The sequence below is a fragment of the Archocentrus centrarchus genome, chromosome 9 (assembly GCF_007364275.1).
Source record: "Archocentrus centrarchus isolate MPI-CPG fArcCen1 chromosome 9, fArcCen1, whole genome shotgun sequence".
NCBI lineage: Eukaryota > Metazoa > Chordata > Actinopteri > Cichliformes > Cichlidae > Archocentrus > Archocentrus centrarchus.
The window spans coordinates 8,844,944-8,917,032 of NC_044354.1; the positions used below are offsets into that span (position 1 = coordinate 8,844,944).

At 40.6% G+C, this 72,089-nt stretch overlaps 1 protein-coding gene across 1 annotated transcript; it reads left to right on the forward strand.

The window, feature by feature from the left end:
* Nucleotides 1–32,377: 32,377 nt before the first annotated feature.
* On the forward strand, nucleotides 32,378–33,376 carry LOC115786295 (uncharacterized). Its single transcript, XM_030738387.1, has 2 exons — nucleotides 32,378–32,401; nucleotides 32,508–33,376. The coding sequence occupies exon 2, from the start codon at nucleotides 32,548–32,550 to the stop codon at nucleotides 33,331–33,333; it is 786 nt and encodes a 261-aa protein (XP_030594247.1). The 5' UTR covers nucleotides 32,378–32,401; nucleotides 32,508–32,547; the 3' UTR covers nucleotides 33,334–33,376.
* Nucleotides 33,377–72,089: the final 38,713 nt, after the last annotated feature.

Sequence of the window (72,089 nt, forward strand, 5' to 3'; positions counted from 1 at the left end):
TTTCTTGCTATTAGCGTCATCTATTGTCATTTTAGGTTGCAGGATGGCAGCCTGTGGCACTGACCTCTCACAGAGACCACATTCTCCCGCCGACAGCAGATTGAGTTAGGAGTCACGCCTCTTTCTGACATCAGAATTTGTCTAAGAGGGTGGGCAGGTGCGGCGGAAGCGAGAGATAGTTGAATTTTGCTGCTTACTGGAAAGGGAGAGCAACTGATGAAGTTACATCACGTTTTGTCTCCCCCATGAGGCAGGAGAATTTTCTGCTGTGGTTTACATTCAGAGGACCTCCCTCTGTGTGTCTTCCTCTCGTCTGCCTCCCTCCATTTCATTCCACATCTCCAAACCAAAACAGACACCACATGTGGTGCTGACGACCTTTCCTGTGTTTAATGTACATCATTCTTTGTATGAAGCTTAGTTAAGTTTTTCAGAACATGCTCTATTTGGCTTTATAGGCCATAGTTGTAAGGTTAATTTAATTCTACAATGTATGCGTATTTCACAACACATTCCCCAGACGAATTCTAACTACACTAATGTAGCACTCACAGATTCTCTCAAACTCAACCCATATGGTTATGATTTATGTTTTGTCTGCTTTTTTGTCTGCTATAGCACTGCCATAAAATTTTCAAATAGACATATTGCCAGAGTAAATGACTTCTCTTGACCAAACCTTTTTAATCAATGATAAGCTGAAAAAAAAAAAAAGAGCATAATCTATCACAGCAAGACAGAGAACAACATCTGTTAAGCTACAGTAATATGGCTTTTATTAAGCTGCAAAGAGACGTGTCTACTCTTCCTATACTTTAGCAGATAAATGGGCAGGGCACAGGGCAGCATGTTTGGTTCTCTAATGTACTTCCTTGCAGAAATTAAGAACGCACATGGATCATGTTTCAGTTTCTCTGTTTGGTATTAATGCATGGAAATTGTGGCGCCCCACCGCCCTCCACCTTCCCTACCCACCTTTTGCTAGTCTGCATTAACTGAAAACATGTTTCCACCACTGATAAATATCACAGACGACAGACCACAAGATTACTCAGGATCTTAGAACTGCATCTTTTGTACTTTGCATTTTGGACACAAGATAAGAGGCACGAAAACCGCTACCAGCCCCACTGCTGAAGGAAGGTCACATACCTCTGTAATTCCACTGAGGGGGGGCTCCCACTGGAAGAAAAACATTTCAGATTAATTTGATACCACTTAACTCAATCGCCACACAAAACAGGTCACGCGTTTGACATTAAACTTCATATGTTTGTATAAAACCCAAATGGATCCGACAAGATCTGATTAATATTGAAGCAATGGAATTCTATATTCCGCTGATGGATGTCAAGGATGCATTATAATGATTACTGGGATACAAGCATGCAAAACACATTTACTAATGCTCTAACTGCTAAAAGCTTTGAACTTTTATGCCAGTGCACCATATCTAATGGTCCTTAATGAAATATTACATGGCCCTAGATGGACCACTACAGTATACTTTTCAGACCCTAATTAAAAACCTTCCTGAAAAGCAGGAGTACACTGTAAACATTGTAAAGTAATGGCACGTGCATGAGTGTTTAAAATACTTTTCACAACCACACTACTATATTATTTTTGACTGATTCAGACCGGGCTGTATCTATTGATTAATCAGTCCGTTATTTTTCTAACGAAGTGAGATGTCTGTTCTTTTTGTTAAACAATCCCAATCCTGAAGATTTAGGTAAATTGCTTCATTAAAGACAAACAATAATTGATCATTACTGAAGCAGACTAATTTTAATTAACCAATAAATTAATTGATTAACACTTTCATTGGTAATTCAGATGAATTAAAATGGTTTTTTACATTTTTTAATGGTATGGATTTTGCCCCAAATAACCAAAATAGCACTTCAAAATGAAAAGTATTAGATGTATATAAAGCCTTTTTTAAAAATCAATACCAGTATCTTCACTAGATCCATACCAGCACAGATCAGTTTTGAAAAATAATTCCAAGGAGCTCAAAAAAAAAAAGTTTGAACAACTTTCAAATAAATTACAACTAAATTACCTCTTAAACACATTATCGCCTAGCATTGTATTACTGGCATTACAGGCATGGTCATCTGCTATGTTGATACCTCAGGTGAGAAGGTCTTGGGTCTTCAGCTGTTTTGCATCACAGATAATGAGATGCTCTCCTGACCCTGGCAGTCACTTCTAGTCTGGAACTGATCGATGAGAGTCCCCTTTTGACCCTTATCTGGTGTTGGGCTTTGCATTACGGCTTTACATCTGGAAGAGAGATCAGGGCTTTGCATGGAGTTCTGGATAAGGACGTGACCAGACTCTATTGGAGTGTTACTGCCAAGCCACCAAAGTTGCTCACTTCCTCCACAAGTTTCCATCTGGGGAAAAACAGCCTCTGATGTCTGACATGCCATGGTTTGCTCATGCGTGAGCTATGAGACAGAGACCTTAAGCAGAAAAATGAACTTTTTTGTTTTTCCTCTTTATCTTACGTGATAACATCACGACTTACATTAGGGTTGGGACAATCTTTTAATCAATATTACATAAACTTTACCAGTTTACATCTGTTTCGGCCACTTTTGTGTGCATAAGCCCACAGTGCACATTTACATCTAACATACTTAACGATATCAATTTTTCAGAGCAAGGGTTTTGGTAAGAAGACTATTAGCAGAAAGTTACCGGAAGCCTTTTCTCTAAGTCCCCTCAGTGCTGCTCTTAAATGGTCCTCTGTATCATTGAAGAGTCCCATGGGTAGGATAATGACAATCAATGGATTTTTTTTTCTTTCATAAGCACAGCCATCATGGGCACCAGCTCTGCCTTCTCCACGGCGACATGGAAGTTTCTCTCTACCTGAAATGGCCAACAATTTCCGGACATTCATTTCGCCAGATATTTACCGGCAGTCCATTTCTTACCAAATGAAATATGCAGATGAAGCGAAAACTCAGCAGTAATATATTGCTTTTCCTGAAGTGTTCCATTTAAGAACAGCAGAACATTTCCAATAAATAAACAGAGCAAGTGACTCCTTCAACTCCAGATAATTAGTATACATATGTTAATTACGCATATACAGCAGCCCCAGCAGGAAGCCTCAGTGCTTCTCCCACAGCTCCAATCTTCTTTAGTGACACTGTTAAACCCAGTGGGTTAAGGGCCATGAATTAGTAATTAGCTTTCTTGGATTAACAGTACATGCGATCACCAGATTAACCCTGCATCCAGTGCCTGTTGGCAAAACAAAAGGCTCTCTAGGCTGGATTTTCCAAAGTTGTCTTGGTTCAGGTTCTGCAGTATAACCTAATTTGTTGTAATGCCTTGTAAAAGTTCAAATAAAGGCCTGAATATTTTGTTCTTGGAAAAATAAAAGTGCTTGTTGTGCACTCCAGTCATAAAACAGAGTATTGCACATGATTAAGGATTTATATGGGAGTTGTATGATCTTATTGATAGTTGTGTGTGTTGTGTGTTTTGCTGATAACACACTGATGCCCATTGTATATACAAATTTGTGTGTCCTTTGATTTTCTTTTTTTCCTTCTAAACAAAGGACCAACAATTTTCATTTTAACACCACTTGTCTAACCACTGACAGCCAACACTCATTTTCAATTAGCGGTACATATTAAACCCTCAGCAGGAGGCCTAATTGGTGTTGTTGTACATTACAGTCTTGGCTTTGAATAGAAACTATGTTCAAATTCTAGCATTTTTCTCACATTGCGTTCATGAGTCAAATATTTCAACACAAGTTTGCCAATTACCTACAGATTACACATGTATTACACTATTACAAACTTTTTTCGAAGCATTCCTACCATTTTAGATCAACACTGACTAATGTGATGGATTACCTACGCTATACTGTCAAAAGTATTCACTCATGCATCCAAATTATTGAAGTCAGATGTCCCAATCACTTCCATGGCTAAAGGTATATAAAACCAAGCACCAACGCATGCAGACTGCTCCTAGCCATAGCCATTTTCACATATAATGTCAACAGTGACATTGTGTGTATATATATTATATATATATATATATATATATATACATACACACACACACACACACACGGATTGATTTAAAATCCACTGTGGTGGTGTGCAGAAGCAAAACGAAACAAATGTTTGTCCTGAGAGTGAGCTGCACCTCACATACCATTTAAGAACTGCATAATACAGTGATAGAGTTAAAATTCTCATCACAAATACTATTCACTTCATTAATTTTCTGTGATCAGGTTTTTAGAGAATCCATTAAATATAATTATGAACAATTACAGACAAATTATCCTGTAAAGCATATGAAACCAATTACCGTCGAAATTTAGTCAAATATTCACTGTATTGTTATAACTGTGAAAGCAAACAGCGGCATTGTGGTGAGAAAAATTTACATTCTTACTGATCCAAGGAAATTGGATCAAAATGAAAATAGTGGAGTCACCAAATATGATTTATGATTGAGTACATTTAGCACACTAGTTTTAAGAAACAACATTTCTAAGGCAGTGTGTGGCATCTCAGTTCTGACACATTTAGCAAATCAATGGCTTGTTGGGGGACTGAATAAAAAAAGGCCACCTGTGCCTCAGTAGACTAGACCCCCTGCAACATAATGAAATATCTACAAGTTCTACTAATTTGCTTTTATTACACTACCTAAATGGGCTTGCATTTCACTGTTGCGTGAAAAATAATAAACACCGAGATGAAATTGGAGACCCCAGCAAACCAACTGCCATCACTTCTTCCCTCCAGTCATCTCTTTCTCTCTAGTTTCTTCAGTGCTGGCCACATAGATGCTTTTCCAATTAGGCCCATAGAGTAGCTCTGCCTAATATATATTCATAGCTGGTATGAATGACAGAGGAGTGATGATAATGATCACGATATGAGCTGAGAAAAGCAATTACACTCACCACTACCATAAATAGTAATTGCAAAAATCTCTATCATTACATGAAAACCCACAAAATGCTCATTTTACGGCCGACATTCAGCACAGAGGAGGAAAATTGGAGAGAACATATAGCTCTAGCTACTCTTTTTTTGTTAAATGAAAGCACTGTTCACCAACTTTTCCCAACAAGCCGTTCAATAAGCACTTCAAACAAGAGACCATGCAGATGTGTTATTGACTCTAATCAGTGATCAGTCTTTTAGCGGTTTCTCTAAAATTGACTTTCCCTGTTTCAAATCGTGTGCAAATGGCAAGAGGAAACCGAGTCAATTGCTTAAGTTACTGCAAGTTAGTAATTACTTTATTCTGAAAATAATTTAGCCGCAGTGCTTGGCCTTTCACTCCCTTTGCGGATTCATATAAGTGAGCTTGTGTATAAGTGTGAATGCAGTGTTGTTTGCCCACCCATATGTGCTCAAGAACTCCCGGCTGCAGCAGTGTTTGAGATTGTGCGTGAAAAGCTGAGGTGTGGTGGAGTTTAGAGGATGTGATTTATAGTGCTCTGCAGATTATAACTCATTTCACTCAGAATTTCCTGCCTGTGTGATTGCATCCTTCAGTAATGCCCTTGACAGAATGGAAAGCACAACTGATGTTCCGTGTCTAAAGACAGACATTTTTGGGTATGACTTTTAAATCTGGTCTTATAAATTACCCCCTTATGTGAGAAGTCGATTGTCACATGAAGACAATAATGAATTATGAAAATGCTGACAAATGATTTGGGCCTATTATTGGATATCTTACCAACAAAATTATTTATGAATTCAAAATCGAATAAAACAAGGGGCAATGCTGGTCTATAGGTTTTAACCTTATAAAAGTCTTATAGTGGGTTACATTTAACTATAGTCAATTACAAAATCCTCATTAAAACTGCAAAATCAGAAATTAAAATAGCAACCAGGCTGCTTACACAAGTTGCACACGGTAAACTTTTTATATTGCGCCTGAAGTTAACTTTCAAGCTACTAGCCAATAAGAGAGAATACCTTCACAATTAAAGACCAAATTAGCGTCTACAAGCAAAGCCTACCTAATCCTAAAATGAAACTTTAAGCATGAGGCATATATAGCCTTAGAGTACAGCATGTGAGCATGTGCGGAGTCACTGGTCTAAGCGTGCATGAGTATAATAAAAATCTGGACACTAAATTGTCAGCTTGTAGAAGCAAGAAAATGAGAAGTGTGTGTTTATGTATTCTGTCATTTTAACTTGTTTTAATGAATGGGATTTAATTGGGTGTCTCTGATATAATAACTCTGCCTCAGTCTTACAAGCCGGTACTGTGTGTCTGGGTTTTAATGACTGAACAAGGTTGTCCAATGCAGGTTAGCTTGTTTCTATGTTTTAAGTGTAGAAACACACACACAGTAGAGAGAGGTAGAGAGAGAGAGAGGTAGAGAGAGAGAGAGAAATGGAAAAGAGAACAAGTACTGCACTCAATGAATTTCCAGTATGTCTAATTTCTCAGCACATTACAGAGTAGGTGGCCTTGTAAGACTCCAAATAAAAAGCCTAATGTCCTGCTATTGATTTTCTCTCCTTAAAATTGCACCTTATTTATGGCTACAATTACCCTCTTTTTTTCTTTTTTTTTCTTCTAAAGAGAAAAAAAAAAAAGCCGAGCAAAACAGAGATAGAGAGAAAGCAACAGGCTAACAGACAGGCAGACAGTGCAAAGCACCAGCAGGTGGATATACAATAAGGAAGGCAAACAGCTGCGGGGGGATACAAACAAACATGCAGAGGAAAGCGATGCCTCAGTCTCGTCAACATAATAAGATATGCTCACTTCCTTAACACACTCCAAACAGTGAGAGCTGCCACTCTTCCTCGCTGCATTCAAAAGCTTTTGGAACAAATAGCTATCGAGAAAGATTTCAACCATCTTTGTGATAAAGACTTTGCAATATCTTATGTGGAGTAATAAATCAGTGATTCACTGGCTATATTAAATAAAGAAAAATCAATATCTTTATGAACATCTGTTTTCCTGTTTTCTAAAAGGACGCTCTTTTTCATTGATTCAGTACAGCTCAAATCTCCCTTTACTGAAACCATCTGCAGCTGCTTTTATCTGTCCAAGAAAGTTAGCTCAGCATGCCTGTTCTTTTTGAAGCCTCACCCTGCTAGACACTCATGTAGTGGCACACTTTCACACTGGGCACCCTAATATAATACAAATCTAACAGTCAGTGGAAAGAGAGCACCTCTGCTTTAGTTGGAAGGTTAAATGCCTTGCTCAGAGGCTGCTGTCAAAAAAAAAAAAAAAATGTCCAAGCTTGTTTTGTGAGATTTCAGAGTTTACCCTTTCAGGTCCAACAGGTCCATATGACCCCTGTGGAAAATACATTAAGGGAACAGTTTACCCTGCCTGGGATAGGGTTACCAGGGCCCTACCCTGGAGCCACACCCGGGGAGGAGCTCGAGGGAGAGCATCTGGTGGCCAGGCATTAGCCTGTGGTGCCAAAGAGGAGACATGGGCCTGCCCTCCTGTAGGCCCACCACCCACAGGAGGCATCGTAGGAGTCATGTGCAATGTGTGTAGGGAGTTGGCCAAGGGCGGAGTCCCTGAGGGACCAATTCCCGGCTATCGAGACATGGAATGTCACGTCTCTGGTGGGGAAGGAGCCTGAGCTAGTGCGTGAGGTTGAGAGATACCAGCTAGATATAGTTGGAGCCTTGGCTCACCCAACAGGCTCTGAAACCAGTCTCCTGGAGAGGGACTGGACTCTGTTCCAGTCTGGAGTTGCCCTCAGTGAGAGGCAGTGAGCTGGGGTGGGTATTCTAGTATCCACTCGGCTTGCTGCCTATACTTTGGAGTTTTCACCGGTGGATGAGAGGATTGCTTCCCTGCACCTTTGGGCCAGGGAACAAGTCCTGACTGTTTGCGCTTATGAGTATCCAGGCACCAACCACCTGCGGCCGCAAGGTCGTTGGTGCCTGTCTTGGTTGTAATCCCAGAACCAGATGGTGGTCACCAGAAGTGAAGGGAGCCATCAAAGTCCCCCATCTTTAAGAAGGGGGATCAGAGGGTGTGCTTCAAGTATTGGGGATCACAATCCTCACAAACCCTTGCCGGTAAGGTCTATGCCAGGGTGAGGAGGGTCCGTTCGTTAGTTGAACCTCAGATCCAAGAGGAACAATGCGGTTTTCGTCCTGGTCGTGGAACACTGGACCAGCTCTTTATCCTCTCGAGCATATTCAAATGTGTGTGGGAGTCTGGCCATCCAGTCTACATGCGTTTTGTGGACTTCGAGAAAGCATTCTACTGCGGTATCCTGCGGGGGTTGCTGCAGGAGTTGCAGGCCATTCAGTCCCTGTACAAATGCAGCAAGAGCTTGGTCCGTATTGCCAGCAATAAGTCAGACTTGTTTCCTGTGGGTGTTGGACTCCGCCAGGGCTGCCCTTTGTCAGCGATTCTGTTCATAATTTTTATGGACAGAATTTCTAGACATAGCCAAGTGGCGGAAGGCTTCCACCTTGGTGGCCTTAGAATCTCATTTCTGCTTTTTTGTGGATATACGCTCTGTGGTGGAAAAAATAAGTTGAGCTCTGAAATCAAACTGATTTTTTGATGATTTATTGAAAGTAAGAATATAACCTTTGCAAAGGGGTCAATACAGCACGAACGGCCTTCGCACCAGCATTGAACAAAGCACAGAATAACACCCATTCCTTTATACTATTGTGTTGATACAATCTTGTTCCACTAGCCATGGAGAGTTCAGGTTCCCCCCACCATGTAGCATCTGCATGATAACAAAATGCGCTATGGCCTTGGACACAGCCTACAGTCAAGTTGTTCATCTTCACACACTCGGTCTTTGTGCTAGAAAATTACAATTACAGAGAAAAAGTACACAGAGGTTATTCAAGTTCAGAAACAAATTTTCCATTACACGCTCCTGTTAGCTTCATCGGGTGGTGGCCTCCAGCTCGCAGTAGAACCGTTTACAGCAGAGTGTGAAGCCGCTGGCATGAGAACTAGCACCTCTAAGTCTGAGGCCATGGTCCCCAGCTAGAAAAGGGTGGAGTGCCCACTCCAGCAAAGGGATGAGTTACTGCTCAGGTGGAGGTATCTAAGTATCTTGGGGTCTTGTTCACGAGTGACAGGAGAAAGGAGTGGGAGACTGACAGACAGATTAGGGCTGCATCTGCAGTGATGCGGACCCTGTACCGGTCTGTCATGGTGAAGAGAGAGCCGAGCACGAAAGTGAAGCTGTCGATTTACCGGTCAATCTACATCCCTACCCTCAGCTATGGTCACAAGCATTGGGTAGTGACCGAAAGAACAAGATTGCGGATTCATACAGCCTATCCCTTAGAGATAGGGTGAGAAGCGCAGCCATTTGGGAGGGGCTCAGAGTAGAGATGCTGCTCCTCCACATTGAGAGGAGCCTGATGAGGTGGTTCGGGCATTTGACTAGGATGTCTCCTGGGTGCCTCTTGGGCGAGGCAGACCCATGACCAGGACACACTAGAGAGATATATCTCTGGGGTGGCCTGGGAATCCCTCGTTGTCCCTCCGGACGAACTGGAGGAGGTGGCTGGGGAGAGGGAGGTCTGGGCTTCTGAGTTAGGTTGCTGCCCCCGCGACCCAGCCCCAGATAAGCTGAAGAGAGAGGGAGGGATGGATGGATGGATATCCAACATTTTAACCACTGACCTCTGAACACAAGTGGGGGGGAAGCATGTGTTATTTCTCCACACAGCAGATTGTCTTCCATGCTCATCAGCAATTTGTTGAGCCATGATACTGTGGCTGTGACACTCCTGTGACACCCTGACCTGTGGTAGGAAGTATATAATATAGAGACAACAGGGAATAACAGGAATGAAGCTGAAATCAGCTAAAAACTATTTTGCCGCAGATAAAGATTACTGTGTGTTGCACAGAGATTAAGAAAACGATTAGGAGAGCTTATGAGAGAGTGAGTACAGTGTAGCAACAACTCTTTCCTAGCACGTGTCCTTGTGTGTTTGCATGCATGTGCCTGCCCACATGTGAGAGACGGGTGCAAAGTTCCCTAAAACAACATTTAAAGGAAGTTAGAATGACCCCTAAAAGCTTGCGTGAGGTCACATAATATTTGGACAGCCTCATCTAATTTAGCGAGTCATATCTCCATCTGCTTAGCTATGTATTTACTGCAAATGGGGACTGAAAACTGAGATGCCAGCTGAATGCATTTAGAATACGGCAGAAGAAGGCAGAGTCAATACCCCCCACTCACTCAGCATTGTTCCTCTTATCATGGAGACTTTGTCTTCTGCACCCAGCATATCCTAAGTCAAACAGTGCACATTCTGTCCCACTAAACGGCAAAGGTTGAATCACTGTGATGAATAGTGTTGTAACTGTATTGAAAAACGTCTAAAGCAAATCAGCACCTTGAGACCTGTTGACATTACCTGTTACATTCAGTTACTGACTATGGGAAAACATGACTAAAGTCAGCAGAATTAAGAGAAAACCTGATCATCACGCAGAAAACGGTTTTTCAGGACTTAAAATATTTCTGTAGTCATTTGCTGGAAGTTAGACTTTTGAAAAATGTTAAGCTCAAGACGTCACAGAATTTGATCAATTAAATCAATCTGCTATCTAATCAGATGGGTTCTGTCTCTGCTGTGTGAGGGATCAAAAGTCATCAAGATATTTAAAACCTTTTTACAAAAAAAGTTAATTACTTGCAAGAGTTAGATCATATATATATATATATATATATAGTTTATTTTTTGCTCCATTTGGGCACAAAAGGTCACCCACTCCAAATGATTGTGGAACTATTTAGCGCAGGTGTCCAAAAAAGCCTCTGGGAAAGTGTGTTTACATAGTAGTGAAATGCATGACACATTTTGATTTGCCATGAGCACACAAGTGTCACATACAATAACACAATTTCAAGTTCTACACTGCACAGACGTTATTGGCTAACAGCATAGCCAACTAGTGACAACACAAGGCAAACAAATGTACCCTGTTGATGCCAAGGCTGACACCCAAGGTCTTCCATCACTAGGCTGGAGCTCTGTATCCACCACAGTTTACCCGCAAAATGATACCTAAATGCTTGACGCTATTCAAAGGTGTATTAAAGAGAGAAGGAGAAATAGAAGGAAACTGTGTGAGAGGTTGTGGGGGAGAAAGTGAGACAGTCTGCCGAGCCTAATGGCAGTGTGACATTTCTGCTGAGCAGTGGTCACCCATGGTGGCTGTTGGTGACGCAAATGTGACAGAAATGCTGACCCCGTTGGTCAATCCAACCACCACTCTGCTGACAATGCAGGTTCTGGAGGTTTCTTTGTGAATTCAAACCCACATCTCTGGTGCTCAAGGCACAAATCATTAACCTTATAATGCATGTCTAGACAGGAACTTGGAACTAAACAATTCTAAGCTGCTACAGTAAAGTGCTGTGATAAACCTCTGCAGAATGATCCAGATTTTCAGTTCTTCAAACTCTTCCACAGGAATCTTCGGCTGTGTGGACAGGAGCAAATCTGAGAATCTCAGAGGAAAGCTGGCTAATTCATCCACCATCACTATGTGCCTTCCACTCTGTACTGAATATTAATCAGTAAATGTTCCCAGTATCAAGCTGGCATCCAATCCAAACAGATGATGGATGAAGCACCAACTGGGCTATCTCTCCCCTCTCTTTTCTCCCAGTCTCTGCTTCATCCAGTTATAGGCAAATGATGTATATTTGGACTATTTCCTCTGATTGGTTTCATTTAAGGTTCGACTGTGCCATGGTATCTTTTTTTTTTCTTTTTTTCTCCTTTTAGACTGGGATGCAGGGTCCAACACTTTGACTATCTGATTTCTATCCTACAATCCTCCTTTTAAATCATGTTTAATTTATTCTAACGTTGCTTTTGTTGTATTCAGGATGGCCTTCATACATAGACATAATAACAAAGTTATATTACAATTCTGACTGATTAATTTGTGTCTCATCATTATATTTTTATATTTCATCTCAGTGGCATGATAAGAGTTCAAGCAGTTCGAGTGCAAGGACATAAATTTCCTATTTTTCATGAGAGTTACCTCAACTGATAAAACTGAATTGGAAGTGTTCAACCATTCATCCATGAATTGGAAGTATGTAGGAAATAAAATACAGAATGAATATATATCTTGGATTCAAACAAAATCAAATCACTATTATTCCACTGTAAAATTATCTTACTAAGCAGACGTGGTTTGGGTTAGCAGTTTTTTATTTTTGTTTTTTTAAATTAAAACTTAAATTTGGGCCCCTAAAGAGCTCTTGGGTATTATGATGTTTGATAAAGAACTGAGAATAGAGTTAATTTAAAGTAATTTTTTTGCAATTTCTCAAACCAAAAAAAGTTCAAGAAAAAACACATCAACAGAACTGACTTATTAGACCCACTTGCTAAAATAATAAGGTGCTTTTTAAAAAAGGGCGTACCATGTTTTTTTTTTTATTTGTTTTTTTTTTTTTCTGTAAGCACGAAGTACCGCAGCAATTTCCTAATGCTGTGAACCTGTTCACCCATATGGCAATAAAAACCTTCTGATTCTGATTCTGATTCTGATTCTGATGTCAGAATTTTATAACCTGATCAACACTGCAGCATGAATTGCTTGCAAATTCACTGCTGAACAGGACGCAGTTCTCTCTTGGCATGTAATGTTTTCATACCTGAGAGAATCTGGACTGAAAGCCCATTCTGCAGTGACCAAGCCTATCATCAACAGATAGAATCAAAAGGCTAAACTAAAATTTGCAGAGGAACATGGACAGAGGAAAAGTGATCCAAATATCTCTTTAATGACAGCAAGTTTCACTGAGTCAGTTCAGATAGGAGCCATCTTTCACCAAAGTGTGTGGAAGGGTCACAGTTTGGGGGATGATTTTTGCAGCAGACGTTGGGTCTGTTACATGGCTACATGGCAGGATGAATACTACAGCTGACCGATTCAATGTTTGATCTGGACATCGATCCATCTTTTCTTTGTATGTTTTCAAAATCTTTTAATTTAACTGCGAACTCTCCATCTCTGTACAAATATATAGAGGATGCATTTTTTTTATATTGAGGGCTTCAAAAAATATTCAAGTGTACAGCTGGATATATTAATAAATAGATATAGAAAATTTGTCCTGTGAGTGAGGACAAAGAAAATAAGGCAAGCCAAACCCTATGCTACATGCAGTAGCAATGCCTGTCATAGAAACTGTGTAGTTTTGTACTGTTAGCATTCGATTAACACATCATATTTAAAGGATGCTTATCTTCTCAAACAGACACAAAAAGTAAGCCTTAGTAGAAATGTGATCATGAGCCTTTTCTGTGAAAGATGACATAGGATATAGTAACAAAAAAACAAAAAAGTTCAGGTTGACACTGCTCCTTTGTTTTACTTTTATCTTAGTCTGCCTGCTCACTGTCAATCCTCCCTCTATTGCTGACTTACAGACCCTTCCCTGCATTCCTCCAGCAACCTGATTATATTTTAGACTTTGAAAAGTGGTTCCAGAAAAAAAAAAAAAAAAAAGATCCAGAAAAGGAAAAAAATGAAACCCAACATCTCTGGCTCCGACCTTTTCCTACACATTATCACTCATTCCAACTTTAGACTCATTAGGACCGATTTACTGATGTGGAGTTCACACACATATCCCACGTAGACACAAATGCACATTCCAGGGTCTTTGGTGGTTATTAGCTTGGCATTCTGGCTCAGAATGACATCATAAGGCAGGCGGCGTAAACACCCTTGATTGGTGAACAGCTGAGACTGCCAAGAGAGTGGTTGTCAGTGTTGGTGGTCTACAGTTTCCTCCCAGAGTCCTGCATGACAGGGACTAAATGAATGAGGTTGAACAAGCATGTGTTAGAGTGCTGGGACTGATTAGAGCAGTTGGGTTTGTTGTTTGTTTGAAAAAGGGGCAACTCACATCCCAGTTCCTTTTTACATGCCAACATTGTCTTGTAGCAGTAAATATATCATAAATATATGGTTGTGTGATGTTCGGTTTGCTAAGTGAAACGTGAATTCAGTCGTACACTGCTGCTTATTTTTTTAAATTAAAGTTTGTGAATGTGTGTAATCACACACACACACTTCTCACCACACAACATTAGCCATTTACAATCTTTAAATCCGGATTTTTAAAAAAATTTTTTTTTTTATTTGGTAATATGTAATTGTGTTGTCATTTTTACAAGCTTATCCCACAGCAGCTTAGTGGGTTGGAAGAGAGCCAAGAGAGGTGTACTGTACAGTACTGAAGTGATAAGATAGGCACTGTGAGACTATGTATAATATGCATGTGTCTGTTCTACATAAATACATGCACACTGACTTTATTTGTATACATTTATCTGTAGATTAAAAAAAAAAAAAAGGTACTTTCTGCTGCTCCCTTATTCCCAAGGGGCTGCCACAACAGATGAATCTGAGTATTTGATTTGACACAGAATTTAAACCGGTCATCCTCCTATTTATCTGAGCTTGGGATCAGAGCTAGCTTTTACACTAGCTTGTGGCTCCCTGAGGCTGGGTTTGTGTCTCCTCCCAGTCTGTGTTACCCACTACACCATGGAGCCACGTATTTATCTGTAGATGCACATTATATTTATAAAGCCATCAAAGCAACTATGTGTATCAGGACCATTAGTGTGAAAACAAAGACAGAGGCACCGAGTGCCTTCGCCAGGGCAAACACCAGTGCTTTATCTCACAATTTTACTCAATGTAATGTGGATTAGCACTATAATTTAATGGGTTTTTTTCTTTATACTTTATACTACCAATACTATATCAAACTGCTGTGGCTTGGATGTTTTAATAGGAATGTGGCGATAAGTACGTAATAGAACTCACACCAAGACATTAAATGAAGGTAAATCTTTTACAGAAGCTGGATATATGGGACTAAGAAAACCTTTGGTAAGGTCAAATAAATCATTAGTTCAAGAGATGCGACACTTGAAATAACCAGGCCGTGTGCTTTGCCTAGCAGGTCTCTGAGGTCATGGGATCGGGACCATGAATTTTACTTTACATCATCGCAGAAATAACAATATAACTGGTGAAATGTACAGTACTATTTACTGACCTAATTTTTTTTCCTATTTGACTATAAATCTATTTGAGCTCTTTCAAATTCACAAAGCCACTTAATAAAATACCTTCTAGGACCCATATTCTCAACATTTAGCCTTATTTCTGCCTCGAAAGACATTTTATAATTTCAGTTTCCAGTAAAACAGAAAGATTTGCATTGCCTGCAAAAGATACTCACGCCTCAATTATCTAGAGAGACTTCCTCTTTGTTCTCAAGCTCAGTTAAGTTTAGGCAGTTCAGCAGCAATGTGCTTGTGTTGGTGTGTTATTCTTACATTTACATGAGCGTGTAATTGTTGAACTTAGCAGTGTGTTCATTCATTAGTGAGTGCTTACCTCCCTGGTCCCTCTCCTCATCTCTCTACATTAGCTCTGACAGTAATGACTTGCCAGGCCTAACCTCTTAACTGGGCTGATGCATGGTTGTGGGAAAGCCACTCTCCTTGCTTAGCTAAAATGGAAACATGCCATTTCAGTGTTTCAGGTTTTTCATCTGTCCCCCTCTCAGTTTCCTTCCCTTCTGGACAATTTATCCTTTGCTATAAGCAGAAAGTCAAATTTTATATTTACCTCAACTTCACAGAGAAGGGGACATACAGTATACCATTTATTGTTTCTCAAACGCACCACTTGCCAAATAAAGGAAATGCTGGAGCAGCTTTATTTAGAATGTGCAAGAAACAAGTTTAATCTGTACAGAAACAAAATGTACATTACCACTGATCTGCATGTGCTGACTTTTCCCAATGTGACAGTTTATTTCTTTATTATTTATTTGCATTTTAAAAAATATATTGTGTACTTTATGTATTTTTTTGCGTGTGATTTTACCAATAAGATAAGATAAAACTTTAATGATTCCACAGTGGGGAAATTTGCATATTACAGCAGCTCAAGTACAGAGAAGAAGGATGAAATAAAATAAAATAAAACAGAAAACACTATATACATAAAATAAATGTTTTACAAATGTACTGTACTGTGCAAAAGCCACCCCTCATTTCTTTATATTTTGCTTTCAAGCACCAGACTTTCTTGTAATTTTGGTCTTGCGCAATAGTTCTACAGGTTTCCTTCACTCACCTTCAGTCCAGTCCTTATACCTGACCACCACCAGAGGATTATTTTGTTGTTGTTGTTTGTCAACCCACTTAAACTTGACCACTGAATCATTCAAGCATAAAAATGCTCCTAACTCAACGAATAAAACACTGCTACACATAACAGACAAGCAAAAAAGAACCCATTTTAAATTGTATCTTTAGGTACATTGTTACTAGCAACCTATCTCCACATAACTTGTGTCACCATTTCTTTAGTTGAATCTATGAAAAATGCCAAAGATAACACTTTGACAGCCATAAAATAGCATTTTTGGACCACAGATTTCCAAAGAGCTATTAGGCAAAAACCTGGAATAGAGTGCAGTGTGTACTTAGGAAAAAAACAGAAAAGTAAACTGGACAAGTGGAGGGCAAACAAATTTGCAGTCCTAAAAAATATGCCAAATTACACAAGAACTGGACAGAAAAATCAGTGGAAACAGGTTTTTTTGGTCACTATGCAAGTAAGAGGTCAGGAGAAAGGTACAGCAGTGAGGATCTACATCCATCTGTAAAACAGAGGAGGCTCTGTTAGCCAGTAGTTTGGGGTATCTTGTCAAAACTGATGGAATTATGAACAAAGTATTGTCAGATTTTGATCCACCGTGCAGTACCATCTGGAAAGTGTTTTTTTTTTATTGGAAAGAGCTTAATTTTGGTTTGCAAACATACTAGCAATGCAGTAGAAGTATACATGAATACAAACACACACAATGGAACACTATCAGTCATGGAATGGCCTCCCCAGAGCCCCAAACCTTAACATTATTGGAGCAGTGTGGGATGATCTCGACAGAGAACAGAACAAAAAGGTAGCCTTCTCATCCAAAGAAGAGCTTTGAAGATCCTTCAGTAAGTCCAGAGAACTATTCCTGAAGACTGCTTAAAGAATTGGAAGAAGAAGAATAAAGGTGCTGATACCAAATATTGACTTTCAAGCTTGTTAGAAATGTGCAAATGCTGTTTTTGCCTTATATACTACACAGGAAAAACGATAGAGTAAATTTTTTTTAACATTATTTTCATCTGAACGAGCCATTTTTAAACATTTTAGACTGAAATCATTTCGATTGCCCATTAGAATCAGAGTAAAAAAATAAATAAATCTTTAATCTTTAATAAAGCTTTTGATTTACAGGTGTCATACAGTCATGGCAATGACAGTTTTTATGTTGTCCCATATGGTTTCCTGTGAACAATAAAGGTGGCTGTTAAAATACTGATTTCCGATCTATTTATTGTACCTTTAAAAACCTAGTAGTGTAAAATGACTGTAATACAATTACACAGCAAGTGGAATAAATTAACATTTGGCTCTATATATAATTTTTTCAGAGTAAACTTTCATACTTTATGGAATAAAAATCAATTCTATTAAAAGTAAAATTCTGTTTTATTCAGAGCAAAATTTGATACTATTGTGTAAAATTAGATTCCATTGTGAGTAAAATTTTTTTTAATCAGAGTAAAATCCCTATTTAGAATAAAATTCAGTTTTCAGTTCCATTCAGAGTAAATTCTGTTATACTTAGAGTAAAACTATGATAGAGTAGTTTTTTTTTTTTTTTACATTGTACTGAGTAAATTATTATCATGTGGATTAAAATATTTGCACTAATTAGCCAGAGCCCTACAAAATGACTGGTGTGAACCACCTATTAGGAGCATGCCCCAAGGTTGTCAGGTATGCATACAAGGATGTGGGGGGTCATACAAACTACTTAGTACAATTTTGAGTTGCTCAAATGAAAATGGACTAGCCTGCCACATAATTATTTAGATTTGATTTTTGGGGTGTCTTTGAATTCAGCCTTCTGCAGGTTGATAATTTTTATTTCTTTCATTCTTAACACATTACCCAGCCTATATCAGTAGACTGGGTAATGTGTTTTTGCCTATGTGTGTCTTTAAATTTTGGCCAGTGTATATCTTTCTATATATTCAATTCAATTTTATTTATATAGTACCAAATCACAACAAATCACCTCAAGGCACATTATAGTATAACGTAAAGACCCTACAATATGTTTAAACATTTTAATAAATCACTGCACTTATTTACCATTTTTGTAGCAAAATATGCAGAAATGAGGGGTGGCTGAAAACCTTTGCACAATGCTGTATGCGTATTTAAAACAGGCTTACACTTTGAAGTCAGGGTCAAAATGTCCAGATGGAGTTTTATGAAACCCTAAATGAGGTTTAAATTATTTACTAGGGTGATAATAGGTCATTTGATATAAGAACTGCTTCCATGAATTTATAAAGCTATTCTGTTGTGTCTACTTCTAGAACTTACAAAGAAACATGTTATCCCCTTCGTTCACACGTTACTTTCTATAGTTATGTTTGACTGTAATATTCATTTTCTGACATCTCCTATGTAAAAATAATATGTAGATGATTTTTTTTCCCCCACCAAAATTCCTGTACTTTGACCAAAGGGGCTTAATTCAAATAAAAGCATCTACAGTATGCAAGATGATGCAACTTCTCAAAATCAAATGATTTCACAAAAAATTATTTGAAAGTGAAAGTGAAACTACTGCGTAGTGAAACTACACAACCCAGTATTGATGGGAGAAATGACAACTGAATCAGCATGAATAAAGGTAACTTAGAAACGTTAACATTAACATTCATTGAATCAAACTCCTATGATACAGAACCTCATAAAATTATAACTGTCTCTACACTAGTAGCCTGCAGTTATGATTTCAATAACTTTAGTCCCCTACAAACTGTAGTGGAAAACTGCTATTTTAGTTTTCGTAGCAGAAATATATCCATTTTTCTTGCATGTAGTTAGTTTTTTGAGCACAGTAGACTTGTTTTTATCAGACATATGCTGCAGATTTGTGGAACATATTCATGAAGGACTTTTAGCCTTTAGGGCTCTTTTACCCTCACTTCATCCAGAGGGTGGAAAAGATACACGAGTTCAGCTATGCGATTCCTGACTGGACTGCAGAGATAAGACAGCCTAAATAAATCTCCATCCTTCCAAATGGGTTCCAGTGACAGTGGAAATAAAGAGGTTTTGGTTGGCCAGCCAGATGACTGACGTCTCAGTGCTGTTCCCACCTCAGTGACCAGTAGATAAACCCAGGATTAGAGAGAGAGACGCTATTAGACTGCTGCTGCAATCACACATGCATACACACACAAAAATGTATAAGCCCAAATCCATGGGTATGGTGTGTCATTACAAATACACACAGCATTCAAACACAGGGATCCATTCAGGAATTTATATATAAGTGAAATGTTTGCCAGAGATATTTGGCACTCATACAGCTCCAGTAAGTATATTTCATTCTAAAAGTTTGGAATTAAGATTCACACTATCACCCCAGGATATCACCCCTTTGTACAGCCAACCAACCACTAGAATGGTCTAGCAACAAGGACATAATCCTTCACTGGTTTCCCACCTGCAAACAGTGCCAATTATGCTTGCTGGAATGCACAACCAAGCTGGAGGTACCACTACCTGGGTTAAATCCATCTCTCTGTGGTAGATGGTGACCATTTTGCCCCTTTGCTATCCTTGCACCCCAGAATTCATTATTTATCAGAAATGTTAGGCTGCTGAAAGGTTTGAGTAAAGAGGAGAAGAAGAAGAGAACGAAAACAGAAAGGGAAAGATGAAGGGAACACCAGAGCAGAGAGTGGAGAGATGTTATCGGGGATCAGAGATTCTGTCTGAGCTGTGGACCTCTCTGTGTTGTGAACTCCTGGCAGCCTGACCTAAAATGATTCCAATCTATCTCAGGCTGAAGGAAAGACATCCAAAACGAGATAAAGTCAATAACAGCTTCATAAAGCATACACCTGTTTCCTATGTACACTGAGAAACAGGACGAAACAGGTTGGTCATATAGATAATGCAGTTCCATATCAAAGACGAATGTGTGGCATTTAAAGAGGACACAAACTCAACCTCAATTTTGGGCTCCATACTTCAAATTGCTTGAAGAATCTAAAATCCAAACTACTACAGAGGAAGGATTTGTCATTTGTTTGATTCAGAACAAAAACAAAAAGAAATGTGATTTATGTCTTTTAGGTAAAAGCTTGATTCTATTAAGAGCCATGCATGTAAAATGTGAGAGACGAAATCTAAAATGTAATGAATTCTATCAGTGACTTCTTTTAAATTTTATTTTAAAACAAAAATGGAATGAGCAAAGAAATGGGCAATGCTTGAGAGTATACAAAGAACTAAACTAGCCTTAACTGAAGCAAACCATTAGAGCAGCAGACATAAAACATTAAAACTACCCAATTTCCTCCAATATATGGTCTTGTTGTAAGACCTATGAGGTGGCTGTGCACACAAAGCTCTACAGATCTAATGCGAACACCATGGACCCATGAGAGACACAATCATCATTAATGTGGTTATTCTAATTAAATCATCGGTGCTTTCTGCTGAGCTAGCTGCCTGTTGTTTGGTAGTTTCCCTGATAGCTTGTCTAGCAAGGTCTCTTTATACATCAGTCACAGCCCAAAACAGATTGTTAGCCTGTTATGGCTGGGTCCTCGCAGAACAAGTATACTAGGACATTTTATGGCTCTAGACCCCAGTACAAAAGTGCTTGAGTTTACTTTGTTCAGGTACAGATGTTCCTGGGTGGAGGATCAAACTGTACTTGTTTACATCCCTGGCTAAAATTACATGTGAGATGTAAACATTGTTTGGATTTAGAGGTGACATGTACATATTATAATAGTATGCTAACATTTTGGAGTACTGCATCTATTAGTCATCTACCACAACAAAAATAAGGGCTGCGCTCTAGAGCTACTTGATCTTTGAAAGCATATACCAGTTTGGGGACAGCTCTTCCTTCACTCTGATTTGCATTGTATTGCTCTTGGCTGCTGATTATCCCTTGAGGATAATGTGGTGCAGTTATGCAAATGTTGCACCCTGGAGAATGGCCCTTATCTTCAATGGCTCTGCAAAACTCCAGCTGTTTTTTAATTGGTTGCCAGGGTGGGTGAACAACAAGTACCTCCCGGCAGTGCTCTGGTCGGTGATGGAGAGGCAGTAATGCATGGCACGTGGCCAGGGACTCAGAGGGCCTGCCTCGGTCAATATAAGCAATGCTTGCTGTTGTGGTTTTCAAACTTTTTCTCCAGGGGGGAAGATTTACATAAGATTTGTTCTCGTTGCCCAAACGGATTTTGTGGGCGATTGAGTAAAATAAACCAGCATCATTTATTTACTTGGCTTTTGGCTACCAACCAACATGGCTGTCTAATTCTGCTTATACTGGAGGGACTCAGATTGTCTTAGCAATAGACAAACCACAATAAAAGAAATTTAGAACATGTAAAAATAGCCAATAATAAAATACAAGCATGTTTCTTTTTCTAATATACAGTAACGCCAATATTAAGATAAAGTGTTGAAGTCGTGTGTTAAGACGATCCTGCTCTATAGGTGTGAATCATGGATCCTGACCAAACTGCTTAGCAAGAAATTGGATGGAAATTACACTCATATGATTTGTGCCCCCGTAAATGTTTCCTGAAGGAGCCACATCACCAACATGCAGCTCTATAGCAGCCTATTGAAGATCTCGAGTGTCATCTTCAATCGGCGTCTCACATGCTGGCCATGTGATGTGTCAAGATGAAATAACTGCGAGGGTCTTGCTGTGAGAGCCAGATGCTAAGAGGTGTGGTCAGCCGTCCCTGACCCTCAAGAAACTGACCAAAGAGGATGCTGAACAGCAGAAAGAAGACCTTATGTCTGCCATGTTTCACCATCCTTAAATTAAATACATTCATTTAATGTATTATTCTGCATATCTAAACAAATTCAAATAACTACTTTTCAGTGCTTATGTAAAAATACCAAGCTCAGTACTGCCTTCATTCAAACATGCAATCAAACAATCAATGCAGAGAGCAGAGAGAAAGGCAGAAAGGGAAAAAAAAAAAATCATCAACCAAAACCATTTTTTACTATTCCCATCAGCATGATCTGGTTATCAGCTAAAATTCCCACTTTGGAACAATAAAAATTATTTTACCTTTTTATTTATCTGCTCACAATTACTAGCTATTGATATACTCCATCCCTAGAGAGCAAAATAACATTCACTCAGAAAAAAGAAGCACAGTTTAATACTGTTCACAGAGCAAAGTGTACAGTTAAATACAGGTAACTGGAGTTTTCTGTGTTGAAGGTACAGCACATTTTACACTTGGCCCTCTTCCTATCAGTCTTGTTTTGTCAAAAAGAAAAAAGAAAGCTCTTGCTGATATTAAACCTGATTTTTCAGTTTAACAAAGCATTTTTTTTTTTACTTCCACTAGATGTCAGTTTGTAATATTAGTCTGACTTGTACAATGTTGCCTCTACAATAGATCTTGACCTGATATACAGTATACCCAGGGGAAAAATGCACTCAAGCATCCCTAGCACTAACCATATGTCACAACTTAGGGATACACTTTTAACACCAACAGAACTGGATCACTGGTGAAAAGAATTTGAGTGATCGGCACTTAGTGTCGCCTCTAGCACTCATTTCTGAGCCGCGTTTCAAATCAGGGTAGAGACAGTATGACATTTATTCTTTTAGACTGGATGTCTAGGCAAAAACTGTGCTATATTCGCATAAAACACTATTAGTATCACTCCAGGAACTGCAGTGGTTTATTACAATTTTTGAACATTGAGCTCTAACTGATGAATTAACCAGGATTTTTCTACCTTGCTTTGAAAGGTTGTCCATCTGGCCTGGTGGGAGAAACTGATCCATCCTCACCCTAGCACTTGGTTCAGCATCAAACTACCAAACTGAAATGTCACTTTAACTCTCCACAAGCACTTGTCACTGCAGGACTAGCTTTGTCCCCAGGCTACAGCTCCAAGTTTCATATAGTGTAGTGTCAGAAAGGCTATTCCCCCTCCATCTCACATTCGAATCATATTCACCTACCTCCTTTAATGTGTTATTCCTGTGGATAGGTGGGAGAGAGTATGCATTCACTCAAGAGATGCCAAAGACAAATCGTTACACTGCTGCCCTTAGTTAGACACACACACACGCACACACGCACACAGGCTTAGGCAAATGTGTACTTCTACAGTTATGTGCACTTGCAGACACACCATCTTCAGGAGGGAAGGTGGCCAATTTCAAGAGGCTTGACACATACAACCACTTTTCCTTCTCCTTCTCCCTTTCTATTCCCCTTTCTCTCAACTACTTCCTTTCTTCTGATGCCTAACCTGTCAAGCCACAGAGAAAAATTCATTCACACTCAGGAAAGGAATCATTTGCAGGTCTGGAGAGATCCTGCCCTGGTTAAAGGCTGCCCTTGTGAGAAATTCTCTACTGACTTTCGAGGCAACAAATCAACTATGATTGAGATTTGAGCCATTAAATTTAGAAGAGTTTCAAATCATAAGCGGAAATTACTACAGTGAGATGTTGCATAAATAATGTTGTAACTATTAACTGGTAAGTGATGGAAGTTACTAAATATTGAATCTCTCTCATATGAGTGACTTTTATGCCCCTGCTCTTGTGTATAGTGTCTCCGTTGTGCTAAAACAACTGTTCATCTGTGTCAGCTTAATGCTGGCTCTAACGCGATCCTGAATTAAAGTGGGGATAATATGATACGAGCATATGCTCAACCCATCTATGAGTGTTTCATCTTGCCACTCTATGCTCTTAAACAGACTTGCCCTGTGCCGCAATCTGTGAAGCATATTGTAACATATGGCAAGTTTACGATGACTGTCCAGTCGTAGCCACCAGCCAATATCACCCAGTTTAGAAGTGAGGACATGCCATCTGTCAAAAAGATGATCACTGCTGCACAACTTTCTGTTTTTCTTCTTTTTTTTTTTTTTTTTTAACTGTAGAAACACACAAACACTGTATGCATATAAAATATGGAAAAACATGGGCATCATGCACAGAGAGATGGCAAGGGGATTGAGCAAAAGCAGTTGAACAAATCTAAAACCTGGAAGAAAAACGACAGCAACACACACACACACACACACACACTTATCTGAATCTTATCACTGAGAAAAATCAAATCTTCAGGCGTTGTTTGGGATGAACACGAGTTGTTTGTGAAGGAAATGACAAGTCTGTTTATTTTGTCAAGTCAGCATGGAGAAAAAGTAGCGTTTTCCCTCAGAGATTACAGGGATGAAGATTTGGCAAAGAAATACTGCATTACATGTTGTGGTTAAGTGTTACATTGCAGTAATATGATGAAAATTGTATTTTTACGCAAATGAAAGATGTATTCTGGACCACAGAAATGAAGGAGGACATGATCATCTCAACAAAAAAACATTTCCTAGCCAGTAAGCAAACTTCTACAATCTCACTCTTGAGCTCAGAACTGTGAAGATCAACCACAGAACAAGATGTGGCGACCATAATTGGGCCATGCTGCAAAATTTCCATAAGAGTTACATTCCACCAGTTCATATGTTTAAATTTGTGGTAAACAAAGCAGTAACAAATGGTAAAATGACCAGGCTTAGTGACATGAGCATTACACTGTGGAAAGAAGTTTCTACAGTCTATGATAATTATCTCACACACACAAACACAAAGAGGCACACACATACACACAGTGGAAAATGGGAAAACATTGACTGTGAGATTGTTAAAATGGGAAGTAGGATAAGAGCTTAATGTTCTTGTTAAACTGCTTTGTCTTTCTGATTCTCACATGCACTCACACGCTAACAGTTATATTTCAGTATTAAACCTCACACAACAAAGTCATAATATTAGGGATAGGCATTCTGAGCAAAAAATACTACAGAAGACAGGATTGTGTGAAGGCTCCTGTCATCATTGGCTTTTTATGTTTCCCGTTTGTACGATACCATCCAAGCCGATTTTCACTGGTCTCATACCTGGGCATTTCTCAATATGCATTCTTGAGTATACTTGTGTTCTTGTGGGCTTGTGAGACGTCATCAGTCACAGCCTAAGTGTGGGTCCAATTCAAAGTACGCATGAAGTTAAGTACACTCAAAATGCCTGGATGTGTTCTTGCCCTGCCCATTCTAACGAGGATGCATCAAGTGGTGACGTATGTAATCTTGGTCAAGTATCCCAGAATGCATTTAGACTGAAAATTGAAACCGGCTTAAGTTGTAAGTAATGAAGACTGCAACGACTCCTCAAGTAACTTGAATAATTCGATTATGGAAAATCCTTGACACATTTGTTGCTTCAATGCATCGTTTAAACTCTGCAGCGCTCAGGTGTCTCCATGCGTGAGGAACATTTCACCTCCGATTGGCAGTATTAAAGTTCTCTGTCGCTGCAACAGATTTCCGTCATTTGGAAAAAATGGCCCTTTAACACAGAGTGGATCTCAAAGAGAAGGAGCCGTAATTGAGATGGTGAGCTCAGGTGGAACGAAAGAAAACATTTTTCTAGCGTCCAAAGCAGCAACGCGTTTTCCTGTAACCACCATTAAAACCTTTACTGGGAAACAGCTGGAGGAGCCCTTTATCAACCACCTGATCAGCAAGTGTCAACATGAAAAAAAGAGAACTCTGTAGCTGCTCCATCCCCCGCTGTTTGCTTCACACAGCGAAAAACTGCAGTATGGAAGTTAAAATATGCAGATTAACTGTTAATATGACAAAAGTATTTCTTATCCAATTACTCGATTAATTGATGGAATAATCGATTACTAAAATAATCGACAGTTGTAGCCCTAAAGTAATATTTTAAAATATTACAGTTTCTGTGACATAAATTAAACCTTTAAGATATTTTTAGGTGAGAATTAGTGATGAGCAAAGCAAAGGTTCATGACACACAAACATTCAAAGCAGTTGTGCCGAAATTGTTTCAGGGTTTCGAAATGATCTGACACCCATCTCTACAATGACAGCTACTGGCCACGTTTGCAGTGACACAATCAGGGCTTTCAAATTATGCTGACGGCAGGAGCATTTTCCACCTACACCACCACTCTGCACCGTCTACTTTTTAATTTTCCTAAAAAAAATTTCTTTGTGCCATCCGCCGTCTCCATTTCCAGCGCCATGTGGACGTACGTGGCAATATTTACGTTCTTTCAATCTGAGCCATTTGATTGGTTCACAACTGCCATGTAACTATTCATATCGTCTGCTGCCGTCATGGCTTCGGTCTCGGTCATGAGGCGCCTGCTACTTTGGCATGCCCCACTGCTTCTCCAAAACAATTTGAAAGCCCTGACAATACAGATGAGAATTGCACAAATCTAAACAAAGCTACAGAGTATCAAAAATTACGATCAACACATGTTTTGGAGAAATCCATATACAATCTAGCAAGAAAAACTTTGAACTAATTAAAGACAGCAAGCTGTGACTGTAATGAACAGTGCATTTTAGCAAATACCATTTTCCCCCTGTCATATTACCATACCTTAGGCTGTTTCAGTTACTTACTAATTCAATGCAATGACCATGGCCTCAGACTATCCATCCATCCATCCATTTTCTTCCGCTTATCCGGGGCCGGGTCGCGGGGGCAGAAGCCTAAGCAGAGAAGCCCAGGCTTCCCTCTCCCCAGCCACCTCCTCCAGCTCATCCGGAGGGATCCCAAGGCGTTCCCAGGCCAGCCGAGATACATAATCTCTCCAGCGTGTCCTGGGTCTACCACGGGGCCTCTTCCCGGTGGGACATGCCCGGAACACCTCACCCAGGAGGCGGCCAGGAGGCATCCTAATCAGATGCCCGAGCCACCTCAACTGGCTCCTTTCGATGTGGAGGAGCAGCGGCTCTACTCTGAGCCCCTCCTGGATGGCCGCACTCCTCACCTTATCTCTAAGGGAGAGGCCAGCCACCCTTCGAAGGAAACTCATTTCTGCCGCTTGTATTCGCGATCTTATTCTTTCGGTCACTACCCAAAGCTCGTGACCATAGGTGAGGGTAGGAACGTAGATCGACCGGTAAATCGAGAGCTTCGCTTTTACGCTAAGCTCCCTCTTCACCACAACGGACCGGTGCAGCGTCCGCATCACTGCAGAAGCAGCCCCAATCCGCCTGTCGATCTCCCGTTCCCTTCTCCCATCACTCGTGAACAAGACCCCGAGATACTTAAACTCCTCCACTTGAGGCAAGAACTCGTTCCTGAGCCGGAGATGGCACTCCACCCTTTTCCGGCTGAGGACCATGGCCTCAGACTTAGAGGTGCTGATTCTCATGCCAGCCGCTTCAGACTCGGTTGCGAACCGTTCCACTGCGAGCTGGAGGCCCCCCCCTGATGAAGCCAACAGAACCGCATCATCTGCAAAAAGCAGAGATGAGACTCTGAGGCCACCAAGGAAGAAGCCTTCCGCCACCTGGCTACGCCTAGAAATTCTGTCCATAAAAATTATGAACAGAATCGGTGACAAAGGGCAGCCCTGACGGAGTCCAACACCCACAGGAAACGAATCCGACTTATTACCGGCTATACGGACCAAGCTCTCACTGTGGTTGTACAAGGACTGAATGGCCCGCAACAATAGGCCAGACACCCCATACTCCCGCAGAACCTCCCAAAGGACACCCCGAGGGACACGGTCGAATGCCTTCTCCAAGTCCACAAAGCACATGTAGACTGGTTGGGCAAACTCCCACGCACACTCGAATATCCTTGAGAGGATAAAGAGCTGGTCCAGCGTTCCACGACCAGGACGAAAACCGCATTGTTCCTCCTGAATCCGAGGTTCGACTAACGGACGCACCCTCCTTTCCAGCACCCTGGCATAGACCTTACCGGGGAGGCTGAGTAGTGTGATCCCCTGAAAGTTGGAGCACACCCTCCGGTCTCCCTTCTTAAAGATGGGGACCACCACCCCGGTCTGCCAATCCAATGGCACTGCCCCAGATCTCCACGCGATGTTGCAGAGGCGTGTCAACCAAGACAGCCCTACAACATCCAGAGTCTTCAGCAACTCAGGGCGAATCTCATCCACCCCAGGGGCTCTGCCACCAAGGAGTTGTTTAACTACCTCAGTGACCTCACCCCCAGTGATGGTCAAGTCATCCCCCTCATCCCCAGACTCTGCTTCCACTACAGAAGGCGTGTCAGTGGGATTCAGAAGGTCCTCGAAGTATTCCTTCCACCGTCCGACTATATCCTCAGTTGAAGTCAGCAGCACCCCCCCCACACTATAAACAGTGTGAGTGAAGCACTGCTTTCCCCTCCTGAGTCGCCTGACGGTTTGCCAGAATCGCTTCGATGCCGTCCGAAAGTCTTTTTCCATAGCCTCACCGAACTCCTCCCACACCCGAGTTTTTGCTTCGGCCACTGCCCGAGCTGCATTCCGCTTGGCCTGTCGATACCTGTCAGCTGCCTCCGGAGTCCCACAGGCTAACCAAGCCCGATAGGACTCTTTCTTCAGCTTGATGGCTCCCTTCACCTCCGGTGACCACCATCTGGTTCGGGGGTTACCACCACGACAGGCACCAACCACCTTGCAGCCACAGCTCTGAGCAGCAGCCTCAACAATGGAGGTGCGGAACATGGTCCATTCTGACTCAATGTCCTCAGCCTCCCTCGGAATGCTGTCGAAGTTCTGCCGGAGGTGGGAGTTGAAGATCTCCCGGACTGGGGCTTCTGCCAGGCGTTCCCAGCGCACCCTCACAATACGTTTAGGTGTGCCAGGTCTGTCCAGCATCTTCCCCCGCCACCTGATCCAACTCACCACCAGGTGGTGATCAGTTGACAGCTCAGCTCCTCTCTTCACCCGAGTGTCCAGAACATACGGCCGCAGATCTGATGATACGATTACAAAATCGATCATCGACCTGCGATCTAGGGTGTCCTGGTGCCATGTGCACTTATGGACATCCTTGTGTTCGAACACGGTGTTTGTTATGGACAAACTGTGGTTTGCACAGAAGTCCAATAACAAAACACCATTCGGGTTCAGATCGGGCAGGCCGTTCCTCCCAATCACGCCCCTCCAGGTCTCACTGTCATTGCCCACGTGAGCGTTGAAGTCTCCCAGCAAGACTATGGAGTCACCAGATGGAGCACTCTCCAGCACCCCGCCCAGCAACTCCAAAAAGGGTGGGTACCCTGAACTGTCATTCGGCGCATAAGCGCAAACAACAGTCAGGACCCGTTCCCCAGCCCGAAGGCGCAGGGAAACTACCCTCTCGTCCACCGGTGAAAACTCCGACGTACAGGCAGCAAGCCGGGGGGATACAAGAATACCCACCCCAGCTCGCCGCCTCTCTCCGAGGGCAACTCCAGACTGGAACAGAGTCCAGCCCTTCTCCAGGAGACTGGTTCCAGAGCCCAGGCCATGCGTTGAGGTGAGCCCAACTATATCTAGCTGGTATCTCTCAACCTCACGCACTAGCTCAGGCTCCTTCCCCACCAGAGTGGTGACATTCCATGTCCCAATAGCCAGTTTCGATAGCCGGGGATCAGTCCGCCAGGGCCTCTGCCCTCGGCCACCGCCCGACACACACTGCACCCGACCCCTATGACACCTCCTGCGGGTGGTGGGCCTGCAGGAGGGCGGGCCCATGTAACCTCTTCGGGCTGCGCCCGGCCAAGCACCACGGGCTAATGCCTGGCCACCAGACGCTCTCCCTCTAGCTCCCTCCCCAGGCCTGGCTCCAGGGTGGGGCCCCGGTAACCCTATCCCGGGCAGGGTAAACTGTTCCCCTGTTTTTTCACTCATAAGGGTCTTCTGAACCGCTCTTTGTCTGGACCCTCACCCAGGACCAGTTTGCCATGGGAGACCCTACCAGGGGGACAAGCCCCCAGACAACATAGCTCCTGGGATCACTGGGACACACAAACCCCTCCACCACGATAAGGTGGCGATTCACGGAGGAGGAGGCCTCAGACTAGGAGGTGCTAATTCTCATAGCTGCTGTTTCATACTAGTAAAGACAGAATACATAATCCAGCAAAAATGTGTTTTTAATATTAACAATATGCACCCATACTACAGAATCTGCTGATATCAATGCATTATGTATAACACCACTATAATCATAAAGGAACCACGCACAAAACCTAATGTAATCACGTTTACATTTGAGCAGCATTGCTGAGCAGTAGGTATGGCTTTAACATTGCTCAATGATAAGTCATAGGCTGTACTATTTATGGCCATGAATCATCCTTGACCAACATCCTTGACTTGATAGCCAGTGCCAACCAGAAGTTGACATCACAGGCTAATCAATAAGGCTGAACCCTATAACTGATGGTATTATAAATAGACTGGCTTTTTCCCTTAAAAATTTTTACTATCTAGCTACTGCCAGCTTTTCCGTAAACATAGGTCAGTAGCTGAATATGGGGGAATCCCCACTTTCTCCATTTCAGTCAATAATGATCAAGTAGGTATAGTCAATCACACAGCACAGTGTGATGACATGATTACGCTAAGTCGATCAGGCATGAGAAAGATGCTACATATCATCAGCATATATTATCATAGCACTAGCAACCGGAAATCGTTCGTGTTGTTTACTCTCCACTTCAGATAAATACTGCTAAAGTGTACAAATAGTACTAAACATTCAGGAATATGAATACTGTATTGCGTATCTTTGAAGAGTAAAGAACACATATGCCAAATTGCCAAAGGCTCAATTCCTTGTGGTTTTGTAGTCTATAGACCAGGAAGGTAAAACCTCAAGGACACACGCCTGGACCAATGGATGGCTGGACAGACAGACGAGAAAAGCAAAGACTAGATTCTGAGGCCACAGGCGTAGCCAAGTGGCAGAAGGCTTCTGCCTTGGTGACAAACCAATTTATAAAATAAAATATATTGAAAAAGTGTAGACCCCAATAATGTTTTGTAGGAAATCTTTCATCTACAGTGGAAGTGTGAATGAATGTAGCAAATTATGCTGATGAAAAATGAAGATGAATAAGAGAAAAAAAAAAATCAATTAATAATGTCTATATTTGTCCATCCATCCATTCTCTTCTGCTTATCCTTGTCAGGGTCACAGGGGGCGACAACAGTGCTAGTTTTTAGCTCTTTAAGTATTTCAGATTTTTTTATAAGATATGATTCACTCAGGTTATCTAACGAGAGATGTTATGTTTATTTCAGTGTTTTATTTGTTCCAGAGCCAATTGGTCTGGCTGAGATTAAGCTTAAGCTTCATAACTGGTTCATTTTATTTCATTTACAGTCTTACTGGAGCGCTGTCAGTATATTTTGAACCGAATCTTTCATTCTTTTTCCCCCTGATGTAGAAATGTGTAATATTTGTTTTGACAACTTATTCTGAATTAAAACATTAATAATCCTTATACCCAGTGAGAAAAGTGAGAGCCTTTTCATCAGGAACAGAAACACCTGGACCTGCATGTTGATGCTGTTCATGGATATCCTGAAGACCAATATCAACCCTGAGTGAACTTGCCAAGTGTAAACAAGCAAGTACACAAGTGGCACACTTGTGTACTTGCTAGTTGAGAAACGTCCCTGGTAGATAATGCATTCTTCTTTTGTTGTTTAATCGCAGTTTGCAAAAAGATTTTTACGGGCATTACTGCCATCTTCTGGCAGCAGAAGCATTAGCAAAAAAAAGTTTGAAAATTAATATTTTTGGCAAAAAAGTAGTTGCATAACTGATTAATTTATTTTTCTTTAATAACTTAATTACTATTTGAAAATCATGCCCTTTTCTAATAAATATTAGCAGCATTTTAGATGACAGGGACATCTTTTATTCCCTGCAAAGCCTTGCAAACAGGCAGTTTCTGTTATTCCCTTTTATATTAATCTAATCTTAACAATCCCTTCCCCTCCAATGATGCTTCAAAGATAGATAAGTCTATTCTGCTTTGAATAATAATTCATGTTTGATTAGTTGTATTCAGAAACAGGTTCAAGAGTGTGTCACATCCAGTGAGTGTGTCACATCCAGTCGACGAGTTGGGTCCTGCGAGCGAGCCTTGGGCTGTGAAGACGGCGTTATATTCTGCTGGCTGCAATCTGACGAAGCAGCGACTGAATTAAAGCGACTAAACTTCACTAAGCGGAGATCTGTGAGACGTGAGGAGACGTGAGGAGATCAGCGGAGGACGTCTGTGAGACCCTGGAGGACGTCTGTGAGATGCGTCACTGCTGAGATCACGCGAGAGCTGTGCGTAAGTAATATGGCGGTATAGTAAACAAACCGGTGCAACTCAGGTAAATCAAACCAATATATTTATACCAAAATAGAATTATTCCTAATACTAACCTCTGCCTATTAATTCTTTCAATATAACAAACTGGACGAGGAAACATTGTACAGCCTGGAGAGCTACGTCGACGAGTGCTTTGTCAACTTCGTGATGGGCAAACCACAAAAAAATCCTGCTACCACGGCCACACCAACTTCTAAACGCACTCGTTCCGAGTGCTCAACAAGCACATCCACATTATCCCCAGAGAAAAGCTTCACTGATGTCCTGGACTCCATCGACAAGAAGCTAACTAGCCTAGATGCCCGACTTGCCTTGGTGGAGGTACTACACAAGGAATTCCAACAGCTGAGGGTGTCGTTGGAGTTTAGCCAAGAGCAGGTGGCGTCGCTTGCTGTCGAGAACCAAACGCTGAGGGATACCGTGAAACAACTCACCGATGGGATGACACAGCTGACCGGGGAAAACAAGAAAATGAGGGAGACCATTCTGGACATCCAGGCTCGGAGCATGCGGGACAACCTCGTCTTCTCCGGGATCCCAGAGCAAGCAGAGGAGGATGCCGAAGCCTCGGTTCGCGAATTCCTCCAGCATCAGCTGAAACTCCCGAGTGAAGCGGTAAAAAATATAACTTTCCATCGTGTTCACCGGCTCGGAGGTAAGAAGCCCGATAACAAACGGCCTCGGCCAATTGTAGCTAAATTTGAACATTACAAGCAAAAAGAGCAGGTCAGGAGTCGGGGCAGAGAGCTGCGTGGAACACACTACAGTGTTAATGAACAATTTCCAAAAGAGATTCTCGATCGGAGGCGAGTATTATTTCCAATAAGGAAGAAATACATCACTGAGGGCGTCAGAGCTACGGTAGCTGTAGATAAGCTTTATGTTAACGGTCAGCTGTACAGGGACCGGGAGGTTACCCCATGGCTTTATTAGGAGCAACTTCATGTTAATTTAAAGCATGTAATTGATTAGATAAGAGATAAACTTAAACCGCGGCCGGTCTACAGGTCTGTATATAACAATTAATGCACAGCTCTTTGTTTTGTTATCATGTTGTTTTTTTTTTTCTTTTTTTATGCTTGGCTCTTTGGTGTTTGCACTGTTTCATTTCTCTCTCACTTTACACTCCTTTTTCTTCTTCTTTTTTTGCACCCAACATGTTTGCCACACGGACATACAGCACACACACTACCATACAGGATACACAGTCATGCAGGGTGCGTACACATGCGCACACAAGGTCATGGAGGACACATGCGAGGACGCGCGCACACATCTTTAGTAAACACACAACACTTCACCTGTTAATCTAAACATGAGCACACTCAAGTTTGTCTCATGGAATGTACGCGGAGTTGGTTCAAGGGAAAAGAGAGTGAAAATTATTAATCGGTTAAATGATTTACAGGCTGACGTTGTGTTTCTACAGGAGACACATGTGTCCAGAACATCTGCGCACACACTCTCCTCTCCACAGTTCCCTCACATGTACTCAGCCTGCTACAACTCCAAACAAAGAGGTGTAGCCATATTGATTAACAAAAAGATAAACTGCATCATTAGAAATACTACATCAGACCCAGAAGGTAGATTTATAATACTCAATTTAACTATTCAAAATATAGATTTATGCATTGCTAGTATATATGGGCCAAATGTTGATGACCCCTCCTTCTTTCATACCTTCTTCACTTTACTGTCCGATCACTCTGACACCACACTTATAATAGGAGGAGACTTCAACCTGGTACTTAATGCAGATATTGACAGGCTCAGTACAGCAGTGAGTCAGAGGAACTGGCAGTCTGCAGACATTCTTAAACAGTACATGAAGGATTTTGGTCTTTGCGATGCTTGGCGTTCACATCACCCCACTCTGAAAGATTATAGTTTTTTCTCACCAGTACACAAGTCTCACTCCCGCTTAGATTACTTTTTAGTTAGCAGCTCCATGATGATGGATATCACAGACACTCAGATTCACCCTATCACTATCAGTGATCATGCACCGGTGTCTATGTCTCTGACACAGAAAAGAGTCACACCACCAATCAGGAACTGGAGATTTAATACATCATTACTTAAAGAACAAGATTTCATTAATTATTTCAAAAAGGAGTGGTCAGCATATTTAGAAAATAATGATCAACCTGGAATATCACCATGTGTTCTTTGGGAAGCAGGAAAAGCAGTAATGAGGGGCAAAATAATATCTTACTGCTCGCATAAGAAAAATAAAGAAAAAGCACTTGTGTTAGAATTAGAACAGAAAATTAAATCTTTAGAAACTGCCTATGCTGCTTCACCACAAGAACATATAATTAACAACATGAGGAAACTAAAACTGGAGTTAAATGAAATAATTGATAAAAGGACACAATTCATGTTGCAGAGGTTGCGTTTAGAAAACTTCGAACATGGAAATAAATCTGGAAAATTTTTGGCTAACCAGTTAAAACTAAATAAAGAAAAAACAGCCATTTATTCTATTAAAGACTCAACTGGTAATATTACCCACGACCCACAACAAATAAATAACTCTTTTAGAGACTTCTATGAAGCCTTATACTCATCGCAGATTAATCCATCTGATGCTGAAATTGAAGAATATCTTAATAACATTAATCTACCTAAACTAAATGATGAACAGGCCGCGACTCTTGATTCGCCTCTTTCATCATCTGAATTTTACGAAGCAATACAGCATCTCCCAAATAATAAAGCCCCAGGCCCAGATGGTTTTCCAGCAGAGTTTTATAAAGAATTTTGGTCTGTACTAAGACCCTCTTTTCTCAGAATGGTGGCTCAGATTCAGAGCAATCATGCGGTCTCTCCAAACATGAACTCTGCTAACATTAGTCTACTTCTTAAACCAGGCAAAGACCCCACACTCCCATCCAGCTACAGGCCAATCTCTCTGATTAATGTAGACCTTAAAATAATTTGCAAAGTCCTTGCCAGAAGGTTAGAAAAAATCACTCCATCTATTATACATCCAGACCAAACAGGTTTTATCAAGGGTCGGCACTCTGCCAATAATACACGCAGACTGATAAATATAATAGATTACTGTTCTATTAATAAATTAGAAACCACAGTTGTCTCTTTAGATGCAGAGAAGGCATTTGATAGGGTAAATTGGAAATTTCTGTTAGCAGTTCTACACAAATTTGGATTTGGTTCATCCTTCAAAAACTGGATCAGAACATTATACAGCTCTCCAAATGCACGTGTTAGAACAAATGATCTTATTTCCCAAAGCTTCAGTCTGCAGAGAGGCACCAGACAGGGCTGCCCACTTTCTCCTTCACTCTTTGTCATTTTCATTGAACCACTAGCAGCAACAATCCGACAAAATGTAGATATTAAAGGAATTCAAACAGAAAACACAGACCATAAGATAAGCCTTTATGCTGATGATGTATTACTTTTCCTTGAGAACTCACAAACTTCTCTTCTAAAAACAATCACACTTATAGATAAGTTCTCATCTATATCAGACTACTCCATCAATTGGAGTAAATCAAACGTTTTACCTCTAAATTGTAATTTTCAGAACACCACGACCACCTCACTACAATCTGGCAATATTAAATATTTAGGTGTTAATTTTTCCCCCAGGCTGTCAGACCTGGTACGGTTGAATCATATTCCTCTATTAAAAACAGTAGAGGATGATCTCACACGTTGGAACTCTCTACCTATATCTATCATGGGGAGAGTTGCCACAGTAAAAATGATGATTTTGCCTAAAATCAATTATTTGTTTTCACTGATCCCTAATAAACCTTCTGTTGCCTGGTTTAAATCTCTGGACTCAAACATTTCAAAATTTTTGTGGAAAAATAAATCCTCAAGAATAAGTTTAAAAACTTTACAAAAGCTAAAATGCAGTGGTGGTCTAGAACTCCCAAACTTTTATCACTATTTCTTAGCCAATAGATTACAGTATATTTCAAGATGGATCAAATCAAGCCCTTTAGACAGCCCATGGCTGGATTTAGAACAAACACTCTGTGGAAAAGTGAAAATCTCTGACTTACCTTTCATTAGCGTCAGTATTAAACATCATAGCGGTTTTAAAAGTCTTAACATAAACACCTCTCTGACAGCCTGGTGGGAATTCTTAAAGATAACAAAGTCTTCACTTATCCCATGTGAACTGACACCCATTTGGAACAATCCAGATATATGTCAGAAAAAGACAGTACTGAACTTCTCAACATGGCAAGAGAAAGGAATAAAGAATTTAGAACATGTTATTCACGATGGGACCTTTATTTCATTTGAAGAACTTATTTCCAAATATGAAATTAGCAATAGCAAATTTCTCGAATACCAGCAGTTGAGGTCTATCATACAGGCAAGGTTTAATTTAAATAATTTAAAATTAGAAACCCCTGTACTGGTAACAGAATTTCTAAATCTTTATACCCCTAAATTATTATCAAAAATATATAAGTTATTATTAAAAATTAATGATTCAATATCCCTCCCAACTACAAAATGGGAGCGAGATCTTTCCATTAACCCAGAGGAAAACTTCTGGACACAGATATGTTTAAACACTTTCAAAATGACTAAAAGTCCGAATTTACAACTTATACAATACAAAACTCTCCATAGAATACATTATACAGGACACAGGATGTTCCAAATGGGCCTCAGAGACACAAATATATGCACCCACTGTTCAGGCAACCATACTGGAAACTATATGCATGCAGTTTGGTCTTGTACACCTGTTCAGAGGTTCTGGCAGAGGATATGTGAGGAATTATCCACATGTTTTAATTGCGATATCCCAACATCACCAAAACTGTGCATTCTAGGTGATTTAAGTGAATTAAACATGGAAACAAATATATCACACATAGTTCTTACTACCTTATGCATCGCTAAGAAAACTATCCTCATGAATTGGAAATCAAAAAATGATTTATGCGTTACTCACTATAAGAATCTACTTTTAGACCACATTAGTCTGGAAAGAATGTCTGCCACCTCTAAAAATCAACTGGCAAAATTTGAATCTCTCTGGTCCCCACTGATCAGCTCCATCGCATGATGGGGGTGACGAGCTGTGGTCTAGTTTCATGGCGCACCCGGTCGGGGGCGGGGGGGGGGCGGGGGGGGCCTGGGTGTCTGATGGCTCTGGCCTGGAGGCGGTGGCTACCGTTTTGTGGTTTCTGTGTCCGGGCCCTGGTTGTTGGTGGTGGGGACTTGGATGGTGCTCTTATGGTCATGGGGTGTGGAGCTCGGGGTCCCGTGGTGGCGGTGCTGGCCCCGTCCGGGTGGCCGGCTTCCTCTGTGGGGGCCGGGGTGCGGGGGTCGGGGCCCTGGTGCCCGGGGTTGCCCGTTTCCTGGCTGGGCCCCTCCCTGCGCTGGAGGGGTCTGTGCCCCCGTGGGCGCGCCGCCGTGTGGGGTGGGTTGGCTGTGTCGGGGTGTCTGGCTGGCATTCCGGGATTCTGGGTGCCCTCCCCCATGGGGAGGTGGGGCGCTCAGGTGAGGGAGCAGCAGTTGCCCCACACGGGGCCGGTTGGTTCTGACTCAGGACCACTGTGTACGTGTGTGTGTATGTGTGAGTATGTATGTGGGGGTGTGTGTCTGTGTGTGTGTGCGTGTGTGTGCGTGCGTGTGTATGTGTGCATACGTGCGTGTGTGTGTGTGTGCGATATTTGTTGTCCTTTGTATGCATGTGGGGTGTGTGTTGTGTCCTGTTTGCAGTGGGGGCAGTGGGTGCCGGCCTGGAGTACGGTGGCGTCCTGGGGGTGCGGTCACTTCAGGCCCTGGACTTGCCTTCCCTGGGCTGCGGGGGGGTGTAGGGAACTGGGGTGCCTAGTGAGCCAGTAGCTAGCTGGCTCTCTTCCTCCGGGGGGTAGTCCTCTGCCTCCCGGTCATATTTATCCTGGCCCCTCCCCTCCTCCCACTCAGTTTAACATCACATTATGCACACATAGGTTCTCGGGGGTGGGGGGCTCGTGCTGCAGTGAGTAGGGCCATCACCTCGGCTCTGCTCGCTGTGCTGCGTGATGTCCCACTCCTCCTTTTTTAATTGCATTATACAGCTCACAACACATCATAGTACATATAGGGCCTTGGGGGGCAGGTGTGTCACACAGTGGTTAGTGGGTGGCACTGCTGAGGTGGCCCCACTTGTCTGTTCACTGCTGCCTGCACCTCAATTTTATTTACATTTTAGACATTGAGGGCCTTGGGGGGACAGTGTGGATGGGCGCTGTTATTCAGTGCTCATATTACATCTGTCCCTCCAATTTTAAAAGCACTGTAGTTTTCACACAGCCATACACATTCTTCTCAGTACATACATTCACATCACCCCCCCAACACGCTGAGTGGGAGGAGGGGGTGGGCGGGTCTTCTCACACCCCAGTTCCATGCACCCCGCCTGGGATGGGGACTGGCTCATTGTTCGGGGCTGGGTTGGCTGCTTCCCTGGGTTGCCGCTGGCTTGGTGCTGGTACCCGCTCTCCCACATTAGGTGTCCATGTATGTTACATGTGCGTATGCACAAGTGTGTGACTGGTGCATGCGAATGTCCGTGCGTGTGTATGTGCGTGTGTGTACATGAGGGAACGACTGGTACGTGTGTGTGTGTGTGTACGTGCGTGCTTGTGAGAGTGTGTGTGTGTGGACAGCTGGGCCTGGGTTGGTGGCTTGCCAAGCCTTGGCACCTGTGGGACACGGAGGGTGGGAGTTACCCCTCCCTACCGCTCCACGCTGCTCCCCACTGGTCGTCACTGCCGCCCCTGGGGTGTGGGTGCCCGTGGGTCCCGGGGTGTGTGGCCGGATGTCTCGGCATGGTTTTTGGCCTGCTCCCTTGGCGGCCGTGACCTGGGGGTGGCTTGGGCCTCTTTGGCGCGTGGGGGGGCTCTGCCGGGTGTCGGGCTGCTCTCGGGCGCTTGGGGCCTCGGGGGCCGCATGCCTGGCTCGTGCTGGGGGTGCCGGACTGCCGGGGGGGGTGGGCTGCCCGTCGTCTCTGGCTCTCTGGACTCTAGCCCCTGGATTGTGGGGGTTCCGTCTGTGGCCTCCCTCCTTCCTCTTCTGGGGAGTGTACGCGGTTGCCATCGGGATGTGTGGCCCCAAGTCTTCTGAGCTCCTGTGCTGTGGATGGCCTGGTCCCCTGGGTCCTTCCCTATCTGCCTCTGGATCGCGGGGGGCATGGTTGCAGTTTCTCGCCTTCATTATCGAATACATTGCATGACAAAGGCGCATACACACACATTACTACAAACAATAAACTTGTGTGTGTGTGTGTGTGTGTGTGTGTGTGTGTGTGTGTGTGTGTGTGTGTGTGTGTGTGTGTGTGTATGTAGGTGCATATGGGTGTGTGTATGGATGTGTGTGTGTGTGTGTGTGTATGTAGGTGCATATGGGTGTGTGTATGGATGTGTGTGTGTGTGTGTGTGTGTGTGAGTATATCAACCCCTTTTATTTATTTATTTTTTTTTTCTATCTCCTTTCTTCCTTTTCTCTCCCCCCCCCCCCCTTTTCTCCCCCCCACCTCTTGTTCTTGCCCCTTCCTTGTTGCCTGTCAGACTTGGCATGAATAACTAAATAAAAAGATAAATAAATAAAAATAAAATTGCAAACATTAACAAGAAGAGCCTATAGGAAACATATAGAGCTGTTCTTGTCAAAGCAAATATGTTTGGTATATCAGTGCATTCGGATCATCATTCCGATTGTGAAAGATGCCAGACATGACAGGCTAAAAAAAAAAAAAAAAAAAAAAAAAGAAACAGGTTCAATTACGTGCTTAGAAATGATTAAGTCCTAGCATGATCTCCATGCTTTCTCTTTCTATAAAAAGTCTCTTTCATCGCTGAAAATCCAGTCACTGTATGTGCACTGCTGGCTTCAATGTTGTACATCACACTTGTGCAACCTTGTTACTGGACCAGGATGATCTGCTAAAGTAAATGTAATGTCACAATTCTGCTTACAGGTACCTTAAAATTATATTTTCAAAAGGGAGGGAGCAAAATGTGAGAAAATTTGACTTTGATTCATCAGGTGGCCATAAATAATATTCTTAAAAAGCTATTTTTACTCAGCAATTGATGGATATGTAAGTAGTAAACTATCTAAAAGAACCTGAATATGTCAGTGTTTGTGTTAGGAAAACAAGCAAGACGTAACAGTTACTGAGGATTTTTCAACTTTTAAATCTATTAATTAATTATTAATGTGTTGAGCACATTTGTTGAAAAAGGAAGGATTTGACACATTATAAATACAACTTTTTAACTACAGCTATTTTTTGCAACTTTCTAAGCCACAACAAGGTATTTGAAGACCCACCTAATAAATAAACAAACCAACATCTACCAAACTGAAATTACTTTGATTACTTTAGAAAAAACAAGAAAATAAAAACACAAAGTGAAAAGTAAATGTAGTGATCTTAAAAACTTGTGCTCACTTTACAAATACTTTAGTCCTGAAATCCACATCAGATTAAAAAAATAAATTGTGTACATTTTAACAGATAAAAGGTCTCAACTAAATTTCAGTAATGGAAATTAATCTTCACATCAACTTTAATGAAAGTGGTATACAAGAACTTTGTAGTAATATAAAATAATATAGTATTACAAAGATATATCATCCATCTATTTTCTGGGTCCAGGTCACGTGGGCAGAGAAGCAGAGAATCCCAGACATCCCTCTCCCCATCACCTCCTCCGGTATACACAGGAGGACAATTAGGCATTCCCAAGCCAGCAGAGAGATATAATCTCTCCAGCCTGTTCTGGAGCCTCTTCCCAGTAGGACACACCTGGGACACCTAGGAGGGATCCCAGATGCCCTAACTACCTCAGCTGGCTCCTTTCATTGTGGAGGAGTAGCGGCTCTACTCCGAGTCCCTCCCAAATGACCGAACTTCTAACTCTGCAAAGTGAGAACCCAGCCGAGCTCTGCGAGCTCAGTCATTCGGTACCAGAGCTCATGGCCGTTGGTGAGGGTGGGAACGTAGATCAACTGATAAAGCAGCTTTGCTTTCACGCTTAGCTCTCTCTTCACCACAATGGACCAGTACAACATCCGCATCACTGCAGATGTGGCACAAATCTGTCTGACAGTCTATAAACATATAATCTGTTCAAGCGAAATAAGGAGAACAACTAAACAAAGGCATCCATCCCGATCTTAAACCCCCTAAACCAGTATTGCAAGAGGAAACCCTTTATTTTATTAGTTATTCAAACTTTATATAGGCATGTACACTATACACTACTATCCACAAACACATATTCTAATTGCCTTTACTCCCTCATGTTGTAGCAGAGGTGGAGAAGATGTGCTTTATGTTTTAATTGTGCCTAAGATGTAAATAAAACACTGTGTCTCAGATGGTAGTTACGCTGCTGCACCTGCATGGCTTCATTTAATCCTTTTATTCACCTCTCCCCGCTCTTATAGCCTCTTATCATGGGTGAAGAGGGGATACTCCTCGCTCTCATCATCAATCATCACAGCCCGTGCCCTGTCACCCTGCTGGTAGAGGTGCTATGCTGTGTGCTATTGTTTTGTTCTGTTTTGTTTTCTGCATTGCACTGCCTCTATTTTTGGTATCAAAGGTCTTATGGGTTGGCTTGGCACTCATAAAAGCTCCACAGCGATCTAGATGAATGTTTTACCTCGAGAGATTCAAAAAAAGTCTAACAAAACTTTCAAAGGCAAATGGCCTGCTTGAAAGTCTTCAAATAAGGACATTTTCTGGTTTTGACAGGCACTTTTATGAAAGCTGGCCTTGTATCTCAACTTCTTAACAATAATGTCACGTGCAATAACAATGCTGATCCTAAAAGCATTGAACAAGGTCATGCAAAAGATGTGCCTTTTGAAAAAGTGAGATTAATTACACTTATTTTTAATAACAGACAGCAGAAACCAAAGATATAGGAGTTTTGTACCATTTTAACTTGCACATTCATAATCACAAACATTTCCATCACAGTCGCTGAGATACTGTATTAAGAATGAACGGATTACCATGAGTTACTGGACAAAAGGTCTTGAGAAAAATGTGACTGAGTGTAACGGGAGTTCTCTATAAGGTGCTGACTTTACTTAATAAACTTCCCTGAGATCTGAATTGAGCTTTAAGTATAGCTCTGTGGCACAGCAGTTCCTCCCAAATGAACTCCTCAACACCATACAGTAGTTAATCATGATTAAAAATAATAACATTTTTTAAGACTAGTTATATAAATTTCCCCTTTATTCCTGGTAAAATAAGTGTTTGGGAAATATATGAATATAACTACTTAAGTGCTTTGCTGTGCAAAAGTCTTGAGCCACCCCTTTACGTCTTCTTTTGGCACTTTATCACTAGCAGCCTGTTGCAGCAATGTATTTGTTATTTGTTCCCAATTCTTAAGCGGAATCCATGACATGTAAAATGCCAAAGATTTGACAAGAAAAAAAAAAAAAGCATTTTTGCACTAACAAGGTGATTTGCAAACAGCTATTTGCAAGGTCATAACAGCATGGTGTGTAGTGTATACTTGAAAAAAAATCTGAGGAAACTGAACAAGTGGAAGACAAAAGAGGAAGTGATACGCCTAAAAATCCACCAATAGCAGATTAACAGCTTGGACCAGCCCGTTATCAGGTCACAAAAACACTGGCCAAACTCAGTAAAAGTCAGCACAGGGGGGCAATTACTTAGTTTGTTGAAGTTAATGTCACGATTTGGGGGTGCAGGCCATGTGGCATGGAAAGAGGTGAGGACCCAAAAGTAGGACGCAGGAGGTGATGTAAAAAGGTGAACCAAAATGAGCCTTTATTATGGCAACAGAAAAAGGGAATAGCAAAATAAACTGGAGCAGCAAAACAAACAAAAAACCTACACTGGAAACTAACTAAGGAGGTCTGGAGAACACAGGGAAACACAGCCACAGGACAACAAGACTCTGACATCTGACCAGGGCAAAACTCAGACAATAAATACACAGAGGAAACGAGGGGTGAGTGGAAACAGCTGGGGTAACAGGTGAACAGAATAACACTAACGAGACTCAGGGAGGTAAAGCAAAACACAAGCACACAGGATAAGGAACTGTCAAAATAAGACAGGAAGTAACCCACTATGGTACACACAGACTTGACACATAAGGAGACTGGCACACAGAGGGAATCTAAACATGACTCAACAGAATCCAACAACTCCTAAGCTGACACCAGACAGGGAACAACTGAACAGGGAAGACACAGACACCTGAGACACAATGAAGAAAACCACCAGCACACAAGAACACGGGGAGACAGATACACAGAGGAGCACAGACACAGGAGCATAAAGACACAGGAAGATGGGAACCCAGTAAAATCAGAATAACCTATAATTAACTAAAAACCAAAACAATACAAAACAACTGAGGAACTAGACTGTAAGGAAAATTAAGAACACTAAGAACCACTAAGAGAACTCAAAATGCAGGGCCACTGGGCCAGGATCATGACAGTTAAGCAGCGGTCCTCTGCTTGGGAGAAGTCTCCATCTCTAACAAGGTGAGTGCGCAACTTGTTTAATTTCAAACATTCCAGTTTTAAATGACAACAATTAGAATGGAGCGACGTCAGCAGCAAAGCAGGCAATCATTCCTTCCTCCTGAAGAAACAACCCTGAACTGTTAATTAATTGCGCTGCACGTCCGCAGCAGGTCAAACAATGGGAGCAGGCCATTAGCCAAGTTACACTGACCGTCATACATCAAGTTGTGTTGCGTAGAAAAAGTGAGTCAACGACTGAGACTAGCAGTACTAGCTTATCATGAAATGTAGCCATACAGGACCATTATCTAACAGGCAGCCCACCTTCAGGTAGTCACAAGGACCAACCTCCCTCAACATACTTTAATTTTCTTGAGCAATAATAATAATAAATAAATAAAAATAGTATGAATGCCTTACAATAAATTAATTTTGCCTGCATATGAAGCAACGTGATCATATATTGATTAATTAAATTGGCTTATCTTCACAGGTGGTAGATACCAATAAGTTATTTACATAACGATTGATAACACTATAAACCTTAATCGCTCCAAAGGAGCCCCACTTTTTTTTTAATGTGATGTTTTTTTCCCACGTTTTAAAACATATGCTCCTCCCTTGCCATTTGTCTTCACTTCTTGCAGGCTTCTGCCCAAGGTGGAAGAAAAGAGGCGCTCCATATGTGTGGTATTCTGTGCTTCTCTGTTTTGGTAGACAGTCCAGTGTGCACGGAGGCACAAAGGGTAAATGAGTATGCTTTGTCACATCTTGGTCAATTTGTGTAGTACTATTCAGAAAGAAGGATTATAGGAATTTCAGGGGTGGCAGGGATGTGCTTTTCTGCAGTTCGCAAACAAGCTTAGTGTGTCAACAGTGGGCAATAGGCTATGTAAGCTGAAAGTTGTGATCTAAAACAGGGACCACTCACAGTGGAGTTTACAGTAATGGAGAAGTGCAAATAAACAAGCACTGAAAAAAAAAAAATACCACACAATAGCCACAGTGGACAGCTTGCGTGTTTGTTTATGTAGTAACTCATTTTTACGCCATTAAAACAAAATTCTTTGTTGTTTTTCTTTTTGCTTGTTTTTTGCAGGGTTTTTTTTTTCTTTTCAGCAGCAAGGACAAAGACATTTCTTGTTTTTCAATTTTTTTTCACACTTGACCCAAGTGATGGACATCTGTAAAACTTTGAGTAGCACCAAAGAAGTACGGTGTCACAGTGAGCCAGGGGGGTATTTAAGCTAAAAGCTTGAAGAACCACGTCAGCTTTTCCTTCACTTTTTCTGCCTAATGTTCACTTCCTGGACAATAAATTACACTTGTTCCAGCGAGTTCACTAAAGGTGACAGGTAACAAGAAAATTGGCTCAATAACAACTTTGTGGCCTTAGTGTCTGAACAGTTCTTTTCTCAGCATATAGAGAACCACAGGACTCTGCACATACTGCTGAATCTCAGGAGTATTTGGTGCACAAACTACTCTCTGATTTCCAACAGTTGTTCAGTAGCACGTTGCTGCACTTGCTTAAATTTTGAATGCAAAGTTGCCGACTTGTTAGTTTTAAATCATAATTCCTCGAAGAGCATTCGCTATTTTCAGATTTTGTTCTTATTTATTTATTTTAGATTTTTTTTTTTTTTCTATTGGAACTTTAATTACCCTTTGTAACCACTTTGGCCACTGTTACAACAGAGCCCTAAAAATGATTTAGAAACAGTTGATTTTAATCAGCTCATAATCAGCTCCATATTTTCTATAAAATAAACTCAGGAAACCACAGTTATTCTTTAATATGAATAGGGTTACATAGACTTTTAGCCTGTTGCTCAACTCAGAGTCTCCAATTCACCTGACTTACTTTTTTTTAATGTAACACAGGATAGTGTTGTAGTACTCGAGATCGGTCTTGGTCTCGAGACCGGTCTCGAGACCGCTTTTTGATGGTCTCGGTCTTGTCATGGACTCGACCGCATTTGGTCTCGGTCTTGTCATGGACTCGGACCTTGCGGACTCGGGATTTTATTTCAAGAGCAGTCAAGACCACAGCTGTGGAAATATCCCTAAATTGCCAGAATACTGTCCAATTTATTTGTTAACATCTTTGCTTTTATTGGATGCAAAACGTACTGATTCAAATCCCACAAATATTGCGCTCCTCTGCCTCTCAAAGGAGCGCACCTCACAGACTCCGCCCCGGCTAGGTCGCTGCTATTATCGCTGCTTACGCCTGTATCATTTCACCGCAGTTTGCAATCTACCACAGAGCACGGACAGTTTCATTCACAGTGTGTATGTTTGATCTCACTATGGTCACGCGTGTGCTGCATAAATCGAAATAACTGCATGAACACGAAGAGAAGTAAGAGGGAAAATGAAGATCAAAGGAAAATTTCAGGCTTCCGATTCAACAAAAAAATCCCAGCATGAAAGGTAAATACCAACCTTCATGTATTTTGATACACAAACTAAAAATTTAATGCAAGTTTTAGGGCTGCAACGATTCTTGGAATAACGCAATTCGATTATTAAAAATCCTCGACACAAATTTGTTGCTTTGATGTTTGGTTTCAGCTCTGCAGCTCAGGTGTCTCCGTGTAAGCGGAGCATTTCCAAAAAAACAAAAACGACCCTTTAACACGAGTGGATCGCTGAGATGTTTTTTCACGCCCCCACTTCTCTGTGCTGTGAGTGCGCATGTTTGAACGTGCGCACGTGTTGTGCAGAGGATGTCAGCTGTTATTTTTTTCTTTACGTCAGCTGTAGCCACCAGAACAGATCTATAACCACAGTGTACTGGGGAAAGGGGGGCTGCCATTAGCACTAGCAATCGTTCGGTGCCCCCTCCACCACCATCAGTACAGAGGGGCTCCGTCAAAATGTTTTTATCAACCACCTGATCAGCAACATGAAGAACAGAGAACTTTGTAGCTGCTCCATCCACCCTGTTTGTTTCACACAGAGAAACATCTGCAGTACGGAAGTTAAAATATGCTGATGAGTTGTTAAAATGAAAAATTATTTCTTATCCAATTACTTGATTAATTGACGGAGTAATCAATTAAATACTTGATTACTAAAATAATTGATAGTTGCAGCCCTACTTGTATTCAGAAAGCCATAGTCAAACATTAGTTTTCAGCACCAGTAGAGCTATGAGAGGCCTTCAAGAATAAAATACTACAGTTCCCAGCAAGATGATGTCACTTCCTATTGTTGCATTAAAAACGTGATAGTTTATGCTCACAATATGGTGGCTGATATTCAAATGTAGGAAATGCTATTAGCAGCCGAGGAATCTGGATTATGTTTTTGTTGTGTATTTTTTTATGTGATTTCTGCAAACACAGTGGAAGGAAACGGCACTCTGGGACACATTAAATGCGTGATGTATAAATGTAACTTTTCTGGATTATATGCAAAAATGATCATTCTATTGATCTAATAAGGCCTGATTTAGAGTTCTGCATTGATCCTTTGTGTATAACTGAAAATCCTCTCTGAAGCAAACCTGACATGCACCTCGAGAAATGTAACTACACGTCCAAAAAAACTGATTACTGCTTTCTGGTTATGTCTTAGGCCCCATCACTCAATTAACAAGTGGGAGCGGCATTTGGTGGTTAGTATTAGCTTACTAATTAGCATTAGCATTAGTGCTGGGGTGAGGAATATTTCTTGCTAGAACCCGGAAGTTACCATGGCCACCACCAATGGTAACAGCAGAGAAGTAAGTAAGTTGTTTCTCCGCCATCAGTACATTGAGCTAGTGGTGGGCAGATTGATCCTGATATCGATAATATGGATGCCAACGTTGGTATTGGTATTGATCAATATCAGTGTGATGAGATCGATACTTTGGCTTGAGTTTCTCTCCTGTATGCAGTGCTGCGGTTTCATCAAAGATGCGAGCTGACTGTCTAAGTGTCGCTCCTGTCACAGCACAGAGCACTTTGCTCCTCCCCTCCCCACAGTGTTTTGTTATACTGTCATGTGATGCATAACATATTTTATTTGGGAAAAAAAAGGATTTTGCTATGAAACATTTAAATCAAATTTAAATGTAAATTTGTAGAAAATTAGTGAATGAAGGAACATTTTTTATTAAATTTTTTTATTATACTTTCTGAAAAATCTACCTGGAAAAAAGTTTGCATTTGTTCTTGAGTGATGATTTTGTACACTTAATTTATGAAAAAAAATTCCAGACATCAATGTATGGGGAAAATTGTTTTATTCTATTGTTTCAGAACAATAACTTTTATTTTGATAAAGTATTTTCTACTTACATATAAACTTTGCCCAATTCTATCCTGGGTTTTAACTAATTAATGATCCAAAGGAAAAAAATCTCAAACCAGTTAAACTTCATGGAAATTCTTCATAATTATTAAAAAGTATTGGTATCAGTATCGGTGATAATGGCCCTGTGGCATAGGATCGATACCAAATTATGAAGTGTTGCACACAACTACATTGAGCAGCATACACCAGGAGTGATTGACAGTGCTAAGACCCTCCTCCTGGCTCTGACTGGTTGTTTTTGACTGGGAGCGGTTCAGGGAGGAGGTGGAGGAGCTCCATTTTTTTCGCAGATTATCGGTCTCATACTGTCTGACATGGTGACAGTTTTAACAAATATGTAAAAACCAGATTTTTTATAAAAGTTACATCCTGCAGCTTTAATCTGTATAAGATTAAAGGCTTTAGTTCTTACTGTCGATGAGTGTTTGCCATTTTTTCAGTTTTACACATTTAGCTATGTGGTTTTGAAAAAGCACCCATTTTTACAAAGGTTGTTGGTTTAAAAACAACACAACTTTATGCATAGTTTATGAAAGGCAGAGAATAGTTAAGACTATTGTGATGAACTATGAATAATTGTTTTACATTCTGTGATAAATGATCTTTATTTAATACCCAGGAGTATTAAATAAAGATGGTTATATTTATTTGAGCTGTGAGTTTTTAATATCAGGGTAATTTTATGGGAATGCGGATCTTTCAGATGAATTTGAGAAGTGATTTTGATCATTTTTCACATTTTATTGTGTCATGTAGTGTCAGGCACTGGTCTTGGTCTTGTCTCGGTCTCGCCCCCCCCTCGGTCTTGGTCTCGACTGGTCTCGGACCCTAAAAGTCTTGGTCTTGTCTCGGTCTCGATACCCTCTGGTCTTGGTCTTGTCTCGGTCTCGGGTTAGGTGGTCTTGACTACAACACTAACACAGGAGGAAACCAAAGGAGTCAGAAAATAAGAGCTGCCACATTTTACTCCACATAAACTTTCGGTTGACTTGAATTTGACGTATTTATTTATTAACAGAGAATTGTTTAATGATTCTGTGCTCTGACCTATGTAGATCATCTGCCCCAAACCAATGGTGATGTTATAGTTAAGATCCTTTGGGAAATGTGGTAGCGTTCCGTTCAGGAAAGCAGAACACAAGACACAGGAGTCAAGAGAGGCATGAAATCCTAATGTTACTGTTCCTGTTACAGTGAACAGACATAGTCCACCAGTCATCTCTGCCTTACCAAGATTAATGGCTTGTCTCACAGGTTGGGTTCCCATTACATAGTTTGTCCATCGCCACCTCGTTACCAACACATCTTTCACTGTCAGGCAGCAGAAGAAGGCAGTCAAATGGTCAGACCCCTGCAAATGTAGCTCTCATAAAGCTGATACGCTGAGTACAGCACATGGCTAAGACCAGCAAATCGTCACTCTTCCCTGCACTGCGCACACATGGTCTATGTATAAGTGTCCACATCTGCGGGTAAGTGCTGTAACTCTTCTGTCTATAAAAAAAACCACCTTGGTTATGAGGATGAATTCAATCCAACAAAAAATAAACCGCAAACTTTAAATCTTAATCAAATACTTGATCAAATTTTTACCCAAAGCAGTAATGTAAAAATCATATGCCATACATAAACGTCAAACACCTTGACACATTCTGCTTTGCCTCATCAGTAATGTTCCTATCTATCCCAGTGACTAAGCAATTGAATGTGATGTTTTGTGATTTGTCAACAAATGTAAATTTGAATATGTGTGTGTATGTAAGACTGTTTGGCTTTTGGCATCACTTTTGTCAGTGTGATGTGAAGTAGAGAATTTCCAGGAGGGGCTCACCGTCTGATATCCGGATGAGGGACTGTGACTAATGGCCTCATGTCAAGCCATAGATAATGTATGGCTCCACATTTAGTTGGATAAATAGGGTGTGTGTGTGTGTGTGTGTGTGTGTGTGTGTGTGTGTGTGTGTGTGTGTGTGTGTGTGTGTGTGTGTGTGTGTGAGTGGTGAGTGATATTCTGTGTGTAACTGCAATATGCTGCCATTTGTATTAACTCATGTGTGTTGGCATGCACCTACATGCTTGGCTAGTCATTTGTGCAAGCAAGGATGCACCATAAATATATTTGTCAAATATGCAAGATTAATTTATTTATATCATTTCTTTTCTTTTTTTTTTTTTTACCTTGCACTGCAGGCCTCTGCATCTTACCTCTGATGTTTTGATGAGTAGCTATGTTAATATTTCATAGGTAATTCTACATGCCAAATGTAAGTTATTGTGTTTTTGTGGACCCATTCATCTTCATAGTAACTAATTTGCCCTGTGGTGTAATGGCACAGAGAGCTTTGTGGGTGTAATGGGAGTCAATGATATTTTCTGGAGATATGATTGCCCTAGCTTTTTATTTTTCACGCAAATACAAACGCGTATATATGTGGCACGCACACACACACTCATGCGTGCACACACACACACAGAGCAAAGATTTGTGATCAGTTGGAGTTCGTGTGCATGGAAAAAAGTCTCCTAAGCTTGAGTGAATGCAGCTGCTCCATTTCTCATATCCATCCACATATTTATCTTAGTAAGCTACATGTAAGCTGTTATTTATGATGGGACTCTGGAGAATTATATGATCTAAGTAGCTTCTCTCTTATTATTGCCATAATGTGCATTAAAGCATTAAAGATAGCTGTGTATGCTCTCCTGGTGGTTTTGTTCATCCATATTCATGAGGATGGGAGAATTTGAAGCCTGCTAGGTTGTCAGTATATTAATCTTGGATACCTCACTCTCTCACTTTCTCTCTCTTTTTCCTCTCTCTTTCAAAGAGAGATCAGATTTGAGGTAAAGTAATGAACAGCTGTAATGGGCTGTCATATCTGTAAAATCTCTCTGGAAACAATTGGCCAATACTTTTGTGTGGCATTCAGGCAACAGAAGTTCAACAAAAGACCTATTTTATTATGCCTGTGGATGTGGGCAATATGTTTACTGCTTTGTGACAGCTTATTTAAAAAAAAATACAGATAGACACACACACACACCATGACTGGAGAATAGTACTTACTGTACAGCGTATAAGCTGAGCTGCTGTCTTAGCTGTGGTTCCTGCTGGATTTAAATTCATGATGTTCTCTAAAGAGAATTAAGCAAAAGTACTATATTTTAAATATTTAGAAACTGTCACAGGTGGAAAGAATGAATAAGATGTAATACAAAGTATCATAGTAAAGAAAGAAAGTGAAGGAGATATTATTTCCCTCTTTCCTTCACCCACTCATCCTTCTCCTCCGCCATCCTCAGTCTGTCGGTCCAGCCGACAGAAATACATTTCCTGAGACACACTTGCCTTGAATTTCCTCCCAGCTGCTGTCTCAAACACTTTATTGAATTATCGAACAGAGAATATATATGACAAATTGAGTCAACAGACTAGGTTTTGGTTTATAACGCTATCCAAACACACTGTGTTTACTCTAGGAAATCAAAGTATAAATCTGTCTCTGGCCCATGTGCAGATCAATAGGCTGATTCAGATACCTTCAGGTGCCCGTCAACTAACACATGAGTAATACTGCAGTGAATGTAGAAACTCATCCTCTGCTTCAGGTGGCCTGTTGCAAAAGCCAAAGCACCGCATAGTTAGCCGTGTGGCTTCATTGTCATTTGCGTATGCGCAGAGAGCCTGTGCATGTCTTTCCTCTCTCAACCTAAACTAAAGAAGAGGTGTGGAGAGACTGGATGGCAAACAAGCAGAGCGAACAGAGGTCAGTGGTATTTGTGGTATCACCTTTTTTAGTTAGTTTAGCCCAAGAAGGGTTAACACCAAGACCCGAGTGTTCAGGAGAGGAGATAGAAACTCAGGAAAAACACACATCTGCCAGAGTCGTTCAGAGACTAATCCTCCCTCATGCGGTATGAAAGTCTGTCAGCAGAGTCCTCCTAGTCCCCCCTCTGTCTATGGGGTGAAAGCAAAGGATGATAGAGGGAGATATGAAGGTTTGACCAGAGGGAAGAAGGAAACTGTTGACTTTTCAAATATCAGTTTGACAGCAACATCTTCTGACTGCATATAAGTCTAGCTGTGTAGTCCTTTGTGCACATCCTGTATGCTTGCTTTTGTTTACAGCTCATTGCATGCATATAAAAAACTTTTTTGTGTGTATGTATAAATGTGATGAGTGCAGCTAAAAAGGTGGCGAGTGTTCTCTCTCTCTGTGTCTTTATGTCACTGGATGAGTCAGCGTGTTGTTTACTGAAGTTGTTGTTGGAGCAACCACACAGCCATACCCTCTGAGTCCCAGTGTGCCTCATTAGCTGCTGCCATTTCAGCTCTTGTTACCTTGTTAATCACCTCAGTCGATCACCTCTGTGCAGTTAGTTAAATTTAGTGATTAAGTGGAGAAAGTAAAAAATGCAGCATAGTGTAGATTTAGGCAGTTACAGAAGTAGCACGTTCCTACAAACAGAGGGTAGTGAAGTGACAAGATGTTGCTCAGACGTTGGATACAAGTCTGTGTGTTCTTCTCAAACTGATGGAGTATCATGTTAAATCTTGTCAATTAAGTGCTGCTACTTGCTTTAAAGACAAAAATCTAATAATCCCCCTTATTGCTCTACATTAATTTTCTTAGTTTTGTAAAACTGCCTGATGAGAGATGCATCCTATTTGAATCTGCATATAACTAATAACTAGCTGTTTCAATACATACGTATACATAATACAAAGTGGTGGAGTGGTCGTACGCAGATGAATGCTAATCCGAAGGACATGTACCTTATAATTTATTGCTATAACATATTGTTGCTATGCTACAATTCTTCTGGTCTGGACAATATTTCTTGAACATTTTCAGTGAAAATGGAGCTATTGATTTTAGAAAGCACAAGTGCCTTAGTTAACCTACTTAAGGCCCCAGCCACACAGGCCTAGAGACCACTTGGTGACCATCTGGCAACTATCAGTCACATGGGAAAAATGCATATTCCGTAACTGGTTGGCAGGTGGTTGCTGGAGATTGAATATGATTGCTAAAGATCCACTCACACACACCTAGACCCCAGTCAGTGAACCCCTGACAGGTGGCTAGGGAAAAAAGTGTTTACCCTGACTGACTGGTGAATGGTTGCTGGCAGTCGCTTGGTGAAACTAGTCACAAAGAGGTGTGTGATGCTCCTTGTGACTGCTTTGGTCACTAGCAGAGTGCCATTGTTGCTCATAGTTTATGTGGAAGACACTAACTTGTCTGCAAACACTCACCAGCTATTCTGCAAGCCATAGTGAAACTGTGAAAAGTACAACCCAAACCAGAAATGGAGAATTTTTGCCTTCAAAGCAAAGATTGCACCTCTTGAAACATGTTGGCTGCAGCAGTAAGGCACAACTTTCACTTTGAAGGTGAAATTTCTCTGTTTCTGGTTTGCATCGCACGTTTTCAAATTTCACTGCTACTCGGCTGGTAGTTAGTGAGTGTTTGCAGATGTGTTGGTGTCTTCCTTGCAACCTACAGGTGGTAGGTTGAAGGTTTTGAAGGTTTTTGGTACAGCACCCTCCTAGTGACTGATTTCACCGTGCAACTGCCAACCAGTCAGGGAATACACCTTTCTCCCACATGAACAGTGGTTGCCAGATGGTTGCCAACAGTTCTATTGGCCTGTGTGGCTGAGGCCTAAGGCACTGGTCACTGATAATGTGTTATGTTCCTCCCCTAGTAGCAGTCAAGCCACATTTAAGTGTCCTTAGTACATTTGCTCTGGGTGCCCTGCCACTGAGTTTTAAACTCACTGAAAAATAAGGTACAAAAATAGAATTTCACATCAGTTCTTTTGGGCTCTTTAAGGAGTCTCTCACACACACACACACACACACACACACACACACACACACACACACACACACACACACACACACACACACACAGACAAACACACACACACACACACACACACACACACACACACACACACACACACACAGACAAACAGACACACACACACACACACACACACAGACAAACACACACATGCACGCACACACACACACACACACACACACACACCCTCTATTGTGTTTTATTGTTATAATTTTATGTATTCATTTAAATACAAATTCATTTATTTTTGAAGGACGTTCCACTTTTGTGTACATTGTCTCTTATTAATGATACACTCCAGAGAAGCTCATATTTTTGTGTCTGCATCTCTCTGTGCATGAGAGCATGTGTTGGGGTTGTCATGGCTTCATAGATAGTGGCTTTAATGAATATCATTCATTCAGTCTCAATCTAATATGACCTTGTTGCTTTCTGCCTTATTCCAAATAGCACTGTTATTCAATAAAAAGTCAGTCTAATATACTCTATGCTATATGAGTACACAACTACTTTTCCAGTAAGTAGACCACTTGGGTATTATGATACAAAGAAAATGAAAACAGTTCTGAAAAACCGTTATCGCAAAGTTTTGTCAGACTGCATCAATATCCATACTCATTATGGTGACAAGAAAAAAAAAACAAGACTGTCTAGAATATTTCAAGACTACAAAAATCTTTTTTTTATTATATGTTTATGCTAATTTGCTTTGCTTACAATTCCTCCTGCCATGTCATATCAAAAAGACAATTATTTATGCACAGATTACCTTTTTTTATGTACATTTTGCTATCTCACTGAAAAGAAGTAAACATTACTTGCACTTAAAGGTGAAGCTAATAAACTTTCAGATTCCTATTCACTGTCCACTTCCATATTGCTATTAGGCCAAATACTCATGCAAGCCAAGATGCAGTAAGAAAAGGGATGAGCATTAATAGGAATGACATCTTATCATCTTTCTCATTAAATTATTTCATTAAGCCTTTTTGTACATTTTTCTTCCTTAAGATTTTTTCTGTTTTCAAAGCTGAGAGTTTCTTCTCGTGGCCAAATTGAATTTGTTCTCTTTATCAAACATCCTCAAACACGTACGTGCTTGCACTTTGTACTACCATATTTTTTTTTTTTTGGTCCTGAACAGTTATCTGTTATGTATGGCCACATGATGTCTCATTCAAGGGCAGTCCACTCACCTGCGTTTCATCCTTGAGAGTTGATTTCCCCCGGTGAGTGGAGCTGACCTCGGTGCAAATGCAGATGAGCATGTGGCCAGTGCCAACAAAAGATCGAGACCTTTGGTCCCTGTGGTTCAAACACGAGCGCTTATTTTAGTACCTACAGTTGTTTTTGTTTGTGATATGTTTTTCTAGGATAAAAATATATTTGAAAATAGTCTCCTGCTTTTCATCTATCTGCTGTCAGTCACCGAGTGGATACAGCAGTTCAGAAGTCACGCTGACCTTGACAAAAAAAGCCCACTTCTGCTAATGCACCTGCATGTCAATGGGCTTATGTTGTTGCTCTGAGATGTAAATTAATATATTCAGGATGTATTCTGAATTTTTCTTGCTTTTCTGTGTCTTTTAAGTTGATTTCTATTGGCATAAAGGACTTGCACAATCCCAACAGTATGGCAAATGTGGTTTTAGTTTCTTGGGTTTAAAAGCAAAAACAATCTGAGATTAAATCTGATTCAAAATCTTTCTGTTAATACACTGATCTTGCCAGTGTCATTAAGAATCCATCAGTCCTCAGCATTATCAGGAGTATGAACAACAAATCAGAGGTTACATTTATTTCCCCATTTTTTTTCTTAGCAATTTTCTCCATAGCACACCAGCCCTTTTGTACTCAGTGGTATGCATGTCATCTACTAATTTTGCAAAGCACGCTAACCTTTCACAGCACAATGTGATAATGGCAGGCTTAATGTCACGTTGTCGCTTCTTGGGAGAAGACAGGGAATCATTTGGGAATTTCCTCGAAGATTAAGTGTAATAATTATCCCCTGTACAATTATGTGGGACGTGTAGCTGACTGGAAAGGTGGATGCTAGAGTTGACAAGAACATATCATTGAGCAGAGTGAAAGGTCCTTTCTGTCTGTCTAACACTGACAAGTAATGTGAAAATCAGTCATTGTGCAGTCCTTTCTCTGCCATGTTACCCAAATAAAGGTGACAGTCTTTCCTAGAATGACCTAAAAAGTAAAGTCTACAGGCAGCTTAATTATGATTGAAGTTTTATTGTTAAATGACCTCTGGCCTTCATATGTAATATAACTTAGAAACCAATCCCTCAACATGAAGGGTGGGGCGAACTAATTAGAGCTGGCAACAGGGATACAAATTCTCAGTTTGATAATGTAGCCATGTTATCTGTTAATATTACAGCTGTAATATTGTAGAGAGCTATTAATGAACTCCATTACCATTCTGATGCAACAATTTGTAGGCGACCGTGCAGAATTTGCTCTTCTTCTCGAGAATCGGTTTTTGGGCATAGACAGAAATAATTCTGATGAACAGAGGTGGGGTTTTTTTGGGTTTATCCCAAGTTAAGAAACAGATGTTTGTAAATGTCACATGCCTTTAGCTTATCATTATAATGTTCTGCATCTGAGAAGACTGTGTTTTATTCGCTCTCTAGAACCAAAAAAGCTGTCTGATTCTTGGAAATCCTAGAACATTTCATTAACAATTCTTACATATTGCTTCAACTTGAGGACGTTCTCAGTTTCTATTTGTCATTAATTAAATCTTTTTCTTTTGCAATGTATTGGCAATCTGATCTTTTTTCCCAGTCTGAAAAACGAGTTCAGTAACATGGCTTCACAATTGAAATGTTTACTTTTTGTGATTTCCTTCTGGGTGGCACAGTGGTGCAGTTGTCTCACAGAAAGAAGGTCCTGGGTTCAAATCCACAGGCTGGCTGGAACCCTTCTGTGTGGAGCTGGAATGTTCTCCTGGTGTTCACATGGGTTCTTTCCATGTGATAGAACTCGATAAGTGGGTAAGAAAACGGATGACTGTGTGGTGTTTTCCTTCTCAATCAAAGTCTAAATATAAACAATGTATTTATCCTCTGGTCTGAAAAGTGAAGCCAGTACAGAAGGCCCTTCAGCCCTTTTATTCTAATGGCCAGCAGGGGGCAATGCCTCTGTATGCAAAAATAAGTTCAACTGAATAGAAGTATAAAGAAATGAGCTACTGCTCACTTGATCTATGATTTTATTAAACACCTGGCCACATTAAACACCCCTGATGAGTATTTTCTCAACTGTAACAACATGGTGTTCATTTAGAAATTTATGGTCCCATGTGGAGTTTATACATGAACTAAGCTATGCTTTAGCAGAGGGCTGCCTTTTGACTGATAATTTGTTAATAAGTATAAGCGTACAATGTACAGCTTGTTTCAAAAAACCAAGGTGGCATCACCAAAAATGCTCAAGTCGAGGCTTTGAAATGGGTGATGGCTATGTCCATCTTTTATGTTCTTCACTCGATCCTGTTCATGGGGGTATTTCTGGAACTTGAGCTACTGTTTCATTTTTACAGTGTTTCAAACAGGTGAGTACAAACTACGTATAGCTCCTCTGAGTTTAAGTGTTTGTGTTTATATGTGAGCCCAGAAGTGGGTTAATGAAGTGTCGAGGGTGGTTTTCATGCTGATTATACACCAGAATACTAATTAGATGAATGGTTACACAAAGCTTTAGATAAAATTACACACAGGGACATAACTAAAAGAAAATGGAGGTGGGGGGTGGGGGGGTATGTTTTCCGTGCTGTTTTTCCCATGAGGTTGTTGACTGACATCTCAGTAAGAGAGACAAGTATAAATTGCTCTTACCACTGGGATATAGTGAAAGATAGAAAAGAGGGGTGAATAACTTAAGCCTGGACTTGTATAGAAAAGAAAGAGGAGTTGAATGAGGAGAAGAAGAGTGGAAAATGTGCCTGCCGAAGCGTAAAATTAGCAATTACGTTGGGTGTCATCAGTAATGACTATTTCAGTCCAGATAAAGGGGGGTTAATGTCCAACAGTGAGACTGTAATTCAGCTGTTACACCTCTGTTCAATCAGGCGGTCAGGGGAGGCTGTGATGGAGCACAACCCAGCTCAAAAATCGCACCTATGCACCAATAAGCCAAGATGGCTGCCATCTGCTGGGAAAGCTTTCAGAGGCAATTTATTTTTTAAGACCCATATGCTGACCTTGGTTGTGAAAGAACAAATTTGTATGAAATCACATTGCAGGTTTTGTTCCTCTGTGTGTGCATATGGGAGTGTGGCTTTTACATGTTGTTGAATTCTTTTCTTTTTTTCTTTTTTTTTTCTTTTTCTTTTTACTGAAACAAGTGCAACAGCTCAGTCCACGAATTCAATTGGCTGAAAGAAGTCAGTCAGAGATGCAGTTTGAGATAAAGATGACAAGTGGAGATTTACTTCACCTTGGTCTCTAACTTGGGGGGAACTCCAGAGCTGTGGGAGTACACGTACTGAACATGAAATGTTTAATCAATCCTCCAATGTGATTATAAATTTACTTTCTATATTCAGGCTGTAAACATGTCCACACGCCCCCCCCACCCCCCGATTCAAACCTTGTTTAGAAATTTCACAACCGGAAATAGACATCTTTTCATATTTATACAGACACCTTCATGTCTGTCCACGTCTGGCAAATTTGTCTACCAAAATAGTCTCGCTCATTTGGTTTGATTATTCTGCAGCTCTCATAAAAAATAACCATCTGTCCTTGGTTTCCGGAAGAAGCGCTTTTTAAAATCCCTACGCTTTAATTCATCACCATGATGTCACATCTATCACCGTGGTGACGGGAATACAAATGAGGTGGATGCACGCTCAGTGGCCCGCTGTAAATAATTTACTGTTTTGTTTTATTGGAAACAGAGACACAACATTATTTTCTGCTAGAACTCCCCTTGGCCAAGGTCTGCTGGCACATTCATCCAGAATTCATCATATAGAGAAAGTTCAATCTCATTTTTATGTATCTTTATTATTACGTATTATCACTCTACCCATTAAGGAGGGTTCTCTTATGGTCCGGACAAACTGTATGTGAGATGACGTGATGCATCACAACCCCTCAAAGCCATATGGTGAAAGTCTGGATATACTGTGATGTATTTGTTATGCTTTTAAAAAACCAGATTAGGACATGTTCTGTTCTCTCTTTTATTGTTATGATGAATCACTTGTTATCTTGCACACACAGGGACACTAGCACAAGGGCACTCACAAAATACACACATATAATTATGCACAAAGACATCTAGGCAAACACCCAGCATCCACCCTCACTTTACCCTGGTCCCTGCACTATAAGTCACTTCGATACAGTATGAATATAAAAACTTTCCATGGCAGAACATTCATCCACACATTTACAGTGCAATTCTGAATGTTAATCTTAGCCCACCAGTTCACTGACAGCAGTGATTATAAAAGTTTTAAATGCTACCTTTAATTACCCACGCATCACTGCTGGAGTTGCGTTTTTTTTTTTTAAACTCTTCATTTTCTGCAACTATAAACTTGCCAGTCTCTCATAATGCTGTTAGGAGGGTGACATGAAGAACTGAATTTGCTTCACAGGTATAAATGCACAGACCAACCTGTCGAGATTTTATAAATTAAAGCACACTTCAGTCTCTAAAACAACATCTTAGATATCATTACAAAGAGATCATTAGAATCCATTAAAATGGTCGGTCCATGTACCTCACTATTTTCAGAGACAAAAGGATACAGTAGGCCTAAAAAAAATGTTTACATCAAATGAATAGCATCTGAAAGTCATGTCCTTAAGAAATAGGAACAAATCCAGCAAAGACCAGACACAACCTGAGAGATGCATCTGGTCCTTCAGTTTGCTGAAGCATCATCAGAAATGCAATCAGTGGAAGGGTGGCTGTCAAGAAGCCATTCTTAAGGAAAGAAAACAGGATGAAAAAGCTCAGGTATGCCAAATTACACAAGAACTGGATTGAAAATCAGTGGTGATGGAATTATGAACACAGAAAAGTATGGTGAGATTTTGATCCACCAATCAATACCATCTGGAAAACATCCAGTTTCCGGCTTCATTTTTCAGCGTGACAATGATCCCAAAACACTGCCAATGCAGTAAAACCATACCTGGATAGAAAAAACACACAATGGAACACTATCAGTCATCGACTGGCCTCCCCAGAGCACTGTGGGATCATCTTGACAGAGAATGGAACAAAAGGCAGCCAACAACCAAAGAAGAGCTTTGAATGTTCTTCAGGAAGCCTGGAGGACTATTCCTGAAGACTACTTAAAGAAATGACAAGAAAGCTGCGTAAGCGAGTTCAGGCTGTGTTGAAGAATAAAGGTGGACATACCAAATATTGACTTTCAAGCATATTAAGATTGTACAGACTCTGCCTTTGACTTACATACTGTATTTCCATGTATGCTTGCAAATGTTTCAATAGATTTCTGCACCCATTTTCCTTGAAATGAAAAATGACTCAAGTCTTTTGCACAGTGCTGTGCCTAGGAGATGTTTTCTTATCAGTCTTCACTTGCCATAACATCTGCAGTCACCTACACAGTCACACAAGGGTGGTTATTGATTAAATAATTTGATAGTTTTTCTAAATTAATTATAAAAGCATTCATTAAATGTTAAAAAAGGACTATAAAGCAGCACAGGTGCTGTAACCAGACTCAGAAAAAACTGGCAAAGAGAGCTGATTGTGTAAGGTAATAGCCTTATCAATATCACTGCCTCATCATTAAGGCTCATGTATCACTGACTGGATTTACAGTCTTCCATTAAATTAATGTTTTCCTTGTAAGTATCCTTATGTGTAAGAATAATTCAGTCTTATTTCTTCTGCTTCAACCCTGGTGTTAAACAGTTTTGGGAGCAAATTATGAGAAAATAAAATAAAATGAAGTGGTAAATACTGCAGATTTTATATAAGGTCAAAGGGATTAAAACAATAAAACAATGAAATGGCTTTGTAATTGCTTGCTGGAGGCAGGAAAAAATGATTGGGAATTGACTGTTAGTAGCAGGTGCTTTAATACATCTTGATCTTTTACTTCAGCATAATCTGCTCTGAAGCACTTTGGGTGTGCATGATGATGTTCTCTTAACTCTTAAAACCATGGTTTAAACTTAAACTTATCTCAGTAACCCTCTCAGATTTGGCCAAGGTAACCAGAATATGTAACTTATGTTTCTATTAAGTTGTTCAGGGTGCAAAGAAAATAACCATTCTAACGGACACACATCCAAAACTACCCCCCCTCCCCAAAGAAGTCAGTTTTGCCTCTCTCCAAAATATAGGGTTAGGGCTACCACCTGTGATGACTTTGGTTTAAGCCCCAAATAATATCATGTAGTATAGACCTTAGACCTGATAAGGAGTTGGTCAAGTTCAATGTGGGCAGAGTCAGATGTTTAACTTGGCAGTTCATCATTGTTGTGCACAATTTTCCAAAAAAAACCATAAAAAATTCACCCATGGCTGGTATTTTGGTAGATAATCAGCAGAAATCTATCCAATACATATACATATATCTATCCCACATACACTAATGAGGGAAAGAATGCCTTCAAAAAATTGATGTTCAAGCTGCTTGTTACCCGTAGCGTTAACTTGAAGGAGATGTGAAAGGGCTGTTCCTCTATAATTATTATGATTTATAGATCTGTTGGATATTAAAAAAAAGAGCCAACTGAGCACAAAGTTAGTCATAATAACTTTTAAGAGGGTCAGAAAGTAGATTCAAAAGTTAGACTTTCTCCACCTGCCGTTTATTTCTTTATGAAATTTGTTCAACCCACATTCATTGAATAGAAATCACTATCCATAGCTATGGCTGTACATAGTGCTGCTTCACTACCTCGGTAACTCTGTAACTGAGGTATTGTTTCTTGGGCCCACTGGGTAAAATGCCTCTCACATATATTTCACTCCTTCCCTTGCCCAAAGCAGCCCCTGCACCAGAACTATCTGCCCAAAGAAAATCAGTGTGTCCACCTCTGACATGTGCTGCTCATCCGTCACTTCAAGCACCGACACACTTTTTCATTTATAGAAAAGCTTCAACTGGCCTCAAGCATGTGGAGGAAGAGGACTGTTGTCATGGAGCTAAAGAGCAAATTCAGAGAAGATGACCAGCTCAGCTGACATCAAATGACAAACAGCACACATGAAGAAATAATCATGCATTCAGAAATTAAATTTATTTCAATTCAAGTCATTTCAATTCAATTTTATTTGTGCAGACCAGTATTCATAAAACATATGAGAAAATAGATATTTAATCAAGCAACTATCATCACTACATACATCCACACCCATGCGCACAGATGTATAATATATAAAACAGACTACTAAATTTGTTTACTAGTAGGTACCTCTGTGCAGCTGCATTATTATTGTGTGCTATTATGTGTATTATGTGAGTTTCTTGAAATTATTAGTAGAGTGATAATAATACATTTTATTTGTCGGCACTTTTCAAAACACTTAAGGTCACCTTAAAACAAGAAATTAAGAAAAGTATTAAGAGAGGTTTAAAATCGTGGGATAAAGTGTAAAACATAAACAACATATAAAACAAAAAAAAAAAAAAGAAATGTAATTTTAAACTGTGTCATAGAGTCTAGTTGTTGGAGGTGAAGTGGCAGTGAGTTCCAAAGACAAGGCGCAACACAGCTAAAGGCTCTGGTACCCATGGTGTTAAGTCTTAAATGAGGAGCAGTCAGGAGTGCAGAGTAGGGGATGGGGTGTGAGGATGAAGGAAGAGATATGAGAGTGCCAAGTCATTGAGAGTTTTGGAAGTGAGGAGCAGAATCTTGGATGCACTTGGGGGAAGCTAATGAAGCTGGTTGAGAATAGATGTAATACAGATGTGATATGGTGGACTTGGTGCAGGTGATGATTCTTGCTGCAGAGTTCTATACCATTTGGAGCCAATTAAGGAGTTTTTGGGAGAGAGACTATAGAGAATGACATTACAATAATCCACATGAGAGGTGACCAGGCCATGAACCAGAACTTGTGTGCTGTGTTGACAAAGAAAAGGGCGTAGTCTAGAAATGTTATGTAGGTGGAAGAAGGCTGAACATGAGACATTATTATTGTGGGTTGTAAAGGAGAGGTTATTGTCCAAGATGACTCCAAGACTTGTCACACTGGCAGAAGTGCACACTCTGCAACTATCTATAAAGGCAACAAAAGTATGCATTTTGGAAAGTGAGTTCTTTGAGGCCAAGGATAACTTCACTTTTATTGCTGTTTAGTTTTAGCTGATTGATTGTCATCCAGGTGGTGACCTGTAGGCAACTGGTGAGAATAGAAGAACGAAGAGAGGTGTTGGGTTTTATGGACATAAAGTTGTGTGTCTTCATCACTGTACTGCTGTGTTAAAACTGTATTCCAAACTAGTGAGAAGTATTTCTAGGAGGAAAAAGATAACTTATAAACAGCAGAGGCCCCACCATGGATCCCTGAGGGACACAGTGTGTGACTGAGGCTGATGTAGAGTGCACAGTCTTGCCTTGAACAGTTTCCTGTCAGAAAGGCAGGATGTAAACCTGTCATGGGCCTGGGCCTGGGTCGGTGGCCCAGTGTGTTATGTTCCTTTTTGTGAAAGTTCTGTCTTGCTGTATTTTGTAGTTATGTTTTCTTAGATTTCCTTTCAGTTTAGAGCTTCAGTTTGTTATTGTGTTCGGTGCTTAGGTTCCCTCTCCTGTAGCTTTAGAATTTAGTTCTCCCTGTGTTTTTTCTCAGTCTCCCTCCCTTGTGTTGGGGTGTGTCTTGCGTCTGTGTTACCCCTCTTAGCTGTGTGTTTCCCCAGTTTAGTGTTTTGTTTCCTCTTTTCTCTCGGGCTTGGTGTTTTGCCTTTTGTTTTAGCCTTGGTTGAGATTTCGGGTTTGTATTTTGTGTTTTTGTATTATTCGAGCCTCCTGCAATAAAGCAGTTGAGTTTTAGTTCTGTCTTGCGTCCTGCATTTGGGTCCATCCCTTCCCACCACACAGCCCACATATGACAAAACCATTGTAGTGCTGTAACCTCGATGCCGAGGCTGGCCAGTCATTCTAGCAGAAGAGGATGGGAAATGGTGTTAAAAACAGCACTGAGGCCAAAGAGGAAGGAGAAGGAAGTTTGCTTTTCTAATATTTTATGCTGTTTCAGAGTTTGGGGTGAAAGGCAAAAGCTGTATTTTTCTCTGTGAGGAGTGCTGGATATCTGTTTGGCAGTGGAGCATCTAAGAGTGGGGTTCTTTATAGGAAGTCCAGCAGAAAGAGCACTCCAGTAATTCAGTCTACTTGAACTTAATGCATGAACAGGTTTTTCAGAGTTATGGTGAGTCAGGAAGGCTTGTATCTTGAGTATGTTTTTAAAATGAAAAAATTAAAATATCAGTGTGTGTTTCCTCATGTTCAAAAGCACAAGTGAAGCTGTTTTGCATATGTATTTGTAGAGACTATAGTATACATGTCAGAGACTGAGTAATTTTACAGTTCAGTCCTAAAAGGTCTGAAAATTCAAAGTTGCAACTATTAAGCAGTTTAAACATGTGAATAATCCTCTTCACTACTGTAACACTCAAACTGTAGTCATTTGTCTTTTGAGATCTTTGACTGGAAAATTAGCTAAGTCTTAATCCATTTTACGTTTTTGGTCATAGTCTTTTGTTTTTAATAGACGTTTCATTACTCATATGAAGGCCTAACAAGCACTTTGTGATTAAAATGTTGACTGACAATTGCATCAAAATGTCAACAGCCTTGTCAAACACTCATGCAGCTGGCATTAACAACATAAATGAAAAAGGGAGAAACCATGTATATGTCACCAGAGTGCACACACTTCCAGTCACCACTTATAAAAAAATCCTTTTCTAGCTGTATGACATGATGTGACGTGCAGTCTAATCACTTTAAACCTTGAATTTGTAGAGAGTAACTGAGAAACATAAGTGAAACACATTAAATGAGACACAGTTGAAACAGTACTCAGTACTCAACCATTTATACAGAAGTAAACAAAAAAAAAAATCTGTGGGTCACTGACATTAAATTGGGATTTAACATGATGTGTAGTTAACGAATGATTTCAATAATTGTTTGAAGTGTCAGTATTTTACTTTATTGTACTAGTGTGAGATCAGTCAACATTCCCATTTTTTTTTTAAAGGTACACGAAAAATAGAGACATTGTCACAATTCATTTTTAGGCTGTTCAGCAAAGCAATCATGACAATCATCACACAGCAGGTTGCATAAAAATTCACTGTGAGAAATTGTTTGTGTAGACATCAATGAATAACAATGAAAGAACAGACTCACTACTGTTACTTTCTCTTTTTTGTACCTGCACCTGTACCCAAATTGCACAATAACTTCAAATGCATCCTGCTTGTTTTAGAGGATTTAAAAAAAATAAAAATAAAAATCATTATCTGTTGGTCGTTACAATCCTGAGCCACAGAAGCTACATTTAAGAGGTGGCTGATGATGAATATGGCTGTTTACAGGCAGCAGTATTACTATCTGACATGTGTAGAATGATGAAAGCTTTGCTTGATGTCTCTCTCTGAAATCGCTTTACGACAATCTGCAGCTATTGTTGTCACTGATGATGAGAAGTGTAACGGGAGATGAGAGAATCAGATTCAGGCAAAGATGTGATATGTGCTTGACTTAATTTGTACATGCTTGGCGCCCGCTTCAGTGATAAAAGCAGAAACTGTCTTTTAGGTGGCACCAGTCCATTTTCTAGTTATGTCTGTTACTAGCTGGATAAGAATTATCACCACAGAAGTTTTAGAAGGAGGGATGTGGATAGAAGTCGCATGAGTTGCACTTCCAAGCAAGGATCATTAAATTAGTATTATAGTTGCATGTGGTCTTGGATAATTTGCTGAAGGCATGCAGTGTTATGGCTATAAAAATGCAGGTAAATCCTATTTGACAAATGGAGCATAGCAGGCACAATGTGACATTGGCATCACCACAGTTGAGACATCTTCTCACAGCTTAAGCCATGCTCTAAATATGAAGTCTTAACTAAATCTCTCAGCTTATCTGATAGCAGACACTTCAGGGAAAGTGCTGTGGCTATGAGTTTTCATCCCCACTGTCACTGATTTGTTAGGGCCACCTTCATTGCTGACACTGATACTCTCCTCTCCTCTCCTCTCCTCTCCTCTCCTCTCCTCTCCTCTCCTCTCCTCTCCTCTCCTCTCCTCTCCTCTCCTCTCCTCTCCTCTCCTCTCCTCTCCTCTCCTCACCTCAGAGTTGTCTGTCTCTTTCTCTCCATACTCCCATAACTTCTCCTCTCCTCTTTCTATCCATATTACCATGGTCTACTGCTCCCCATCTCCTGTGGGGATTAGCAGGCTAAACACAGGGAGAGGCTCAGTAGCATATGGGAGTCAGCCCCTCCTCAGATAGTAAATTCATCCATGATTGAGGGGAGTAATGCCAGGCTCCTACTGGGCAAGCAGGGGTTTCATGGCACCATATCAAGCAAAATGACCTTAAACTGACATTAAAGCGACCTTGAGCGGAATTTAGTGTGTCAGCGCTCTTGCTGGAACATGATGATAAGGCTCCAGATTAACAGTTGAAACTGGGGGTGGGGCACAATTTTCCAGCAATACAGGAGATTAGAGAAGAGGAGATGCAAGATGCACATGTGCTCAAGCACACATTTGCATGCATGGTAAAGATAAAGCTGTTTGGTCAGCAGCAGCAACAGCATCTATTTTCATGTGATAGTAGTATATTGTATTTGTCATTGGCAGGCCATTAGGCTAGGTGAAGAATGAAGGTAGAACCTGGAGAAAGATGGTTTAATCTGCCTAATGCAAAAGCACCATTAAGGTCTTCCCTCAACATTTCACCTGAGGCCAGAAGTTAAACTTTATATTTCTCTCGTTAACGATACATGAGACATCATCAAAGATGAAGCTTGCAGCAGTTCTGGTCTTATAAAAAGTAAGATATAGTGAAATGTAATATTTTGACTAAATTAATTCCTCACGTTTCTCTCCTACAAAGTGATCACTACTTGTGACCCCTTGTCATTGAATGTATAAGATGAATGTCATTCATTCAATTGATTTTCTCTTCTTAGGTCAACATTTTTTCCCCATTATCCTAACCTGGTTACCTGATTAGTACAGCCAGGTTGTGAACCACTGCTTAAATTATATAATGATCTCTGGATCACAGACTCACTGTCCTGAACCCATTTAATATAAATCAGTCACACTTTTCCCTAAATCTTAGACAGTTTCCACCCAGTTAGACACAATTTGCAGATCTCATTAACTTTTACCAAACCACATATTTACTATCATGCACTTTATGCATGATGGTATCCAGAAGTGTCAGTTACAGCACAGATTTTTGTACACAAAAGTACACAAAATTGCTCACAGTTGTTGCTGATGATATAATGGAACCAATTTAAGTCAGTTCAGGGTGAACACAGACTGCACAGGTAAGTTGAAGCCAAAATATAGGACTGCAATTTACTGTGTTACAGTAAAGCAATGAGTAAATACATGCTGAAAACACAAAATTCTACTGTGTTAACCAAATGCATAAACAAATTTAGTGAAGCTTTCACTCTTTTGGTAAAACCTTAAACCATTTTCATCTTTCATCAGTTAAACGCTATTTTAGATCAAATTTATTCTTATTGCAGTTCTGCATGAATATTGCATTCAAAGTGATTCACTTGTGCTACTTAATGCAAACCCCAGTTGGCAGAAGGTAAACAGAATTATACCGTAGATTTAATTTCTTAAACATAAAATTATTCACTGTTGCTGCTAATGATGTATTTTAACCAATGAATACCATTTCTGAATTCACAGCAAGCAAGGATAAGTTGAAAGCTGATGCCAACAATGCATGGAAACAATCTGGGAGGCAGAGGAGGAACAGTGTGGAAGAAGTTGTGGTGGAAGAGGGAGACGAGATCTGTTATTATACATGGGATTTGAGCAGCTGTGATAGATTATATTCATGTACATGAAAAGACAACCCATAGGATGAAAAAAAAATAGTAAATACTGACATTTTACATATGTAATTATTGTAAGTTTTACTCTTATCTCTTTTATCATGATGTTTTCTCATGATAATGCAATGTTTATTTGATTTACTGTTTTTCACAACTGCTAGAACACATTTCTTGAACTCTTCCATCTTTCTCTCAGAACTGTAAACACAGAAACCATTTTTCAAAATAAATTAAAAAATCCTTTAACTCTTTGACAAAACCAACCATATGTATCAAAACTGTTTCATCTGTGCTCAAAGCAACACAATAGTTTTAGTTCAACCATTCAGAGTACTATTCAGCACTCACTGCACACTACATAAAAAAAAAAAAAAATTGAAAACAGTGTTCACGACATGTAACTCAAGTCTTCCAAACCTCATGTGAACATTCTGCAATTCTAAAAAATTGCAAAAATCTAAAGTAAAAACAGAAATGGGCTTCCCACCAGCACCACCCCACTCACCATTTTCTTTTATAATTACAAGGTGATGGAGTGAGATGCCAGTGCACAGTAAAGATTCAAGATTATGGTAGAAAAAGAAGATTTGCTCAGACTGGGTTCAGTTTTACCTGCTTCGTAATTCTAATGAGAAAAAGAAACAGAACATACAGTAAATATTTGTATTTTATGTGCTTTGCATATTTCATAAGACTAAAATGTCTCCTAGTTTCATCACGAAAGTAACCGGTTTGAGTACGGATTGAGTAAAAAATTATGTTGTTGTGGAAAAAATGGAAATGGAGGCAGATTTGTAAGTAAATGAGACATATAAGTCTACGCTCACATTTCTTTCTTTCTCATAATTGTTGTCATTCCACATGCTAAAATGTGAATTACTGTTCTTGATGTTGCTCTTTTTCATCTGCTTCTCAGATTGTTTCCATGTGCATTGCTGTTGCATTTATGTGTTAAAAACAACTTTGAGAAAAGACATCTGTGCTTTAGTTGTGTTTAACTTCTGCCAACTGTGGTTACCATGATAAGTGCATCACTTTCCCAAATGTGTTGACTTAGTAGTAAGGGAGAATATGCTTTGAGCTGTACAAAAAAAACCAAATAGATTAACTCATGAAAATATATAAAATGAAACTAATTGAAATAAAATTAGATCTGAAACTCAATAAAGAGATATGCACTCAATAAAGTGCATATCTCTTCCATCCCAAATTTTCTACTGTAGATACCACCCAATCATAAATGGCTAGATCACAAAGACTAAAAATTGATTTTATTGGCTTTTAAAAAATGTAAAATATGATTTTCATCTCGGCTAGCTGTGTGGCAGGCAGGATTGGACCCCAAAATGCAGACTTGCAGAGCAGAACTGAACTTAAACATGGTTTGTTGTGACGTGGCAAGAAATAACAAGAACAGCTATATTGGAGCTGGTCGGGTGCCAGAACTAAACTACAAAACTATGGAGCAGGGAGACACACAGTGTGGGTAACACGAAAAAGGACCAGGGAAACACACAGACAGACGAGGCAGATCAGGAGGCTGGCCACGGAGCCAGCGGCAGAAACTCTCTGGAGCTTTAGCAGGTAGCCAACCTCTAGTGGCAGAACGCCCCAGGCACCAGTGACATTGGATCCTGGAAGACTCAGGACACTCGGTAAACACGGGACACTCGGAAGACACGGAAGGAGCAGGACATATCAGCTCTGAACACTTTGGACACTCAGGCAGGGTGGGGCACATTGGCTCCAGGCACTCAGGACATTCAGGCAGAGCGCTACATCAGCCCTGGTCTAAACAGGGTACAGAGGCCGGGCATCAGCAGATGTGGGCTAGAAAAGAGTCATCTCCTCCAATGGCTCTGGCTACTTAGGGGATTGCTTGTAAGGCTTTGGTAGTAGGGGAAAAGGTTGCTTGGGTGGCTCAGGAGAGGACGAAGACTAAGATGGGGGCTCTGCAGGTTCTGAAGGCCAAAGGGACGGAGGCGCTGCTGCAGGCATGGAAGATGCTGAAGAGGTGCATCAGCTGGCTTGGACACTGAAGAAGACTGACGAGATGCAGCAGCTGGCCCAGATGCTGAATACTGAAAAGATGGCAGTCCAGCCAAAGCTGGAGGTGGAGGTGGTGCTGGGCACCCAGCCATGACCTCCAATGGCTGAAAATGGCTAAAACCAGTCTACAGGGCGCGCAGCCATCTTTAAAAACGGATGACCAATTTGTTTTTTGTTTTTCAAGATCTGTTTTTAAAATGAAAAAGCGAATGACCAAAAATTACACTGACCAATGCAGACTTGTCACAACACTGGGAATAAAACACGAGGCAAAATAAATGACACAGAGGGACACTGGGCAAATGGCCCAGGACCACGGCAATTTCATGTTTAATTTAATAAAACGCGATCCATATGCCACCGTAGGATATATTTTATTCAGTTTATGTACCCTAATAGCATCCTCTAAAAAGCTTAATGGAAAAAAGAGGAGATACAATTTGTATATGTGATTTTTGTGGTTTCTAAATTTTAAAATTCTTAAATTTTAAAAAGCTTTTGGTGACCCTGACCTTGACCTTGGACCTTGAAAATGAAATCATATATTCTTAGGCCCCTCAGGAATATTTCCACAAAGTTTCATGAATTTTGGTTCAAAACTTTTCAAGACAGAGATTTTTACAATGTTTGAACATTTTTGGTGACCTTGACCTTTGACTGAGTCACCACCAAAATTTAATCAATTGTTCCAGGTACCCACCCCCAACAGCTCCAGAAACTTTTGTCGAAATCCGTTCTTAATTTTCTAAGTTATCCTGCTAAGGGTCAAACAGACAGACAGACAGGCAAATGCTACCGAAAACATAACATCTCCACCTATCGGTGGGTGAGGTAATGATACAGTGAATCCAGTTTGAAAACCATGTTTTGTGCTTACAGACTTGAAAAAAAAAAATGTGGAAGGTTTCAAGCAATGTGTCTTATCAGTTGTGGAAGACCGTATTGTGGAAGCTGAAAACTGTGGAGTCAATACAGGTAAATTTCCTCAGCGATATTATTCATTCCACTCCAAGTTTACAGAAAACATCTATGGCAAAAACTGCATGGTCTCCTTTAAAATACACTACTGAGACAATTTCTTCATCTGCTTCTTTTTTTCATTTTGTTTATGAGCCAAGTGGTTATGAATCAGATTGTGATTGGCTATATACCTCTGATGGAGATGAACCCAGACTTGTCAAATTTCTGCCATGTCAACAGGAAAACGTGGATCTTTCATGTTCTACAAGAATAATGCAAGTATTGTGAATGAAAGCTTTGTGGCTTAATCAACAGTATAATTACGCTTGTGGAAAATATGATGTCATATGTGGCAATGACTGGGCTCTCGTGTATTGCAATCAGTAAAAATAGGGCCCAGTGACTCCTCTGGCTGAGCATGGGCAGTACAGTGAATAACTGTAGATAAAGTACAGAGAAGGACATAAGATGATCTCATGTGCTAGATATGATGTTTACATAGGATATAGCTCATAGATTACAAGTGCACAGTTTAACAATCCTGTCAGACTCTTCTGGCTTCAGCCTCAGCTAATTAATTCCTCGTTGTATAGTTTGCCTTATTTTTCTGATATTTAATGTTCAGTATAACATATCCATCGATCTGTTCTCTCTTTGTCCAAATCAGGACTCCCAAATGTATTCTTTTCAGTTTCAGCCATTGTTTAAATGAAACTATACACATATAAGAAAGTAAAAGACACAGCTAAGAGTTGCGAGCAGCATTTCTGTACATGTTTTAAAAGTTGAGGATATTATTTACAGATACAGCCGTAAGAAACACACATGTGAGGGAAACTGGCAATTATTTTGGTCTTTTTATAAATTAAGAAGCAGAAAGTGTTCCTCTGAACCTTGTGAAATATATTGTGA

What these genes read in the sequence shown, in the direction of transcription:
- LOC115786295 (XM_030738387.1), top strand. Translation starts at nt 32,548, where the DNA reads ATGGGCAAACCACAAAAAAATCCTGCTACCACGGCCACACCAACTTCT.